We start from the raw sequence: 72089 nt of genomic DNA on the forward strand, positions 1-72089 counted from the left end.
ACTTTTGTGTTCTTTACTGTTTAGAAGTATCTTTAACATTTAGTGAACTGAACAAAAAAATAAAGCATATCAGATTTGAATTAATGTAAAGGCTATATTATTTAGCGTTTAACTAGTAAGTTTTAAACATAGTTTGGGTTCACTATGGAAAAAGCATACAATTTCAGTAGCGAAATTGCAAAATACACATTTTTGGAGTTGATGAATGTTTTATTTACTCAAACTCATATTTTTCTAAGTCTCTTTAAACTTTGAAAGGCTTAAGTCGTTTGTAAAAAACACCCATATCGCCATTCTGCTGCTCCCTCTGTATTTATTAAAGAATGTGAAAAATTCTTTATTTATGAAACAGTCACACAAGACATATATTTCAGACTCCCCAACCGTGAAACACAGATATAGAGAAAATATACGTTAAAAATTCCTGTTCGTTGCAATGTGCGAAACAAGTTTCAAAATGTAACACTTCTTGTTTTTCCCGCTGTAAACTAACCAATTAGGTTCTCTGAACGTTTATTAAAAAGAAAAAATTAAACAGTTTGGTACGTGCTCTAGAATAACCCTTCTGCCCCTCCTTTTGCCCACACACCCATTTAGACTGGCAAGCGTATTTTCATTTTATTTCAAAGTTGCTTTTTTTTTTTTTTAAGCGAAGGCAGGGGACAGTGGGGGTTGCTAAATTTATCTTCTTCTCCAGCCACAGGGATGAAGAAAACACATTTACTGCGGGCGGGGGTCTGAGGGCCTGCAAACAACTCGAGCAGGCGCCTGGGCCAGGACCGGCGCGGAGAGGCGGTAGGTCTCCGGGGAGGGCCCGGGGGCCGGCCGCGGCCCTCGGGAGATGGTGGGGGGCGGCCGGGCCGGTTGCGGGCCTCTTGCCTCTCCGTGGGGTCGGCGGACCACGGCCCCGCGCGGGCTTTTACGGCCGAGACGGCGGCAGTGGCGCGTGTGTAGCGGCGGCGGCGGCGGCGGCGGGCGGGAGCGCGGAGGAGGTGGAAAGAAGGGGGGCGCTGTCACGGAGACTGCGGCCGCCGGAGACCCCGCCGCAGCGAGGCCACTGGGCTCCCCGGTCGCGGAGCGTGAGCGCACCGACCGGGGCGCCAGGGGGACACACCGGGCGAAGGAGGGGGCCTATCTATCCTTCCGCATTTTCCTGGGTCTCTCTCCCGGGCGGTGACGTGACGTGCTGACGGCGGGCCCGTGCCGGGGAGCTGGGCCGCTTTTTGTCAGCTCCGAACTCGGCCCCTCCTCCCTCCCTCCGCCCGCCCCACCAGCCGGAGCCCGGCCCAGTGCTCCAGAGAAAGGCCGGCCTGCAGCACCCGCCACCGTCGCCGACCGCCCGCACGCCCGTCCGGTGAGTTCCGGGCGCCGCCGCGGCCGTAGGGCCTAGCCCGCGCGCAGGGGCCTGGTCCCGGCCTGGTTGGCGGCCCGCGTGGCGCCCTTCCGCGCTAGGCCGGGCGGTGTGGCGCGCGGCGCCGAGCAGGCCCCAAGGAGGCCGCAGTTAGGCCCGGGGAGGAGCCCGGCTGCCCCGAGCGGCGGCGGAGGCGCGCTCCACAAACGGGCGGGGGTTGGGGGACGGTTGCCCGGTGGCCTTGGAAACGGCCGAGGGGCCCCGGTCGGTGTCGCGGCCGGCCTGGGGCATCGCGCCGCGGTGAGGCCTGGCAAGGAGGCGAAGGCTGCAGGCGTGAGGTGAAGGCCGCAGGCCGGCCGGGCCGATTTTCGCTATGTAAATATCGACGAGGGGGGGAGGGACGGGGGAAAAGATGGCGGCACCTCGGCGCCTGCTGCAGGGGACGGTTGAGGGGGTTGCCGGGAGGGGGAGCCGCCATCTTGAAGGCGGTGTCTGAAGAGAAAATTCCGCTACAGCCCGTGAGGGGGGGTCGGAGAGCGGGCGGCGGCGGCGGCGGCTCCGGTGACGGGTCCCGGAGGCCCGGCACGGCAGCGTGTGCGTGCGGAGGGGGCGTGCTCGCTCCCCACAGCGGCCATTGCCCTCGCCGCCATGATGGGCGCTCTGGCTCCAGTCGCTCGGCGGCAGCGCCACCTTCCTGCCCTGCCTCCCGCAGCCCCGTGACTGGCTCCTGCTTCCGTTGTATTTTAACTGAGCTGCCGCAGGCGGCCATAGCTGGCGCCCGGGCGCCGCGGCCGTCTCGTCCCTCAGGGCCCTTCCCCCGCGCTGGTAGTCATTTGAGGGTCGTCCGGACGGATGGCCGCCCAGGCATGTGGACTCATCAACGCAAAAGGGACCCCAAGATATTTTTTAATTTTTACCACATCGAAGTCACACGTGACTGTTAGGGTGCCCTAGACGCAGTCGTTTTCCAACAATCACTGTCTTCTCGAGTAAAAAAATTAAGGAGTAAAAAAAAAAATTGATAGGTAAGAAGTTCTTACCACTTTTATGCTATAAGGGAAAAATGCAAATTGCACAGCACGGAAACGGAGGAATGAAACGGAGTCATTTCAGTTTCATTAATTCGGCAACAGCTTTCTAGAAAAGATAAATTTAAGCTCTTAGCGATCTGTTGCTAGCATTTTTTTTCCCCCAGGAGTAAGAAAAGGGCAGAAGTTTTAGCTGGTTACTGAAGGACAGCATAAAGTGATGCAATGCTGTTCTGTACATGGTATGGTATTCAGTTTCTCTATTTGATGTGAAAAACTCTACGGTGCAGTCCCACCTTTTAAGTAGTTTTGACTGCATACTCTACTACTCTCCCGTGAACTCGGAGCCCAGTGCCAGCTGGTGCTCCGAAAGATTAAAAAGATTCTTGTAGTGCAGACGGCGACTCCAAGAAGTTCGTTGTTCAGAGGCAGATGAGGTGAGATGTACTGAGGTGGTGCGGGGAAGGTACAACCAGTTATTGGGGTTTCAGAGGAAAGCAAGGTTAGGTGACATTTTGAGGTTACTGAAGGATGGGTAGGACTTTGTTTGACGGAGATGGGGGTGGGGAAAGGGCGTTTCAAGGGTGAACGCTTCTTACAGAAAACAGCAAGTGTGTATAATTTGGCAGGAGTAGATGGTGTAGGTAGGGGAGTGGCGGCTAAGGTAGATGGAGCTTACTTTGCAGGTAGAGAGGCTTATACTTGATGGGAAAGGCCCAGAGAGCCCTCAAGTATCAAGAGTGATGACGCACCTGAGCCCGGCTTTATAGTCTCTTGGTCCTTCCGCTGGCATCAGAAGAGTTTCAAAGTTGAGATATAATGAGAGTAGCAAAGTTAACCTTGAAAAGCAGTGTTTCACTACAGGAATGATTATCAAGAATGTTTGGAAGTTCAGCCAATTTTGCTACTTTTAAAAAATAATCTGTTATAGATAACTGCTCCTTTTTCCTGTCCTAATTTCTCACTTCAAGTAACCTTTTGTTCAAGAGTTGCTATAATTTCTGTAATAAACCAATGGGGAGGGACTTCTAGCTTTTCATTTACCGTGGTTGAACATTACAGGATCAGTGCTGTGGGTTACTTTACCAAAAGGAGGAATGAACCTGTAAGTATCCCCATGGTAATTTTTAAAGAAGTCAGTTTTAATGATGATTAAAAATGCAGCAACCTTCAGATGGCTTTTTTGGAATCCCTATTTTTCTGTTTGGTAAGAGGAACCACCTTTTTGATTAAGAACGTAACTAAGGCTGTTTGCTAAACTAAGCCTTCTCATGTTTTGATTAATATGTGAACTAGTCTAGATGCACATTTTGGGAATGTGTTTCCTAGAATTTTATGATAACGTAAATTTATAGGTAGCATAAATATTCATTAGAAAGTTGTTTCACTTTTTCCTTTTTTTTTTTTTTTTAGAGTCTCATGTTGATTGTAAAAGGCCATGGGTTAGAAACGTTTGAGACAGTGCATTGTAGGAGGCTGACTCTTGAGCAAGATACTAAGGTGGGCTGTGGTTGTCGAGATGGTAAAGGTAAACGTAAACTTGAAAGAACCAGTTGCTTTGTGTCTTAACAACTGGGAAATACATAGAACTCTAAAAGAGAGAATTGTTGTTGCTGCACATGCAGTACAGCAGCAGTGGGTGTTCCAGTACAGCAGGAGTGGATGAATAAGATTCCGAGTTGGACTCAAGTTGTATGTATAGTTAAGAGGACAGAAATCTATGGTTTAAAACTGGTGGAACACTGGCCATCTTGGATAAACGAGGTGTTGATTTTCAATTTGTGTATCTTTCAGATAGATGGAAGTTTGCTTTTTTTTAAAAAGCATGCTCATAATGCATTGAAGAAAAACTTTTCTTTCGCATTGCTGTTTGTAAATGCTTCTTTTCTAAACCCATCTAGACTTTTAATGCCACTGATGTCCTTGTTTGTGTCATTTGTGTTTGTGTACACTGGCAATTCCAGACTTTTCTTTTTTACTCTTTAACTCCTAAACCTGTCCTTTAAACCACTCAGCCTCAGCAGAGATTACCTAATCGTTTACTTAGGCCAGAAAGATAGAGGACGATCAGATACAAGCAAGTGAATTTCCTTCCTGCCACTTCAGGCTCTTCCTTTGTCTCTCCCTAGGCTGTCCTGTTCTCTGCCTGCAGGAAGAATTGGCCTCCTTCAGGCCCAGATGCTCTGCTGGTGGGATCCACTGGTCCCAAAGGATGGAGCTCTGGCAGTGTGGTTCTGCCACTTGCATCACTGCCATCTAACTCTGCTGGTGCCTTTCCCTGTCCTTAAAAACATTCCTGGGTTTGCTCATCTTACAAAAACTTCAGCTATTTTTCCTTTTACCAGCACTTTTCTTTCTTTTCATCCCACTCTTCCTAGATCCGATACTTCCCAAATTGGGAAACTTTTCCACAGCATGTCAGCAGGTGTATCTCATAAAAGTGTTCTGTGTTTCAGAAACTCTGTGCCTTCTCTGTCTCCTGGCATGGGATTTTTCTCCAGGTCAGTCATCTCTGCTGTTTTCTTCAATCTTCTCCCATGGTTTTGGTGCCCTTTACGATGCCCACCCTCTTTTCTAGTTTCTCATCTAGCATTTCCAGTTGCTTATTAACCACCTCTATTCAGGTGTCTAACATGGCTGAAACCAACGAAGCCCAGTACTGTTTACTGGGGGGAAAATTGTTCTTTAAACCCAGAGCCCCTAAAATAACTTCTGCTTCTAGCTTGTTTTCTTTCTTTTATGGCACTGTCATTTTTCTAGACATGTTTATGTCATTTTCCTACATGTTTATTCTGTCTCATATAGCAGTGTCGGTATGTTTTAATTTAGCATTTAACCGATTTTGTTTTAGCTGTGTATTTATATTTTTGTTATCTTTTCTAAACCTGTAGAGACAGATTCTCATTTATCCTTGTCCCAGAGCATTACCTGGCACATAGTAAAGACAGTTACCTAAAAACAATTATCTCAATTATTGGGTGCAGAGAATTGTATGTAGTTGGATAGTTTTCAATTATTAAAGTATCTGTCTAGTCACTGTGTTCTTTGACCAAGGGGCGTATGTAGTAAGACATACCACATAAGCTGAGTAACCCCCACTGCTTAAACTTGGGGTTAATATAGCCAGTCTCCTCTTATTCCTGTCAAATTATTTTTCAAAGAACTTTTTTTTATAAAATCCAGGAATCTTGTAACTATATTTTACTCAAAGGGAGGTATGTTTTGAGGAAGCTACATGACCTTGAAAATACAACCATTAGGATAGAAAAAATATTTACAGTTTAAAAATTATGAGATATCTCAGAATTGCTAAAAAGCAAGTATCGCTCAGATTTAACAGATCTTAAATATCTTACACGTATTTGTTTCATAACTTGCTCTGTATTTAAAGAAAACCTCACAGAAAGTGCCTCCCTATCCCATTCCTGTCTTTTCTTTGCCAGAAATAACCACTGTCCTAATACGTATGTACCAGAAACAATATCAAGTACTGCTCTGTGTGTTTTAACTTTGCATATATGGTATCGTACTGTGTTTATCATTTTATATATATTTTTTCACTTAGCAAAGTGTTTTTTGAGATTTTTTTCATGCTTGTATGTGAATCTAGTTTAGCGATTCTCAGAGTGCTCCAGGAATTCCCAGGGATCCTTGAGATTCTTCCAGCCTCATTCTTTTGTGCACTGCACAAGTACTGTACAAAGGCGCCACGAAACATGATGTCATGATAGATGGAACACAGACGCAGTTATGGGAATCCAGCTGTCCTCTATTAAGCCTGTCTTTGAAGAGATTTGCAGAAATGTAAAACAGTGCTACTCTTTTAACAATTTTTTTGTTTTGAAAAATAGTTATTTAAAAATCAGTGTTCATGTTTACATACAGTGGGTTGATTTTCTATGAACTAATAAATCTTTTTAAGATGTCTCGGATTTAATTTCTAACATAAACATGTCTAGATAGAACCCACATAAACAAAAACTCTTTGAGGTCTTCAATTTTTAAGAGTGTTAAAGAGGTCCCGAGTCCAAGAAATTTGAAAACCACTGATCTACTTCATTCATTTTACTTATATTTTAATGTGTAAATATACTGTGGTTTATTTATCTATTCTTAGGGAGGGGCCATTAGGTTGTTAGCAGTTTTCTGCAATTTCAAACAGTGTGGCCCTGAGCATCCTAAATAGGGGGTTCTTCTCTCTCGAGATTGTGGAAGTCGAGTAGCTACATTCGAGAGTCAGTGCATTTGTCGATTTTATTGGGAATTGTCGAATTGTGCTCCATTTGACATCCCCACCAGCTTTGTATGAGTCTCTCTTTCTCCAGACCATTGCCAAAAGGTTAGACTTTGCAGTTTTCTCCAGTCTTTTGGGTAAAAGTGGTATCTCATTGCTGTTTTCATTTAGCATTTCTTCGATTACTCATGTTGTTGAACTTTTTTTCCCATGTATTTATTGGCTGTATGAGTTTTCTGTGATTTACTTGTGCCTAACTTTGGTCCATTTTTTATTGGATTGTTGCCTTTTCCTCACTGGTTTATGGTTATTCTTTTTATATTCTGAATATTAATAATGTGTAGTTTCACACACCGAAAATACCATTTTCTAGTCTGTGGCTAATCTTTTAGTTTTGTTTGTGGAATGTTTTTTGTGTAGGACTTCTTAATGTGAAAGTAGTAAGTTTTCTCAGTTTTTTCTTTTTTAATGTCTTATGTTTTCTCGTATCAGCGAGAAATTCTTCCCTTGCCCCAAGGTTATAAATGATACTGTACTTTTTACATATTTAGGTCATTAATTCATCTGGAATTTTTTCTCTATTGTGTGATGTAGGGATCTAATTTTATCTTTTTAATATGAATTTGCTGAGTAGTTTGGCCTTCCTCCTCGCTAATTCCATATATATATCTGTTTCTACTTTCTTCTGATTTCATTGGTCTGTTTGACTATAATACCTCTACCACTCTGATTTAACAATGATAGCTTTATAATTAAATCTTAATAAGTGTTCTTTTTCAGAGTTTTGAAGCTGTTTTTCTTCCTTTATTTTCGGGTCAGTTTGTTTGTTGGTTTGTATGAAAAACTTGGATTTTTATTGTATTTGCATCAAATTTACAGAATAATATATAGATAAATCTAGATATATGCTAACTAGCGGAGCTGGGATTTGAGTCTTGGGTGTATTCTACTGCTTTTCATAAAACTCTTGCACAGCTTTTATTAGATTTTTTGCTAGAAAAAATTTGTATAATTTTTGTTATTGTGAATATCTTTTAGAGATTGTTTCTAGTTATTGCTGATATATAGGGAGTACTATGGACTTAATGTATTGATAGTGTAACCTTGTTGAACTTGCATATTACTATATTTCATAGATTCTGAAGTACATTCCCCCCCTCCATTACATCTTACATCTCTCCCCCTCAGAGAGTCACATAGATCTTCAGTTGATAGTGTCCTGTAATCATGGTTGTCCATGTCTTGATGTTATCATCTTTATATGCACGTACTTGGTCAGGACTCTTCGTTTCGTCGTCACTTAAATGAGCATGTGGATTGTTGTTTTGTAATTTCTTGCTCAGCAGTACAACTGAAGGCAGAAGGAATTGTGAAGTGAGTGTCTTACCAGAAAGAAAATCCCATAGATAATAATGGAACATTTTACGAAATGCCGTATCACCAATACTCTTGTTGGTAGAGGACAGTATTGTTAGGAAAAATTGAAGGGCTTTAAGTAGAAGAGCATTCCAGAGTAGGACCCTGAATGTGAAGTTTTAGGAGTACCCCTCTACCAATTTCTTCTGCTTCTATTTTTTTCTTCCGTATATGCACAGGCTATGATGGAAATACATTTAAATCAGTCTAAAAGAATTGTCTTGATAAGTCTAAAATGAAATTTCTAGATATTAAAATGTAGTATCAGTTTGACTGTATTTTCCTTAGTTGTAGGTAGAACAAGGATGCATCTTAAAACAGGTGGTATTTTTGGATTCAGTGAAATGTGGGAGTTTATAATTCGTTTGTATTTTCTAAATACATAAATGTATGTGAATAAAGATGTTTTATTTCTTCTTTTGATTTCCTTTTTGCCTCCTCTTTCTTTTTTGTTTTCTTTTTCTTCTGCTTCACTGACTAACGCCTCTAGCGCAGACTTGTATGAAAACATTGATAGCAGGCATTATTGTCTAGGTACTTTAATGTTTAATGGAGTGCTTCTAACATTTTATCATTAAAAATGATATTTTGGTGGGTTTTTTTTTTTTTTGGAGCGTGGGCATACTAGTTTTTTAGTTTATGTTCTCTTTTACCTAGCATTTTAGAGTTTTCGTTATGAACAAGAGTTGATTTTTTAATGTTTTTGCTGCATCTGTACATGTGATGAATTGTATTAATAGATTTTGTATTTTTAACTATCTTTGGAGTCCCTGGATATCTGTGTCCTTTTGTTATTGCCATGTAGTTTTGTTTTTATGCTAACTTTTTAAGATATATTGAGGAGTATTTCTTTTTGAAACAAGTTGTGTTTAATAGAGATGATCTGTTTCTAGAAAGTTAGAATTCAGTGAAATTGTCTTTGCCTGGTGTCTTTTTTTTTTTTCTGAATTGTTTTTTGGTTAATAGTTTTTTTCATGGTGGTAAGTCTTTTGGCTTTTCTTGAGTTTTCTTTATACAAAATAAAGTATTCTAGAAAGATATAACATTTCAAATATATTGGTATAAAATATAGTCTTCTCTAAAGACTTTAAAATGTCTAATTTCATTAATTTGTTCCCTTTTTTTTTGTTGAGTACTGCCAATAACTTGCGTATATTAAGGCTTTTAAAATAGTTCTTTTTATTGACCCTTTTTGCTTCTGCTCATATGGTTAATATTTCTTATTTGCATTTATTCTGACATTTTAAAAGTTTAATTTGAAGTTTAGCTCATTAGTTTTTAATCTCTACTGTTAAATACCTTTAAAACTATAAAATTTATTCTGAACTGTAACTGGATACTGTGAATTTGATATGAATTGATTTTTTGTTATTTAGTTCTAAATGCATTGTGATTTTTTATTTTTCCTATTGCCCATTGAATTATTGAGACTTTCAAATTTATGGGAATTTTTTTGGGGGGTGTTATTATCTCTGTGACATTTATTTCTGATTTTACTACTTTATAGTTGGGGGACGTTGATTAATACACAAAAATTAATTGTATTTTTCTATACTAACAACAAACAATTTGAAAGTCAGATTTAAAAGCCAGTACAGTTGATTGATTGTTTCATATTTTTGTTCTAAATCCCAGTAGTACAATTTATAATAAGATCAGAAAGCATTCAATACCTTGAAATAAACCCAGCACAACTTACTAAGACCTTTAGTTAAAAAAGCATTACTGAGGAAATGAAAGATGAGCTAATAAATGTAGAGAGACACAATGTTCATGGATCATAAGTGTCCATATTATAAATATGTCAATTTTGACATACAGAGAGATTCAATGAAGTCCCAATCAAAACCCCAACAGGTTGGGGTTTTTTTTTTTTTTTTTATCAAATCAGATTTATATGGAAATGCAAAGGGCCTGGAATAGCAAAGCCAGTCTTGAAAAAAGTGTAAGTTGGAAAACTTTCACTACCACATATCAAAGCTTATTATAAAGTTACAGTGATTAATATAGTGGGTGCAAGGCCGAATTGGTCAATGGAACGGAATAGTCTGAAAGTAGACCTACATATATAAGGTCAATTGATTTACAACAAAAGTGTGTTGGGATTTTAATTGAATGTAGTAATCAAAGAGAATTAATATTACTGATCCAATATATTGAAGAGCAAGGTTGATTTTTCTGTGTATTTTTTTTTTTAATTCTACTTAGTAGAGTTTTCAGTTATTCTTATCAGTGGTATTTTACATTTTTAACTATGGCATAAAAAAGCTTTTGTCTTAAAAAAGAAAAACCTTTGCCTTCAAGTATATTAATTTTGTATCAGCACACTTTATGAATTCACTCTGAAATTAAGATTTTAGTTGATTCTCTTGAATTTCCTCAGTAAGTCATATGTAAATAAATATAATTTCTTTCAAATAATAATTATATCTTGCATTTCATTATCTTACTGCCTTGGCTATCAGTTCCCATACAATCTTAAATAATAATAGTGGGCATCCTTGTCTTAAGTTTGACTTGAGAAGAAATACTTTTAGTGTTTCACCTGAGTTTTAATACATTTCTTTTTGTTATAAAGTGATTCTGATATCAGTCTCCTGTCTAAAAATACTTAATGTAACATGAACTAGTTTTTGATTTGCATGTACTTGTGTGTTTTTTTAAACAACTTTATTGAGAGAAAGCTGTTGCAAAATACACCCTTCGAAACTGTATACTTCAGTGAATTTTTTGTAGATTGAGTTGTCCTATCACCAGTAATTTTAGAACATTTTTATCACTTCAGAAAGCCTGTACCCAGTTAGCAATCAGTTTCCACCCCCTGCCAGTCTACTTTCTGTCTGTATGGATTTGCCTTTTCTTCACATTTCATGTTAGTGGAATCCTGTTGGTGTCTTCCTGTTCTTCCTTTTTCACTTCACCTCCTTCTCCTTCATAGTAAGAACACTTAACATATGATCTACCCTTTTAGGAAATTTTAAGTGTACACTACAGTATTGTTAGCTATAGATACTCTCTATCCTTTACCATTATCTCTCCAACATCTCCTCCATTTAACCCCGAGGACCCACCATTCTACTCTCTGCTTCTCTGAGTTTGACTGATGGGATTTTGAGACTGAATACTATCCCAGTGTATTTATATATTACATTTTCTTTTATCCATTCAACTGTCAGTGGACATTTAGGTTTTAATATTTTGGCAACTCTTAATCTGAACATGAATATGGGCTTTGGAAAAATAAGATTTTAGGAAGACTTGTCATTTTTAGGTCTAGTTTTTTTCCTGTTTAAAAGCTCTTTTTAAAGAAAAAAATTTTAACTGAAGTATAGTTAATATGCAGTGTTTTAGAACAAAATTTTAATAGATTTTGAAAGTTTGAACTCTTAGACTTTAACCAAAAAACCTTGAAATGACTGGTTCAAATGGTTTTATGGAAAAAACTAGTCTGTAACAACTTGGCATTAAATTTTTGAGCAAAACGTACAGAATTCTGAGTAGGACAGGGCAAGGAAGGAGGGGCTCTGACATTTGCAACAGGAAGCATTTTTTTTTTTCTCTTCTTGACACAGAGGGTGGCAAGGTTGTTTAAAATATTCTGTTAGTGGAATTTGAATTAAACCTTTTAGCTCAATATTACTTATATATATATCTTTACTTATTTTTTGAGTGTTTGATCTGTTAGGTGTTGATAAGAGTTGTAACTTTCTGGTACTATTGATTTTTTTGGTTCCGTTTCTATCTCAGTTGGTTTTTTTTTTTGCTTTTACATGTTTCCATGCTGTTTTATTTGACACATACAAGTTAATAATGACTTCAAGATAGACTAGAGAACACACATTTATTTTTACTTTTTTTTGAAATCACATTGAGGAAGAAGTATACAAAGAAAAAAGAAAACCTGAGGGATATGCCACTTGTAGTCCAGAATATGATGAATTTCTGGTTGCATAAAGCAATTGGGAATCAATCAATGACAAAGCCCTAGAGAACTTAGATAAGTGAACATGTATCCTTATTTGAAAAGCTGGAAGGACCATCCCCAAATTGTTATTTTGTGTTATCCCCAGTGTCAGAAGTGGGGACATCCTAGGAGAAAGAGCAAGCCGTGGGCACAACCAGATAAAGTTATGGAAAGCCAAGCCATTTACTTACCAGTATAGATGTCTCTAGTGGTTGTCCTCCTGAGCTAATGCCAGAAATTTGGCTTTCTGAATTGCAAATTCATCCATAGGAAATTCCAATGCGAGTATTGTGGGGAGAAAGCTAAGGGCAATGCTTTAGGTAGCTTATAGCTATCCTGAGGATATTGGACCTCCAGTACCTGCACGATGGGATACTCATCCACCATAAAGGAAAGCCTGGCTAATTACATGGTTCCTTTCTCTCCCTTGGCCTTATTCTAGACAGGACTCCTTTGGTCAGAACTTGGGTTCATTGCTAGGCCACCAGGGATTCTCACTTGGGCTGAGAAAATACAGAATACAGCTCAGCTATCAGAATGTAACTCTAGACCCTTATCCACAAATATACGTGGAGAACCTGTAAGAACAATGCTTTTGAGGAATACCATCAGTCTGAAAGAGAGGCACGAAATTCAACCCACTGAATAATGAAACAGCAGAGGAGACAGTTTAATATAGAGTACAGAATAAATCCTCAGAGATATTTGAGAAGATGCAGTATCCACTGAAAAAAGGTTACTGTGTAAAAGAAAACTAAGTTTATTTTGAAATTAAAACATGTTTTAAAAAGCTTTTTGGCCATGCTACTTGGCATGCTGAATATTAGTTCCCTGACCAGGGATTGAACTCATGCCCCCTGCACTGAAAGCACAGTCCTAGCCTCTGGACTGCCAGAGAAGTCCCAAAACATGATATTTTAAGTAAAAATCAATGGATGGGGTGAAGATCAGATAGCTAGGTTAGAAGAAAGGGCTTAAGGATTCTGAGGATGTAATAGAAAAGGATAGAAAATACAGGAGAAAAGGTTAAAGCAATGTGGAGACTAGATTTAGGAGTTCTAACGTTCTATAATAGAAATTCTAGTAAGAATGAACAGAGAAAATGGAAGAAAGTGTAGAAACAAGAAAATTTCTTCACTTCAAAAAGGGCTCAAACTTTTGATTGGAAGATTGCCACTGGGTTCTGGAGGAAGTCCACCAGAGCTTGTTAGAGTGATAGTGGTGAAAATAAAGGGGATATGACGAATTTAAGAGTGACTGGCTGTAAGAGAAATTTAAGGGCTGAATTGGTGAGAGAAGTGAAATAGCATTCCAGATTTGAAAGTTAGATATCTGAAGAAATGATAGCTACATACCCCACATTGAAGACTGTGGGAAAAAATTGGTAAAGAAATGTAGCTTAAGAGAGAACATATTAGGCTTTAAATGTAAATTTTAAGCAGTTTCATTTTCTTTTTAAGAAAAATTCTGTTACAGATGGGTCTGCTTTTGTTTGTGTTTCCTGTAACTTGAGCAGTTTCATCTAACATGTATAATACAGTTTGAGTCTCTGAGCATGTCTTAGGGAGAGGAACTAGAGTTACATCATAAAATTAAAAGGCACGGAGTTTCAGGAAGCCCAGAAGCAGACAAGTGATTCTTGTATGCTTATGACAAAAAGCAGAGTGACTACATAAGTACCCTGTTCATTTGCCTGAGAGGAAGATTGTGAAAGTGTCTAGGTAGCAAAAGATATAAAACAAATAAATTATATTCTTTATCCCTAATTTAAGACAGATAAAATGCCAGTGCTATACTTATTAACTTGGCATGGTATTTTTATTGCTTTATTTTAAAGGATGGAAGAAAGTTATTTTAATTTCCTGAGTTTAAGTCAACCCATTATTTCTCTTAAAATGGTATGTTTTTCTGCTGTGAATTCTTCCATAGCATTTTTAAGATCATGCATCCAGGAAGGGAATATTTTACTGAGCTTAAGGTGACAGTGGGGTCCTGGAATTATTTTGAGGGCATTTGATAGACTAAAACTATGTGTTCACCCAAATCATTGGGTTCTTGGTTCTCTGAACCATTCTGCTGATTTGTCTTCAGATTCAGCTGGTCACTGGACATGGTTCTTGCAGCAAAGGTAGGGGCACTTTCAGTTACATCATCAGTGTGCGCCCCCTACCACCCCGACTTTGTCACAATCCATAGAACTTTCCTGCGTAGTCCCATTCTAAGAACATTGGTTTCAGTTAGATTATCAGAGAGGTTTCTAACCCAGAGGGGTTACAAAGTTGAAGTACAGTCACCTCTGCCAGGACGTTCAAAACATGTTTTTTCCTGATTTGAGTTTTTATAATGACAAAATAGAAGGAAAAATAACCAGTCAAAACTGTTGAACAGTTACTGCTTACCTGAGTCAAAATAAGGTGAGTGGACACCCTCCATTTAGACCAGAGTATCTGAGGAAATGGATATGATGTGAAATGTTGGAAATAATAGCAAATAAGTCTAATATGGTAACTTGGGTTAATATTTTAGAGCACCCTGAGTTTTGGGGAACTGCTGGAGCTTTCTGAGCAGGGAGTGCCTTGAACAAAACAGTACTTCTGAAAATTAGTCTGCCCACAGATCGCAGGAATGCCCTGGCAGTTGGCACCAGCCCTTACTTGTAGGTTCCTGGTCATTTGTTACGGGAGTGGCAGAAAGCAAAAGGCCAGTTGAGAGGCTATTTTTGTCCCTTGGGGATCAGGAAATATGAAACCGAGAGTGAGTGGTGACACTAGGAATAAAAAGGGACAGATTCCAGGGAACCTGTGGAGAAGGAAGGGACACAGTCTGACAACCTGGTGGAATATAAGCAGGGAAGAAGGAAAAGGCCTTAATGGTCATATCGGGAGCAAGCAGGATTTTCTCCTGATGAAAATCTTCAGCAGACAGCCTGGTGGAAGTGTTAGAAACTACCCTGAGTATTGGATTTGGGGAATTATCTTTGTGTAAATCATAATTGAAACTCTGGAATAAAGAGAAAGTAGAGAATAGGGCTAAGTGTCCTATCCTGGGCAGGACTGCAGTAAGGGGAGAGGGCAAGCAGAGTAGACAGAAGCTGGGAAGATGGGGAGAGACGAGAGTGTCACTTAAACTGAGGAAGGAGATAATGTCAGAGTTGAGGGGATTAGCTGTCAAACTCTTAATAGAAAAGCTGAGAAAAGGAGTTACTGTGCAGGTGGAAAATTCTTAGAGCTGATGGGTTTGGGTTTATGTAGGGAAATTGGGGAGAGGAACCTTAATACCTTAAGGAACCCCATTTATTACCTTCTAAATTGGCTTAATTTCATGTTTTAAGACTATGTCATTATGCTTAGAAAATTAGCTTACATTTATAATTTTGTAGTTAAACCTTTTTAAAAGGGGAAAATGGACTATGGCCAGAGGTGATTTTGTTGGGGAGAGAGCAGTGACAATTTATTCAGAGCATGTATGTTTTACTTTTTTTTTCGTTTTTGCATTTTTTTAGAGTTGAAATATTTTTGGTTTTGGTTCGTTTAATTTGAACAACTTCAAATAAATAACATGAAACATTCACTTTCCTGAAAATGGATAGAATACATCTCAAGATTGACAAGCTGAAATCTGTTTATTAATGTTAATTGAATTTCTCATGGATATTTCATTAAGGATTATATATGTGTATGTAAATACAAGTTTAGCATCTGAAAATAATCGTAAATAATTTACAGCAAACAAGTACAGTCAGAAAAAGGATAAAATGCTGTAGAAATTCAGAGGAGGGGGGATATTATTTTCATCTTTTTCTTTCTTGGGTGTGGGGAAGGGGATTTGAGGGAAGGTCCAAACAGATGATAGGGGAAAGGTGTTCCTGGTAGAAGAAATTCTGAGCCAAGTATAGAATTTGGATCTTATGTGGATATTGAGCACTTTTGTTTGGTTGAAGTGTGTGAATGTGGTGGTCGGGGATGTTGCTTGAAGGAGGGAGACTTAGGGAAGATAATGAGAAAAAGATAATTTGCAGCTGGAACTTAGAAGATGGCAGGAGTTTCAACTTGATTTGAAGGAAACAGGGAGCCATTAAACATTTTTTGAACCGAGGCCTGATATCACCTAGCTGATGCTTTAAAAAAAATGATTCTGTTTCTGTTATTTGAAATTTTAGCAAGCATCATGCGGCACTTTTATCATCAGCAAAAGATGATAAAAGTAAAAGAAAGATGTGTTTAATACTACCATTTAGGTTGGATTAGAAAGTGAGAAAGTAGAGATAAGGAAACCAGTGAGGGAGGAAGTTTACGTAATACTTGTAACATGAGTAAGCCCTAATCCCTGATGTCTGCTCTTTTGAAGCAGTGATTAGTATTAAGTAGTATATTATTTGATTGGTTAATTTTTTTGTTGTAAATTTTTGGCTTAAGTAGAAAAGGGAGCATTAAGGTCATTGGGGTGGCTTGCAAAACTCAAGGCAGACTGTAGCTGGACCTCAGAAAGATCTAGAACCAAGACCAAAAAAGCTATTATTGGTAAGCTTCCCTTCCCTGCTCCCTCTTCTCTATTTCTCAAGGCATTCACTGGATTCTTTTTGTTTTTTATTTGTAAACTTTATCTCACTAGTCTAAGCTGAAGTTGGTAAATAGTCTTCCTCACCTCCTATGTTCCAGCCATGAGGAGAGGAGAGAGAGAATGATAGACTGAGTGACCTTTGTTCATGGTTTCAATTCTAGGGATAGGACTTTGATTTTATTGTGCTCAAAGATGAACTTATTTGTACATTTTATAGTTAGTGCCAATCAGCTACGGCCAGGAGAGTATATAAATTCACTGTGGGAATTTACTTCTCTAGACTGGAGGGTTAGTTAAGAGGTCATTGTAAGTTAGGCAGAGATCCTAAAGGATGTTTGCTACAATTACACACTTTGAATTTTTAACTGTTGTTTAATGTATTGGTTGGAAGATAGCAGACTACATAAAATTTAGAGAAGTAATAAGAAAATTGCAGGAATTTCCTCCCAGTAAGCTACAGAGTTGAGTCTTAATAAAGCCAGTTGCGCTTGTGTGAGTGAGGAGTATTACAGACTGAGAGGAGACAAGAGTGCTGGGATGCTGGAAATGTTCTCTGTCTTGATCTGGGTAGAGTAGTGCTTACACAAATTTATGTATGCATGTGTCAGAATTCATCAGGATGTTTGCTGTATGTATGATGCATGTAAGTAGTATCTCAGAAAGTCTAGGCACAGTTGATTTTTTTATTTATCTACCTTTGCTTGTCATATAGATGCCCATATATCATTATGTTTTTGGCAATTTAATTTTAACTTTTCTCTTTTATTTCACCTAGATACATTTTTGATAGATATTCATTTGTCACATAATTTTGAGTGTTTCAGAAGTGTAAATATTATGATGACATTTTTAATACATGATATAAAAAACCTAATGCTTGGTTTACTTTCTCCCCTAATATAGGAGCTGTGACTGATGAAAATTAAAGGCCATGGATGAAGATGGACTTGAATTACAACCACAAGAACCAAACTCATTTTTTGATACAACAGGTATAACTATTTGGGTTGTTCCACTTCCCAACTACCAGATTTGGAGTTGGTTGTCAAGTGGACAAATTGTTAGATGCTCTCGTTGATATTCACATTTAGGTATCTTATTATCCTGTCAAACCTACAGATGTTAAAGTGAGTACATTATTATTTCCCTGCCTAAAAATATGGCTCCCTCTTAACCATCACTCATATTCTTGTCAGTAACAGCAACAGGATCAAAACCTTAGTGTATAGTTCAGTTATAGCATTAAGTTCTATTAAAGTTCTTCCTTTGAAGATATTCCTTGCTTACATCTCTTCATTCTACTTTCTTCCACATAGACCAACTCTATCATATCATTCTTAGTCTTCAGTAACTTTTAAATTCTTTTCCTTCCCCTTAGTCGCTTTTGCCTAGCCCAGCAATCAGAGTACTCATCATAAAATAACATGTGGATCTTGTCATTTCTCTGTTTCCCATTATCCAGCAGGTAAAGTATAGACCTAAGGCACTCTGTTTTCTGACCCCATCCTACTTTTAAAATCCTCTCTCTCACAAGGTAACAAAAGGAACCATTTGCTTCAGAAAGATGGAGTCTTACCTCACTCCCCAAACTGTTCAAGGAAAAGTAAACTTATGAAGTTCTAAAAATAGAAGAAAAATAAGTATTCACAATTTTTAATTACTCATGGTTCCCATTATATAACATAGTGAAGTGATTATGCTAGGTTTTGTAATGTAAAATGGTTTTATATAACATTAACTAGGAACCCTTATAAATAAAATGTTAATGAGTTTTCCATTGGACTTGAAATGACTATTGTAGTATATTAAGGAAATAGTAATTAACTATCAGGAAATTAAATATTAATGATATTTTAACTTTTCTTTAATCTCTAAATCTAATGGGGGTTTGTGTATTTTTCTTAACAATATGGGATAGTCTTTTGATTCACCTTTGGTAATTTCAGCTTGATAATGATAAATGCAAAGTTATGATTCTTTCTTCTTTAGAACATGAAGTATAATTAATGTGCTTGAAGGAGAGACTTAAGCTCTTTGGAGAAAAACGCACGCTTACTAGCTTGATCTTGCCGCACGCAAGCCTAGATCATGGGCTGAGGGGTAGATTGAAGGGCTGTTGCATTTTAGCCCTGATTGTTAACACTTATGGTGTTTGTTTATCTTTGAGCAAGTCACTTAATCTGCCAGGGCCTCCATTTCCATATGTCCTAATAATAATGAAACCTTTCATTACAGTTTTTCAGAACACTTCCCATATATTCCCATTTGATCATCACAACAGTCCTGTGAGGTATGCATGGCAGATACTACTGTCCTCATTTTACTGATGAGGAAACCGAAGCTCAGAGGTTAAATGACTTGCCCAAGGTCACAAAACTAATAAGTGTCCAAATCTTGCCCTGTGGTTTAGATTTTTTAACCAGTACTTTTGCCACTAAATGCTTTCATCTTCATGCCTGCAAAATGGAGATTACAGTGCTCTATTGCTTGATGTTGTACATTGAGAATATTGAAAACAGTATAAAACATTCTGTGTAAGTTCTATGGGAATTAAAGCAAACACTTTGTTATTTCTAGGAATAATTAAAATTAAAATGAATATTAACTGGCTTTAAGATGTCTTACATTTTTAAAGGTTCTTTGGCCCTTGTTGATTATTTGTGTTCGTTAAAAAATTTTTTTAAAAAGCCCTGTGTGTGTCTGCGGGCCTGGCCATTGATAACAGTCATTGAGTTAGGCAGCTGCTTGGACTCAGCTTGGTCTGAGTCACATCCAGAAGCACTAATCGACTGAATAGCTTTTTAGGTAAGACTTGTATAAAATATTGTTTGCTTTTCTCTGGATCAGGAGCCAAGATACTGGATTTGTCTTGTCTTACATTTTGTTTTTGGCAAGGATATCTGATTTTGATTCTCATTTGTGGCATTCATTCAGAGTAATATTTACTGAGCACCATAATCTGTGCAAACTGTGTGATCTTGGTGAAGTCATTTAATCTCACTGGGCTTCAAATGATTCAACCCTCTACCTTCATTCATTAACTGCAGAGTGGACTAGAATAGGGTTTCTTATATTCTGAGGAATTGGGGGATTGGGATATGGGAAGATGGGAGGAAGCTGGATGGAGGCAGACTACCCTGGTGAGGTTGGATCAGGCCCTGCTCCAACTAACCTTACCCTCCATTGCTGCAGAGCAGCTACACTTTTATTCATCTTACCTCTTCACAGAGGCTCCTTAACCAGTTGTCTTTCCTCTTTAACTGTGGCCTTCTAGCCCTGGTTTTATTTATGGCCCAATCCTTTTTATATTCTAGATTCAGAAGATAGTTTCTGAATTTCCATAGTCATAAATGGAGGATATTGGTGGGATATTGTCCTCAAACAAAATAGGAGAAAGGGGAAAAAATGGAAGGGAAGTAAGAAAACATGGGAGAGATGAAAAGGAGAAAAAACATGAGTTAAGAGAGACATGGATCAAGAAGGGAAAGAAGTGAAAAACATATAATGAGGGAAATGGTATATTTACCTCCTGAAGTTGCTTTACTTACTAATTTTTATAATCATCCCTTAAGTACCTATACATATGGGTTTTATCTTAGTCAGCCTAGGAAATTACTTTCATGAATATATTTTTTGTGTGTGACTGTCTAATTTGTTTTTCTATTATTTCCTTATCAATTGATTTGGGATGAGTATAAAAATTCTTGTGTTAAGAATTTCTAATTTCTGATATGATTTAAAAATAGATTCCCTCTTTATTTCTTTAATCTGTCTTAATGTTTGAGACAACTGAGGCGCTCTAGACTGGTAGAACTTAAGTAACATTTGTATTAATTGAGGTAGTCATGCAGGTCTACCTGAAATTTGTGATTTTAATTTTTGTTTTTTTAAGGAGCTGATGCTACACACATGGACGGTGATCAAATTGTTGTGGAAGTACAAGAAACTGTTTTTGTTTCAGATGTTGTGGATTCAGACATAACTGTACATAACTTTGTTCCCGATGACCCAGACTCAGTTGTAATCCAAGATGTTATCGAGGACGTTGTTATAGAAGATGTTCAATGTCCAGATATCATGGAAGAAGCAGATGTATCTGAAACAGTCATCATTCCTGAGCAAGTGCTGGACTCAGATGTAACAGAAGAAGTGTCTTTAGCACATTGCACAGTCCCAGATGACGTCTTAGCTTCTGATATTACTTCAGCCTCAATGTCTATGCCAGAACACGTCTTGACGAGTGAATCCATACATGTGTCTGACATTGGACACGTTGAACACGTTGTTCATGATAGTGTAGTAGAGGCAGAAATTGTCACTGATCCTCTGACAGCCGATGTAGTGTCAGAAGAAGTATTGGTAGCAGATTGTGCCTCAGAAGCAGTCATAGATGCCAACGGGATCCCTGTGGACCAGCAGGAGGATGACAAAGGCAACTGTGAGGACTACCTTATGATTTCCTGTAAGTCTTGTGGTACAGTGATTGTCAAAGGTGTTTTCAAAGGTTGTCTTTTCTAACTTAGGTTGGGAGGATATTTTCTTGACTTCCATAAAATTAAATTAAATCTCATTGACCTTTCTTCATTGTTGTTTCAGTCTGGACCCTGTAAGATAACTCAAAATTAAGACAAGTGAAACAATACAGAATAGAGTCATTTCTTTTTAAGGACACAATAGAAAGATGAAATTTCTTTCGTCTAGAAAGACAAAGATAGAAAGGAATAGAACTGAACTTTATGAAATCATGAAGGATGTGATTAGGCTGTTATGAGCCTTTATTAGAATTAGGAACCCTCTTGAAACTTAAAAGGAGAAAAATGTGTAATCAAACTACTTATATTCTTGTATATGGATGTACAGTACTACTTACATAATACTTATGTACTTATACAGTATGTAAAATGCTGTTTATTATAACAGCATGGAAAAGAGCTCTGGCATAGTATTTAAACAAATGATTCTAAAACATGATTTCAAATGTGACAGACTCATACTAGATTATCGAAGAAAAGTTAACTGTTTTGGAACACACCTCTAACATCTGGGAGGACAACTGTGTCGTCTTACAATCTGGTTCTTGGTGCCTCTGTCAGAGATAAAATCCACAGTTGAATAGACCACAGTTCTGACTCAGTGTGGAAATTCCCATGCCTTTAGGAACTAAATTCAAACAAGACTCACAGACTATTTGCTCATATAAATTTATGAGACTGTTTGCTTTGCTTGAATACCTGTTAGAATTAATTTAATAGAATATGTTGGAGTCCACCAGCATTTTAGGAAATAACTTTTAAAAGTTCTTAAGATTTTGGAAATCAGAGAATTATTTGTGTGAAAAGAAGAAAAATGCCTTCACTCCAACACGTTTATTGTGCCTCTACTGTGTTTCAGAAATTTGTGTGGATAGTGCATAGTGCAAATATAGACTATAGCCTGCCAGGCTCCTCTGTGCATGGGATTTCCCAGGCAAAATTACTGGAATGGGTTGCCATTTCTTCTCCAGGGGATCTTCCCAACCCAGGGATCAAACCTGCATCTCTTGTGTCTCCTGCATTGGCAGGCGGATTCTTTACCACTACATCACCTGGGAAACCCAAGAATATGGATATATGCTAAATAAAAAAACACAAAAAACCATTGTTCTTGGAGAGCTTGCAGTCTACAATGGGAGAGAAAGATAGGTCACACTATGATGTAGAGGTATGACTAAATTAATGTGGAGACAGAATGGAGTTGCTGACCTTTGAACTCAACGATGAGTTCCTAGTTTAACAAGATGCAGAAGGTCATGGGTGAGAGGGAGCCATTCCAGGAAAAGGGTATAGTATGTCAAAAAAGGTCTTGGCTTCTTCTGAGACTAGTGGGAACTTTAGAATGTACTTGTATCTTTGTGCACTTTCTGTTTAATTACTTAGAATGCATTTCTAGAAGTAGTGATGAATCAAAGGGTACACATATTTACAAGTCTGGTTATATTTGCCTTGATAGTTTGCCTAATTAACTCCACCCACTAAGTTTATGAGAATGTCCATTTCCCTACATTCTGATCAGCATAGGACATTGTTTCCCCTTTTAATTTTTGCCATTCTGACAAGGAAAAATATTAATACCCTGTTTGAAACTTGAATTTATTTTAGGAAGATAATCCTGGTAGTAATATGGAGTAAGAGTAGGTGAGGAGAGGTTAGTGGTAGAGAGGAGTTGAAATGGTTCCTAGATGAGACAAAGAAGATCCTGAGTACCTTCATAATAGTGGGAGTATAGAAGGGGAGTTCAATTTAAGAGAGTTTAGGAAGTAAAATTAATGTGATTTGGTGATAGATTAGGGGTAGGGATTTAAGGGAGAAAGAATTCGAGGAGGACCCTAAGGTATTCTACCTTTGGAGATGGCTGCCTGGTTATGCTGTTACCTGGGAGGAGGAATAAATTCAATGGAAAGAAAGTGATTTAGGACCTGTTTAAAGTTTAGGTTGTTTGCTGGGAACAATCTGGTGGATGTTTCTGTGGAAGTTAAAAATATGAATTTGGTGCTTTTGAGAGAGTTTGTGACTAGAGAGGAAGAAATTTGGGACAAGAGATTGTATAGCTGGTATCCTATCCTATCTGGAAATGGATGGTGGGCCCCAGAAAGTGCTTATCAAATAAGGACGTCAAGTATTGATCCTTTGGGAATTTAAGAAGTAGGCAGAGAAGAGCCCATGAAAATCAGGAAGGTTTAGGAAAAAGAGGAAGAGAAAAATCTTTAGAGTGTTTTTAACAGAGTCAAAGATAAGAATTTCTGAGTGTCAGTCACTGAGGAAGGAGTGGCCTTTTTCTTTAGGCAATTAGGAGGTCATTGGTATCTTTCAATGAGCCTTTGTTTTTATTTTTGTGGAAAGGCAACTTTATTTATTAATTAAAATTTTTTTGTTGTTTATTTTAATTGGAGGATAATGACTTTACAATGTTGTGATGGTTTTCTCCATACATCAACATGAATCAGCCACAGATATACATGTGTCCTCACATCCTGAACCCCCCTCCCACCACCCTCCCCTAATGTATATTACCATATGTAAAAAGATTTTTATTTTAACTATTGATTTACTAAAACTTACCATATTACTGCCAGTATCTACATTAGGAAATAATTTAGAGGGGGCCTAAACGCTTTCTTAATTATTTACCCATTATAGCAGAATCTACCCAGACAGCGCTGATGCCCTATTCCATTGTTTTACTACCACAAAAATGTTATTTTTTCAAAATATGTTTATAATAAGTGAATTGTATGTGAACTGTTATTTTACTCTTGTCCATGTTTACTTTTTTTGTATATATTTATTCACAAACATTACTGATAAACCATGATAAGCCAAGAACCATGCTAGCTGTTAGAAATAAACAGTGAAAGTCTCTGACTTCTTAAAGTTCACAGTCATGGAAAGAAGACAAACAGAAACAGGTAACTACAGTTGAGTGTGTATATAACTGGATGTACCAAGTATTTTGGAAGCGCTAAGTGAAAAGATGTTAGGACATTTGGGATACACTTGAGTGAGCTAAATGCCATAGAAGTGTTATAAGGCCAAGTTCTGTGGAAACTTGCTTGAAGACATAGCTGAATTTATTTCATCTCTGCTACTGCTAAGTCACTTCGGTTGTGTCCGACTCTGCAGCCCCATCCCTGGGATTCTCCAGGCAAGAACACTGGAGTGGGTTGCCATTTCCTTCTCCATATTTCATCTCTACTCCTATACATTTTCTTCCTTCCTTATATTGTTTTGAAGCAAATTCCACCTATCATTTCATTCGTAAGTATTTGAGTATATAGTTCTCAAAGACAAGGATTTTTAAAAAATGAAACAGTAATACCATTATCACATCTTTAAAAAATAGTGTAGTGAACTTAATTTGAAAGGGGAATGAAATGTTCGGTAGGCAGCCGAGAAGGGAGGAATGCCACATGCTTAAATGGAAGGAGCTGGAAAAGAGAAGTTCAGAGACTTTTGCTTGGGGTACAAATAATGTGTTTGCTGAGGTAAATGAAGGAAGTGGTGAGAAATGAGTGGCAAAATAGGGAAGGGCACAAATCATACAGGCTCTTAAATATCTTGTACTAAGAGGGGAATTGTTAGAAGGTTGTAAGTAGATTAATAATAACATGCCTAGATTTACAGTTTTAGAAAAGTAACCTTAATGGTCATGTTGAGAGCAGACAAGGTAAGAGTAAAATCAGAGACAAAAAAAATACACTATCAGAGGAGGTTGTAGAAGGCCAGGTGAGGAACAGCTGATGATAGTTTGAAATAAGGTTCTCTCAGCAGGGTTTGGCAGAAACTGCTTTGTGACGTATGTAGAAAGTAGGATTTGGATTAAATTTAGAGTTGAGGAAGAGGGAGGGTTTGAAGCGCCCTCTCAGGGAGCTTTCTGTGCAACTGGGTCAATGGCAAAACCATTGCTGGAGGTGGAGCACATGTAGATAAGCTGAGGGTCTGTCTACAGAGTTGCTGCCTGCCACTATTCACTGTCCAGCCACAGTGTCAACTGCACCCCTGAGGATGCAGGGTGTGGTGGCCTTGGCCTTCTAGTTTAGGTATTTTGACCAGTTGGTCTCATGTTAGCTCCTGATTAAGAACAACTTCGTAGTGAAGACATCCAACTAAAAGTTGTTTGGGGAATGATTAAATAAATAAATCCAAACCCCTTTATGTTTGATGCATAAACTCTGAGGATCAATACAGTCAAAGGACTTGTTTATTGATTCTAGGAGTTACTAGCACAGGAGACATGATAAAATATTTGTTTATTTGTTCTACGAGCTGATTCTTGAATGTGTATGTATCTTACCATTTTTTAAAATATATGTGCTCTATCAGTTTTCTTCCTTAAACCATTTGATAAAACAGCAAAATTTCAGAATTTAAAAAATGGATATCCACATGGGAATATTTCTGAAATGTGAGAAAAGTCTTATTTATTGAACTATTATAGAGAAGATGCTTGTTCTGATAAAATTCAGAAAGATTTGTGTTAATCCATAGAAAATTATTGTCTTTTTTACTGTAGGCATTCTGAAATTTACTTAGAAATCACAGCACTAAAATTATAGGGAATTAAGAGCTTTCAGTTTAATGTCCAGTCTGGATATCAGTTAGATTTGTACTAGGAATGAAAAGTGTTAGTCACTCAGTCATATCCTACTCTTTGCGACCCCATGGACTGTAGCCTGCCAGGCTCCTCTGTCCATGGGATTTCCCAGGCAAGAATACTGGATTGGGTTACCATTCCTTTCTCCAGGGAATCTTCCCGATCCAGGGATCGAATCTGGGTCTTCTGCATTGTAGGTGGATTCTTTACCGTCTGAGCCACCAGGGGATAAAGTGCTCAAATAAGATAAAGATGTTGTAGTCCTTCCTTATCCCCACCACAAAAAAGATTGGGTTAAAAGTTCTACATCTTGAAAGTCTTAGATAGAGTTGGAGCTTCAGATTGGGCTTGTGATTCATATTTACTATTTATCTGCTTGAGCCCTAGACAAAAATTGTCTGATAGCTTGCTCTTGGGACAGATCTCTGCTTACTTGATGGGATTAATGGGAGTTGGTTAGTGGAGAGGCAGGAGAGAGGGAGAGAGAACATACCTGTCCTTTCATAGGGATGATAGAGAAGCAGCATGGTGTTTGGAAATAGCATGTGTAGCTTAAGAGTCAGCCGGCCTTCAACTTGGATGCCATGCCTGCTGCCTATGAGTTGTATGAATTTGAGCAAATTACTAATTTCACTTTTTTGAAGTCTTATTTGTGAAAAGGCAGTAATACTATCTGACCGACATGTGTAGTTGTGAGAATTAGAGGTCATGCACACCAGGCTTTCAGCATAAAGCATGCCTGTCAGTAACTACTAGCCATAGTAATCATCCACACAGAGTCGCTCTGTTGGTGACATCCACTGGGCTAGCAAGACTAACCCTGGACTGGCTTCATTTAAAACCTTTCTGTTGTCCCATCAGGGCATTTTTGGGTAAAGGCAGGCATAGGGTGGAATTGTAGCTGTCATTCCTCTTCCGCCTGAATTTGTGAAGAAAGCAGTTCTTGGTTAACTAGGTTTAATTAACTATGTGTTTTAGACCAATTCAGTGTAATTTGGCCTATATTTTTCATTAATTATATCTCTGATGCCATGTTGGAGGTCACTGTAACTTAGGGTAGGAACTTGAATGGCTCTGATCCTGTCTACAGAGACTAAGTAAGCCTTTGAACCTTTCTAGGAAAGTTTCAAGAATTAAAGGAGATCAGATTATAACCAATTCTTTGAAATATTTTATAGGCTATATAATAGAATTAAGTTGAAATTTTAACCCCAGAAAGAGGATTCTTGAGGAAGGTAAGAGAGGAAAGTCTAAAAGTGAACTTCTAAGTTAACTGATAACTTGGTTAGGTATGGAAGTCTAGGTTGAAATGAGTTTTCCCTGAGAATTTATAATGGCATGTTTCATTGTCATCCAACGTTTGGTTTAAGAGCCTAATGCCATTTTGATTCTCATTTCTTTGTAGATATTTGTTTTTCTTCTGAAAGTTTTACAGATCATCTTTTCATCCCCATTGGTCTGAAATATGATCATAGTTAGGTGTGGATCTTTTTTCATGTGTTATCATGCATGGTGAGCCTTTTGAAGATTCATGTTCTTCAGCTCTCTGAAATATTTTATTTAATATTTTGTGAGACGAATTTAAGTACATAGTTTCTAAATTGCACCAACCACATTTCAAGTGCTTAGTAGTCAAATGTGGCCAGTGCAGATATATAAAACATTTTCGTCATCACAGAAAATTCTGTTGGTTAGCACTGACCTGCAGGCTCAATGAAATTGCAAACAATGTGATCTCTTAAAACTCAGAGAAGAGATACAGAAGAGGTTCAAAAAATGTATTATAAGACAATAAACTGATAGAAGTTGAAAAGTAAGAATATGATCAAGATAAAAGCCACCATAGAAATAACTATAAGAATAAATATGCCTCAGTATATAACCAGGGGCAGAGGGATACCTGACTTTAGAAAATCACAAAAATGAAATGGTTAAAAATACGAAGATATAAAGGATTATGGGGAAGATGGATAGAGATGGGAGACAGATAAAGGAGACGAGTGCACATAAGTGAAATTCCAGAAGAAGGGACTAACTGAACTAGAGAAATACTTAAAATGGAAAAAATTTTTCCAAAATAAAGATTAGAATCTTCAAGGAACTTTCCTGAAATAAAGATTAAATCTTTCTTTCAAGTTGACCAAATGATAAAACTACTAAGTCATAATCACAGTGATGTTTAGGGAACTTTGTGAATAAAGTATTATAGGGACATCCACACAGAAATACTCAGTGCTAGAAGACAGTGGAACAGTATCTACAAAGTTCTGAGAAAATGTAACCTAAGGATAAAGTACGCTTGTATTTTGCTGTAGTTTTGCTTTTGCTAATGAGATTGTTGATAAGTCAAATTTTTCTTTAGCTTTTAAGTTTAAGATACTAAATGGGATGTAATGATGATTATTACATGAGACTTGACAATATTGTAAAGTAATTAGCCTCCAATTAAAATAATAAATTTTAAAAGAAAAAACTAGGAAGAAAATTTACTAACTAATGATGTAATCTCTGGTTAGTGAGACTATTGGTGATTTTTTTAATACCAAATTATATGTAGTGAGCATACATTTCTTTAAAAATCTGAGGATGAGGACAGAGGTCTAAGTTCTAAAGACAGGCACCTCCTCACTCTCTCTCCCACCCCTTATTTACTGATGGGGCTAATCACATATCATTTCAGAGCTTTCCTTTCTTTTTCTGGAAAAGGTAAGAATCAAATGGAATAAAACTATATAGAAATGCTAAGGAAATTGCAAAATGCTATGCAAATGATAGTTATTATTAGAAGTGGTCTTAATTTCCAGAAATTATGCTCTTCTGTTTTGGAGAGGCCTTTTCTGAAACTTTAGTTCTTCATTACAACATTAGAAGGAGGCACTTATGCAGAAATCATATGTGTGATGACTCAATGTTATGAAAGCCTTCTTTGTCTGTTTTTAGAAATTCATTTTTAATGGAATCTTTAAAATCACAGTGAAATTTTTAGTACTTAATAGGACCACCAAAGTGTTTTCTTTTTAAAGCAAATCACTTCTGTAATATTTCGTATTCAGAATAATTTCACAGTTTAAGTTAGTAGACACATTCTCAAGGTGAAAATCTGAAGGTGAATTCTACTTTTGTAAAAGACTGAATAATGAAAATAGATTCTGCTTTATCAATGGAAGAGATCTATTTGTTCAGTTTTCATTTGGGCTTCAGGTTCTGCAATTTTAATCCTAGATACAACTCAAGGATAGCCCTCTTCCCCATGCATCCTACCTCTGTCCTAATTTTTGAGGCCTTGTTGCATTATTGCAGTAGACTCAAAAGTGGTATCTCTGCTTTGTGTCTTGATCCCTTTGAAGTCACCTTTCTCAAGGCCATCTACTCTTCCACCATCTACAGCAGACGTTCTTGAACTGCTGATCAGAATTCCTGGGGCAGGGCACCTCTAAATCTGTCAGGCTCCACCCCTGCAGTTTCTGATTTTGTAGAACTGCTTGGCAGTGCCCGTGTTTTTAAGTTTCCTGAGAGATTGTCATACCTGACCAGACTATGAAACCTCCTGCCTATCAGAGTCAAGTCTGAACCCCTCTGCCTGGTTGTATAAAGCCCTCCGTGACCTGGCTCTATCTTAGTAGTTAGCCATGTTTCCAGTACCTGTTACAATCAGTTTTGCGTGTCTACTTGTTGAGGTAAAAATCATCCAGTTTTATGTGAATCAAGTTAAGAGATTATATTTGTAAAAAGGGCGTTTGAAAATGGCAACATTCTATTTAAATATCTGTTGTTATTATTTATTATATATTTCCTGCCTTTTTTAGTGGATGATGCTGGCAAAATAGAACATGATGGTTCCTCTGGAATTACCATGGATGCAGAGTCAGAGATCGATCCTTGTAAAGTGGATGGCACTTGCCCTGAAGTTATCAAGGTGTACATTTTTAAAGCTGACCCTGGAGAAGATGACTTAGGTAAGAGAAAACCTTCAGCATAGTATCCATCCTGATCAAACACTTCACCCTATTTACTGTTTGGTGGTTTAGACAGTGAATATTTGTAATCTTTTCTGAAAATAACCTTTTAAGCGAGGATTCCAATATAGCAGTAGAAAAGTGTGCAAATGTAATAAGTAAAGCAAGTGGAAATGAAGTTTTCACATAGATTCTTGGAGCTGTCATCTTCCCTGATAGGTGGGACTGTAGACATTGTGGAGAGTGAGCCTGAGAATGATCATGGAGTTGAACTACTTGATCAGAATAACAGTATTCGTGTGCCAAGAGAAAAGATGGTTTATATGACTGTCAATGACTCTCAACAAGAAGATGAAGATTTAAGTAAGTAGGTGGCCTTTTTGTGGGAGGGAGTTTTATGTTCCTGTAGCTCTTTTTTTTTTTTTAAATATGGCCAGTAACTGGAGGAAACAAGTAGCAGCATTATAGAGACTATGATTCTGCTGTATTCCAAGAGAAACATCAGTGACTTACTCTGTGTGCTTAGAATATGGCTGTAAAAACAAATTATGGAACTGTATTCAAAATCGTATAATAAACCGTAATGGAAAAGAATATGGAAAAATAAAATTTAAAGAAAGCAAATTATGTTAAAAGCCAAGAAACATATGATTCATTCAACAAATATTGATTGAGTGCTTACTATGTGAAAGCTGTGTTCTAGGTATATAACATGTGAACCTTCTTTCTACTTGTCTATTAACCAAATTCACTTGAAAATATCTTTCCTGTGATCTCTGTAAACATGGTCACAGAAGTTTCTAAAATTTTCTACTTAGATGTTGCTGAAATTGCAGATGAAGTTTATATGGAAGTGATTGTAGGAGAGGAGGATGCTGCTGCTGCTGCAGCAGCCGCTGCCGCCCATGAGCAGCAGATGGATGACAACGAAATCAAAACCTTCATGCCAATAGCATGGGCAGCAGCTTACGGTAAGTCCTGTCGCAGCTCTTGGGACTGAGTTGGTTCTTTAACGTGAATTCGTGATAGAAAACAGTTTCTGTGGTCTTAGGTTTCACAAATCTGAAATACCAGCATCCTGTAAGAGTTATTTGATTTGAATAAGAATAGAGGAAGATTATAAAGTCTACTTTTTGTCTTTATTTTTAAGAGGAATTTCCTTCATGTGTATATCATGTAGAAGGAAGTAGTGCAAGAAGTACACAGGCTTTCAAGCTGAAACTTTTCATCTTGATTATATGTGGCCCATGACTTTACAGTTTGGGGAGACAATAAGAGAGTCCATGGGGCAAAATGCTGACATATATTTTTTAGATATGGAAGCTAGGCATTTCTTACAGTCTTGCTATAATAGATGTGGTCATAAAACCCATTACCTAGAATGGGGAATTTCCGTCATTCATGAGTATCATGGCTTATTTTCGTTGTTATAGTTAACAAAGAGTCCCTAATTCTTTATAATTTATAATACTGTATAATTTTGTTTTTTAATGCACATTGTTAGGTAATAATTCTGATGGAATTGAAAACCGGAATGGCACTGCAAGTGCCCTCTTGCACATAGATGAGTCTGCTGGGCTTGGCAGACTGGCTAAACAAAAACCAAAGAAAAGGAGAAGACCTGATTCCAGGCAGTACCAAACAGGTGAGGGCATACGAGTTCCACAGCGCAGCGTGCTTTGCGAGCTCTCAGATGAAACTCTAGTATGTATCCTTAAAGGTGTTGTGATGGCATTTTAGTTGCTAGACCACATAGAGTTTTTGTGTATTGAATTTAAAAATATAATTTTAAGAATTCAGTGATATTCATGAATGATTTCCTTGGATTAAAACGACAACAGTGAGTGGATCAAATGTAGATTTAAAAAATTCAAAACTTGGTTGATTTTTATGTGGCTATGCAAAGAAATCCCTGAGATATGTTATAAACATTAACTTTTTAAAAAAAATGAACATATTTAAAGAATCTGATTATGTCAGCATAAAGCAGGACTAATTTACAGAGCAGCAGGACAAGTACTTTAGTTCATGTGGCATATTCCTGTCTATTCTTATATGCTGATTTGCATACTAAAATTTTTTAGACATCTTTAAGCTTTACTGTAAATTGACATAAGTTATGTTGTTAAGAATAACCAAAACAGCAGTTGTGATTATGAAAGTTTTTTATCAATAATTTTCCACCAATTTCTTAATTAGTATAGGTTCAGTTGCTAGTTGGTAAAAGTTACATATTTATTTCGTTTATTTTTTCCAAGCTGAAGGGAGTGAGATTGGTACAGTCATACTGAGTGGAGTTTCCAGACCAGGTTCCCTTCATGATGAGGCTGCTAATCTCTTACGTTGAAAAACTATAAAAGGAATGTTAAGCAGCAAGTAGCCTAACATAGTAGGAGTACTTGCCCAATAATGTTCAGAACACACACTTTAAATTCTTGAAAAACCAAAACAGAATTTGGTTTGATCACTCATGCTCCTTTCTTTTCCTTTCTTAGCAATAATTATTGGCCCTGATGGACATCCCTTGACTGTCTATCCTTGCATGATTTGTGGGAAAAAGTTTAAGTCAAGAGGTTTTTTGAAAAGGCACATGAAAAACCATCCTGAACACCTTACCAAGAAGAAGTACCGCTGTACTGACTGTGATTACACTACCAATAAGAAGATAAGTTTACACAACCACCTGGAGAGCCACAAGCTTACCAGCAAGGCGGAGAAGGCCATTGAATGCGATGAGTGCGGAAAGCATTTCTCTCATGCTGGGGCTTTGTTTACTCATAAAATGGTGCATAAGGAAAAAGGAGCCAACAAAATGCACAAATGTAAATTCTGTGAATATGAGACAGCTGAACAAGGGTTACTGAATCGCCACCTTTTGGCGGTCCATAGCAAGAACTTTCCTCATATATGCGTGGAGTGTGGTAAAGGTTTTCGTCATCCATCAGAGCTCAAAAAGCACATGCGAATCCATACTGGCGAGAAGCCGTATCAATGCCAGTACTGCGAGTATAGGTCTGCAGACTCTTCTAACCTGAAAACACATGTAAAAACTAAGCATAGTAAAGAGATGCCATTCAAGTGTGACATTTGTCTTCTGACTTTCTCAGATACCAAAGAGGTCCAGCAACATGCTCTTATCCACCAAGAAAGCAAAACACACCAGTGTTTGCATTGTGACCACAAGAGTTCGAACTCAAGCGATTTGAAACGACACATAATTTCAGTTCACACAAAGGACTACCCCCATAAGTGTGACATGTGTGATAAAGGCTTTCATAGGCCTTCAGAACTCAAGAAACATGTGGCTGCCCACAAGGGTAAAAAAATGCACCAGTGTAGACATTGTGACTTTAAGATTGCAGATCCATTTGTTCTAAGTCGCCATATTCTCTCAGTTCATACAAAAGATCTTCCCTTTAGGTGTAAGAGATGTAGAAAGGGATTTAGGCAACAGAATGAGCTTAAAAAGCATATGAAGACACACAGTGGCAGGAAAGTGTATCAGTGTGAGTATTGCGAGTATAGCACTACGGATGCCTCAGGCTTTAAACGGCACGTTATTTCCATTCATACAAAAGACTACCCTCACCGTTGTGAGTACTGCAAGAAAGGGTTCCGAAGACCTTCAGAAAAGAACCAGCACATAATGCGACATCATAAAGAAGTTGGCCTGCCCTAATAATACTTCTGCAGACTTTTGTAGAGATTTGGCTTTGAAGCAGAAAGATCATTTTAAAAGCCAATCAGTCTCGTTCACATACAATACTGTATATTGATTTATGCTGTGTACAAATAGATTGCTTCTAGTTGACTTTTTTTTTTAAATTTTGTTCAATAGTGTGTTCTGAATTCTATTCAGTTTGTTTAATAAATGGGGAAAAGCAGCAACAAGCAAGTTGCTTTTAATAAAGCAATCCCTGATTCTATACTGAGTTTTTCTATCTTAGAAGTTTTATATTTATTTAAATATTTACCTTGCTTACCTTGATGGTACTCTTCTAAGACCATTTAACTTAAAGTTAAGGTAATTTTAGATTGGTAACTCTGAAAGTACTCATGTTGACTTATTTTTTCCCATAAATTTCTCACAATAAAATTGTCAGAGACATCTACTAACATAAATGGGAGATTTTACGGTCAGGTCTAATTATCCTAACATGGAAGTCATTTACTCTTCTTCTTTAATATTTTCAGACCACGTGACAATGAAAGTTTTCATTCGAGTTTTTGCGTCCCTGGCATTGCTGAGTGAAGAGCAGTGGCTGGGTTCGGGTTTACCTTTCGTTTTGTTCAGCAGACAAAATATCCTTTCAGGGGGTGCTTTCTTTGGAGTATTTACACCTTTTGTCAGCATAGCAAACTTTTAGAAAACTTTATTGAAAAATTTTGCTTGATCCTGTTGTATTTTGTCTGTGCTGCTTTGTGTTGGAATGGTTGTGTGCTACAAATGAGACTTACTGAGGACTGCATTTGGAATCTCCTAGAGGTAATTCGTGGCTCATAGGATCTTTTGCAACTTTATATATGTAAATGTACCCTGACTTATGTATATGCACATATATATGACATGTATCATGTGTATCGTGTGTATTGCTTATTTTACATATTTATACACACAACCCCAATTAGTAGTTGTTTAAAATCTATAATAATGAAAAGTATTAAATTTACAATAACATGAAAGATGCAGGGATGCATGAGAGAGCATTTTGTAAATCATGCTCTTTGGAGAGACTACTCAGGTGAAGAATTAGAAGGAAAATAAGGACACTAGTATTTTTAAAGAGTAAAGGTATTTTCTTTTAAATATCTTTGGTAACTGAAAAATAGAACTTAAGATGTTTCTACATAGAATGTTTTCATATAACTTCAGCTTCATGCCTTTATATTTTTCTGAAAAGCTAATGAGTATCCAGATATATACTCCCTCAGTTCTCTCTGAGAAGCCCGTGAGGGGACTCTGTGTCACCAAGTGAGGGGACTAAGGAAGCAGCGGTTCAATGTACCACAGAATGGGTGCTAATTACGACTTCCACTTGGCAAGTTGAGACTGCTTGTTACTTCTCCTTACAGCTAGCAACCTTTCAAAAATGTAACACTCGCGTTGGCTTTGATTAGAAGGTAAAGGTGTATTCTCAGTGCATGAGAAAATTTTGAGGCCTTATTTGGAACATCACCAAGTCTTTCACAGTTGTGTTTTTCTTTAGCAGTTAACTTTTTTTAACAAATAGACATGATTCCGGGTCATAAATACATAGAATGTACTTGGTTACTTAGAATTTGGTTAAGATGAGTTTTGGAGAACAGAAAATAGGTGTTGGGGTCTCTTACATCGGCTGTTGACACGAGTATCTGGCACATCGTGGGAGATTTTGGAATTCTTTCCCCACTTATTAGCTGCCTTGCCACTTCATTATGGTGCTCCATCCCCTTTGTGCTATTAGGTTTTTAGCTTTCATCTTTCTCGTTGCCATTGATACTTCTTTGCAAGAGTTATATTTTAGGGTTAGAAATCTAATAGTATTTGGCAAGTCTCTGAAGTGCTAGATTGATTGAGTCCATTTCTAAATCAAGTGCTGTAGGCTGGTATGAACACCATCCTTGAATGCCAGTAAAAGCCAAGGCATAGAAATGCCTGTACCCTTTTGCCCCCCGTAACATGCTTTTTTTTTTTTAAGTAACTAACAATTATGTGATTCATTGCCCTGCAGTACAGTTGAAAGCTCTGTTTTTTTGTGAGAACCTTTAAAATCTCCCTTATTTTTCCCACAAATAGTGTAAAAGAAAACACTTAAGTGAAAGTGGAAATTTATTCATTTTAAAACATCCTGTAAAAATTAATACAGAAAATATAATTGGTCATTTATATTTTTTTAAATAAACTGAAAGATAAAGAACACAACAATTTACACACTTTATATTTCTCTTACATGGTCTGGAATCATACACCGTTCTTTTCTTTTTAAAGCACAATATTGAAACCTTTAAAAGGTATTTAAGGGTTTGGTCAAGTGAATATGATAAAGTGTATTTGTCTGTATAAAGAGAAACTGAAATCGTAGTCACTGTTATGTACTGACATTAGTTACAACCTAGTTTTAATTCTTAAAACAATTTTGATTAGCAAAGCTAAAAAAATGGGTGTTTCAGTTAAATGTTTTAAAGAGGTACAGATTTTTACAAGGACATAATATAAGTTATTGTTCTGTAGAAATATCCTATTAAATATTGTATGTCCCTCCCTCTGTACACTTTGTAAAAAAAGTAAAATACATAAAAAGAAAATCATATAGGGATGTGTGACATTATTGTAATTGTGTACTTGAGAATAACGTGCAAAAATAAAAATCAGAATATTTTCCTGTTAATGTTTAGTCTATTTGATACCAGTACTAAGTTAATGCTTTTTCTTAAAAAAAAATGTACAGTTTTTGTAAACCTAATAAACATCAAAAGCAGTGGATTATTTTCCTTTCCCCATTTCTTAATTCCTTACATGCCGCAGCAGAATGCACAATGCTTGATCGCTTTGAATTTTGTGACTTGGATTTAAATACTACTAATATTTCAGTTCTGCAAATTTGCAAGTAACATTTCAGAGAAGTTAAGAGGTGATTGGGGAGTCCTTTGATGAGCATGTCCTTGAAATTCTTTTTTTCTTTTATCTTCATAAAGGATTTGTTTTATTAGCATCTCTAATTCCCCCAAGATAAATATCCCCACACATAAAATGGTTTTTGAGAGCACTTAAAGTTTACTTCAGCATCAGTCTGATAGCACATTTAATCAGTGGGGTTGTCCCCACCTCCACAGCAGAAGCCCCGCCCTAGAGTTACCCCTTTGTACACAGTTGGAAGGCTTTAGTAGACACTAACATCCTAGAGAACGGTCATTGTTATAATAAAAATCAGAAGTCAGGTAAAAGTTATCAGGAGTCAGAAGAAAATAATAAAACAGATTTGAGTCATCTTTGATTTTTAAAGATGAGATCTTACAGTTATTTAACTGTTAGAACAAGTGTTTCTCTAATAGTTGAAACACTAATCAAAATTTGAGGCAAATGATTAAGGAAATATGGTGAATGTCACTGTCTAGAGCCATAAAAAAGACAAAACCATGCCATGCTGAAAAACTTAATCACAATAGAACCCCTAATGGATAACATCTTACTCGTCTGATCCCAATCACAGACAATGTACTGCTCTCTCCTCTGGGAATCTCGGTATTAACAATTTCCTTTATTTCTCACAAATTCTAGGATTCATGTAAGGAAAAGCTTTATGAGTAGTTGAAATCTTAAAAGGGTGTTAGTTCAGGGCAGTGGTTTTCAAAGTGTGGCCTGGTAGCAGTGGTGGCATTATAATCACCTGGACTTTGTTAAAGATGCAAATTCTCAGCCCCACCCTAGATTCACTGAATCAGAAACTGGGTGTGGGATCCAGTCAGTGACCTGTGTCTTAACATGTCTTAACATATGACTCTGATGCATGTTCAAGTTTGGGAAGCACTGCTTTAGAGCACTTAAGGAACTTTAAAGATTACTGGTGCATTAATTTTGTGTAGTAGACAACACACACATGCCCTAGAAGGAAGCAGTGATGGTGAAATGGGACTCAGTTTATATGTTCACTTTCATACCACTTTATACCCCTTTCGAAAGGTGAGCCTGTCAGTAAGTCTGTCTTTTAGTACACATGTAAATATCCTGTATGTACTTCATAAATCTTGTATGGCCTCCCCAAAGTTACATTCCTCAAAAGTAAATAGAATTCAGAGGAAGGTTCAAGTTAAAAAGAAAGGTTGAAAAAAGTATGTGTTGAATTGGCCCAGCAGTACTTAAGTAATTCATTTGCCACATATGCAGCTGTTAAGGTCACATTAAGTTTGCCCTTTTGGATTTTGTTTTATCTTTTGTGTATGTATTGTTTGCCTTTTTCATAAAATAACTCTTGGATTTGTTATATATTGTTCCTGTTATTTTTGACACCTTTGCTATTGTAAATAAATTCCTATTTTTAAGTTACTCTAGTGGAGTGTTGCCTGTAGACAAGGCCTACACACACACATACATGGACACAAGGCTTAAATCACACAGTTAATAAATCCCCAATACAGTACAAGCTGGAAGTAATGTGACTCCTTCAGTAGTTCAGCACTTCTAGGCCCAATGAAAGTATCACTGTTATACCTAGATATAGCATCTGCACCTGCTCAGACTTCAGAATCTTTTTCATGGCCTCTGATGAAAACTCTTAGTCAACCAAGTTTGAGGTCAAAGTAAAAAAAAATCAAGAATTACTTTCCTTGATTTTTCCCATTCCCTTGGTCTCTAGTTACTTGTGTTGCTGATACTGGTGAACACAAAGGATTTGGCATTGTAGTGATGTCAAGAGAGGCCAATTTCTGCTTTTCCTTCATGCTTGTGTTTGACTTTGAATGCGGAACCCATTTCCCTTTCTCTGAACTCTGAAATGAGGGGAGGTATTCCAAAGCTATCTGATGGAGTTTGGGAGGTTCTAATCACATTGAGAATAGACATAAGAAACCACCCACACTGGGTATGTGGCTTCATATCGTAAAGCTGGATTGAGAGACCCAGAGGCCGAATCTTTTCCTCCATCCAGTCTAGGCCTTGAATAATGCAGCCAGTCACTTGAAGGTGTGGGGTTCACCTTACCCTCTGTGAGCTATAGAGAGACGGCTTGGTCCTCTACCAGAGAAATGGAATGACCATCTTCCCCCACCCTCTCAGGGGAAGCAAAGAAGAGTTCCCTTAAGCCATTCTCATGAAGCAAGGGTTAGTCCAATTCTGGGTTGCCCTCTGGCATTAGCCCACTAGCAGAGATCTTTACTTTTGGCCTTGCATATTCCTGTTGGTTTTTCCTCTCTTGAGGTAGTTGTGACAGACTTTCAAAGATTTAGTTCCTATTTCTCCCAGGGCGGTATGCTTCAATTTTTCTTAAGGAAAAAAAAAAAAAAGCTTTTAAGGGGAACATTTATTAAACTATACAAAGAGGGATATCTTGCAAGTTATTTTTATTGTATGTGACCCTCAATACACTTGCTTTATTAAAGGGCTGTTCTTTGTTTTCTTCCAATCTCAGTTGATACCGCGTAAATCTTGTGTTTTGTAACCACAGCATTGATTCTGTTGTACGTTTAGTGATTTTCTTTTCAAACATCAAGTATTTCTGTAACTATTGTTTGACTTAAAATATTTTTTTTAATGCACATTCTTTTTGGAGAGAATATGGAAAATTCAGAATGATACAGAGAAGAAAGTAAAATGCCTTTCCCTCTTATCCTATTACCCAGAACATTGGTGGTGGTGGTTTAGTTGCTTCAATTGTGTCCGACTCTTGCTACCCCATGGACTGTAGCCTGCCAGGCTGCTCTGTCCATGGGATTTCCCAGGCAAGAATGCTGGAGTGGGTTGCCATTTCCTTCTCCAGGGAATCTTCTCCACACAGGGATTGAACCTGTGTCTCCTGCATTGGCAGGCAGATTCTTTACACTGAGCCACCTGGGAAATCCCACCCAGAACATCCTTTAAATCAATCTTTACTGTGAGATTTCCCTGGTGGTCCAGTGTTTAAGAATCTATGTTCAATGCAGGGGATGAAGGTTCAGTCCCTGGTCAGGGAACTAACACCCACATGCCCTGGGGGCAACTGAGCCTGCATGCTCTAGGGTCATGTTCTTAGTCGCGTTTGACTCTGCGACCCCATGGACTGTAGCCCACCAGGTTCCTCTGTCCATGGGGGTTCTCCAGGCAAGAATACTCGAGTGGGTTGCCATGCTCTCCTCCAGGGGATCTTCCTGACCCAGGGATCAAACCCAGGTCTCCCGCATTGCAGGCGGATTCTTTACTCTGAGCCACCATGGAAGTGCACTAGGGCCGGTGCAGCGCAACTACTGAGCCTGCACACTCTGGAACCTGTGCGCCACGACGAAGACACAGCACAGAGAAAAGAAAATCTTTACTGAGTTTTAATTTTGTTACATTTTTAAGTTATAAAATGCATGTTATTGTAACATGCCGTACAGTACAAAATAAGTATAAAGGCAGCTTAATGATGCCATCTCTACACTTCCTTCAAGCCAATTTTCTTGAGGTAATCACAGTTAATAGACTGTATGCCTTCCCTTCATGCTCATACGAAACTGTACAAAGATAAATATGTAAACAGAGCAAGAGGTCATTTGGAGGAATGTAAATTTTTTTTTGACCAAAATAAGACTGTGCATCTCTGTAAGTCACGTAATATATCTATCCCTTTGGGGAAATAGACTGAGCTCTATCTCATTCTCTTTAACAGCTGAAAAACTTGCCGGAGATTGTACCCACCATAGTTTAGTCAACTTAGATACTATTAAAGCATCTATTGATCTTTATATATTTTTCATAGACCTAGCTACTTTACCACATGACATTCCAATTCTAATTTGCTTTGGTAGTCTTGAATTTCTATGTTTGCAGTCATATTGCAAAAATATGTCAATTTCTATTTTCTATTTTATGTTAGCTAGAACTTCTAAAACAATGCTGAATATTGTATATATTACAGCAGACATTTCTGTGTTACTCCTGCTTTTAATGGCAACAGTCCAGCATTTAACCACTTAGTATAATGCTGGTTTTGGAAAACATATTTATCAAAGTTAGTTTCCTTCCACTATTATTTTACTTAGACTTTATTAGGAATGACTAATGTTATCAAATGTCTTTTAGCCACATATTGATACAGTTACCTGATTTTCTCTTTATTTGTTGATGTAATGAAGTATACTGAATTACATTGATAGGTTTCCTAAAGTTAAACCATATTTGCATTTCTAGGATAAAAGTACCCTACTTAGGAGATTTTTATTGTTCTTTAAATATATTGTTACTTAAAATTGGCTAGTATTTTTTAAAAGAATTTTTGTATCTGTGTTCATAATTTTGGTGTTTCCTTGTTTTGTAATGTTGTCATCAGGTTTAAATGTTAATGTAAAGCTAAGTCCATAAGATAAACTTGGAAACTTTTCTATAATCTCGATAGAACTCAGTCTTGAAAGCATTTGGGTCTGCTGCCTCTTTGTAAAATGGTAGGTTTTTACTTTAATGATCTCTTCTACTTTAATTGGTCCACCAACTTTTCTTCTTAAATGAATTTTGGTATCTGTATTTCCATGGGAAATCATCCATTTCTTCTAGATCAGTGCTCTGCAAACATTAATGCGCATCCACATCACCTGAGGGAGGTTGTGAAAATGCTTATTCTAATTCTGTGGGCCTGATGTGGGGTTCAAGAGTCTGCATTTCTTGCATGCTCCCTGGAGATAGTGACGCTGGTTCATGTACCATATGGTGCAAGCCCACTAAGAATTCAGTGGTTCTCAATTTTGGTCAAACATTAGAATCACGTGAGGCAGCCTTTGTCCCACCCAGTGCCCGGGCAACACCCCAGACCAATTAAGCTGGAATCTCTGGGAGGGACTTAGGCATCAGTAATTTTCTGAGTTCCTCAATTGATGACAATGTGTAGCCATGGTTAAGGACCACTTTTCTAGATTTTTCTATTTATTACCATAAAGTTGCACATAATATTCTCTTATAATTATTTTATTCTCTTGCATTTCTGGTAATATCTCCTTTCTAGTGTTGATCACTAGTCTTATTGGTTTGGGTTCATACTGTGGCCCAAATATCCTCTACATTTTTTGGAATTTTATAGTTTTCTTTTTGGGCAAGGCATAATGCGTTTTTTTGTGGGGAACATACAGTACAGGAAAATTAGTACAATGTATATTTTTTCATTTCTGATAAAATTTATAGATAAAGTTGGACTTTATTATAATTTCAAATATATATTACTACTGTTTTAACTACCTGATTTTTAAATTTTTGAAAAAGTATTAAAATCTCCCATCATATTGGTGTTTTATTCAGTTTCCTTGTATTTCAAGTTTTGCATTATGTACTTGGCGTCTGTACATTTCTGTTACATAGATGTATGACATTTCTTCTTTATGATTGTACAGAACTTTAGTTTTTGTCCTTTTTAATGTTTGATCTTGAATTCTGCTTTGTCCGATATGTGTTTTCTATTTCAACAATCCTTTCTTTTGTTTATATTATAAATCCTCAGTCATGTTATCATACTCTATTTATATGTAAGCATATATTGCAAGATTTATTGCTACTGTTGTTTCTTATTCATTTTATCTCTCCCCATTTGATATCTCTGTGCTGAATAAATTGTCGTTTGATTGATGCATACCAAATGTTTATTCCCTCATGTCTGATATGTGGGTGTCTTATATTCTTTCTGAGGCCTTGCCTACCCCAAAATATCTACTTTTGCCTTCCCAATTAAGACAAATGCTGTCTTAGTTGGGAGGTATAAACTTTTGGTCACAGTCCCTTAGTTGGGAGGTTATAAACCTTTCACCATTGGTAGATGTTATTTCACTGGTTCTCTTTTCTATATGTTTCCTTTGTTTTCTAAAGTTCATATGATTTTTAAAATATCTTTGGAATTCAGAAATCTCATTAAGATACATTGTGTGTGTATGTGCTGTTTTAATCATGTCTGGAAGTTATTTGTTGAACACTTTCTTGGTGATGGGTCAAGTCTGTCTTCAGTTGAAGAAAGAATCTCTTTAATTTCACATCCCAGCATGTGATTGTTATTGTACTGAAAAATTTAAATGTTTGAAACCTATGTCGCTTGAAGAGCAAAGCAAGAGAGTGGTGATATTTGTAAATGTGTAGCTTGTCCTCATGGACTAACAGTGCTTCTGAGTTATTTTTATGTGGTAGAAGGAACTTCAGCCAGAAGTTTCCGGTCAGAATAACAGCAGTCTGGGTACCCCTTTTGCTTCAACTTTAAGAAGCATGTGAAAAGGTCTTAACTTAATGCTTAGCCTATGGATAGTGCTAGATAAGAATTCTCCATATCCTTCTTAGTATATTATAAATCTTGTTAAGCTAGCAAGGAGAGCATTTATTGTTGCAGACATAGCTGTTACTTCTGAATGTGTTTTCTCACATTATTCAAATTTAACATGGAATGCCAAGCTTTGTTTCAAAATGAACCCATTTACACTCTGACCAGTGCAGCAATGTATGAGAAGTCCCACTGCTACCCATTCTCACCAAAGCATATTCTCAGACTTTTAAGTGTTGCCAACTTTGTACATGTAAAAAAAAAAAGAAAGAAATTTACATTGAGGCTTTAACATATCCCTAAATATGAATAATACTGAGCATCTTTTCACACACTTACTGATCATTTGTATTTCTTCTTCTGTGAAAGCCTGTATAGATTTTTTTTTTCTTTTGCCCATTTCTGTTGGATTGTTTACCTTTTCTTTGTTGATATTAGTCCTTTGCCAGTTAAATGTAATTTAGCACCCAATCAAAAAATGGGCCAAAGAACTAAACAGACATTTCTCCAAAGAAGACATACAGATGGCTAACAAACACATGAAAAGATGCCCAACATCACTCATTATTAGAGAAATGCAAATCAAAACCACAATGAGGTACCATTACACGCCAGTCAGGATGGCTGCTATCCAAAAGTCTACAAGCAATAAATGCTGGAGAGGGTGTGGGGAAAAGGGAACCCTCTTACACTGTTGGTGGGAATGCAAACTAGTACAGCCGCTATGGAAAACAGTGTGGAGATTTCTTAAAAAACTGGAAATAGAACTGCCATATGACCCAGCAATCCCACTTCTGGGCATACACACTGAGGAAACCAGATCTGAAAGAGACACGTGCACCCCAATGTTCATCGCAGCACTGTTTATAATAGCCAGGACATGGAAGCAACCTAGATGCCCATCAGCAGATGAATGGATAAGGAAGCTGTGGTACATATACACCATGGAATATTATTCAGCCATTAAAAAGAATTCATTTGAATCAGTTCTAATGAGATGGATGAAACTGGAGCCCATTATACAGAGTGAAGTAAGCCAGAAAGATAAAGACCATTACAGCATACTAACACATATATATGGAATTTAGAAAGATGGTAATGATAACCCTATATGCAAAACAGAAAAAGAGACACAGAAATACAGAACAGACTTTTGAACTTTGTGGGAGAATGTGAGGGTGGGATATTTCAAAAGAACAGCATGTATACTATCTATGGTGAAACAGATCACCAGCCCAGGTGGGATGCATGACACAAGTGCTCCGGCCTGGTGCACTGGGAAGACCCAGAGGAATCGGGTGGAGAGGGAGGTGGGAGGGAGGATCGGGATTGGGAATACATGTAAATCCATGGCTGATTCATATCAATGTATGACAAAACCCACTGGAAAAAAAAAATGTAATTTAGCAGTCTCTGCATGTATCTTCTCTTCCTCTATGGCTTGCCATTTTACTCTTTCTATTGCTTTGTTTAATGAACATAAGTCTTCATTTTAAAGAACTAAAATTGAAATATTTTCATTATGTTTAGTGCTTCATGTGTCTTAGAAAAGCCTTCCCTTCCCTACTCTAATGAAGATACTCTCTGATGTTATCTTCAAAAGCTTTGTATTTTGACTTATCGCAACTAAGTCTTTAATCCACAGAGTCAGTTCTAGAATATATATGCCTAAGAATTAGGCATCCAATTTAAATTTTTTCAAATTCAAATGGATACAAGTTCAACTCTTTATTGAAAAGCCAGTACTGTCTTCACTGATTTTCAGAGCCAGCTGAAAATATTCCTATGTATATGAGTTTGTTTCTAGGTGTTCTGTTTTGTTCCATGTGTCACTTGTCTTTTTCTGCAACTATACCACCCTATTTGAACTACTATACTTTTTAAAAAGCATCTTTATTAAGATATAATTCACATACTATAAAATCCATCCATTTAAAATACACAATTCCGTGCTTTTAGTACAATGAAAGAGTTTTGCAACCATCACCATGATCTAAATTTAGAATATTTCATCACCCCAAAAGGAATCTTATACCCACTAGCAGTTACTCCCTGGTCCCCCCTCTCCTCCCAGCCTCTGGCAACCATTGGTCTACTTTCAGTCTCTATAGATTTGCTACTCTGGTAATTTCAAATAAATGGAATCATATGATGTGTGCTCTTTTTGACTGGCATCTTTCACTTAGCGTAGTGTTTTCAAAGGTCATCCATATTGTAGTACATGTGAGTGTGCTCAGTCACTTCAGTCATGTTTGATTCTTTGTGACCCCATGAACTGTAGCTCACCAGACTCCTCTGTCCATGGCATTCTCCAGGCAGAAATACTGGAATGGGTTGCCATGCCCTCCTCCAGGGGATCTTCCTGACCCAGGGATTGAACCCATATCTCCTGCATCTCCTGTATTGCAGGCAGATTCTTTACCCACTGAGTCACCTGGGAAACCCCCATATTGTGGTATGTATCAGTAATTCATTCTTTTTATGATAGAATAATATTCCATTGTATGGGTATACCATATCCTGTTTATCCATTAATCAGTTAATGGACAATTGAGTTCTTCCACTTTTTAGCTATTTTGTTTTTTTTATTGAAGTATAGTTGATTTACAATGTTATGTTAATTTCTGCTCTATAGCAAAGTGATTCAGTTATACAAAATATATATATTCTTTTTAATATTCTTTTCCATTATGATTTATCACAGGATATTAAATATAGTTCCCTGTGCTCTACTGTGGTATCTTGTTGTTTATCCATCTTATATATAACAGTTTCCATCTGTTAATCCCAAACTCCCAATCCATCTGTTCCTCACCCTGCCTCCCCCTGGGCAACCAGAAGTCTGTCCTGTATGTCTGTGAGTCTGTTTTGTTCATTCACGTTATATTTTAGATTCTACATGTAAGTATTGGTATATCATATGGTATTTTTCTTTCTCTTTCTGGCTTACTACATTTTGGCTCTTACGAATAATGCTGCAATAAGCTTTTGTGCACAAGTTTTTGCACATACGTGTATTTTCATTTCTCTTGGGTACGTATACTTAGGAGTGGAATTGCTAGGTCATATAATAATTCTATGTTTAATATTTTGACCAACTGCCAGACTATTTTCCAAAGCAGTTGCATGATTTTATATTCCCATCAGTAGCATTATGAGGGTGCCTATTTCTCTACATTCTTGCCAACACTTGTTATTGGCTGTTGTTTTGATGATAGTTATCTTAGTGGATGTGAAGTTTTATCTCATTGTGGTTTTGATTTGTGTTTCCCTAATGACTAAGGAATGCAATTCCCAACTTACTGTGACATTAGAACATTATTTCATTATTAGAATATTATTTCAGTGGGTTAATTCTACTTTATTAAAATTTAACGGGGTAAATAGCATACTTATTTAATACATTATTGGGCTTCTCTTGTGGTTCACCTGGTGAAGAATCCGCCTGCAATGCAGGAGACCTGGATTCAATCCTTGGGTTGGGAAGAGCCCCTGGAGAAGGGGTAGGCTACCCACTCCAGCATTCTTGGGCTTCCCTTGTGGCACAGACGGTAAAGAATCCACCTGCAATGTGGGAGACCTGGGTTCGATCCCTGGGTTGGGAAGATCCCCTGGAGAAGGGAAAGGCTACCCACTCCAGTATTCTGGCCTGGAGAATTCTATGGACTGTATAGTCCATGGGGTCGCAAAGAGTCGGACACGACTGAGTGACTTTCACTTAATGACTGAGGATGTTGAACACTTTTTCATATGCTTACTGGTCATGCATATGCCTTCTTTGGAGAAGTGTCTATTAAATCCTTTGCTCATTTAAAATTGGGTTGTCTGTCTTTCTATTATTGAGTTGAAAGAGTTTTTTATGTACTCTGGATACTAGTCCCATGACTTATTATAGTTTAAGAATAATCCTTATATTTCTTTTTAAAAAATTATTTATTTATTTGACTGTACCACATCTTAGTAATGGCATTTGGGATCTTAGTTGTAGCATGTGGGATCTAGTTCCCTGACCAGGGATGGAACCTGGGGCACCTGCATTGTGAGCATGATTCTTAGCCACTGGACCACCAGGGGAGTACCAAGAATAATTCTTATATTTCTTAGGGAAAGTCTACCCATTTTGTTGTTCTTCAAGGATGTCTTGAGTTTCTTGGTTCTTTGCAATGACCATATAATATAAATTTGGGGAGCTTATTATATGCTTACAAATGTATCATTCTTAACATTTTCCTTTTTAAAAAAAATATTTTTACTTATAGCCTTATGGTGTCATCATGCTTTAAAATTAATCTCTTGTAAGCAGTACATAAGAAAATTTTAAAATATTCAGTACAGTTTTAGTCTTGTTAACTGTAATTGTTTTAATGTAATCAGTGATAAATATTTCCTATTTGTCTAACCTGTATATTTTTTATATTTTTATTATAAAAATTCAAGTATAAACAAAAGCAGTCAGGATAGGATAATGGACCCCCATTTACCCATTATCCATATTCAATAATTATCAACATTTTGCCAATCTCCTTCATCTATTCCTCCCATCCCATTTTATGCTGCAATATTTTAAAGCAAATTCTAGATATCATGTAGCTTCACTGATAAATACCCAAGTATGCTTCTCAAGCAGATGGCATTTAAAAAATGTAACTACTATGCCATCACCATTTACAATAATTGCTTATCTTATATTACCCAATCCATATCCAAATTTCACTAATTGACTCTTTTATTCTTTAAGAGTTCTTCACCCACTCAGCCACCCATTTTTACAGAATTAATTTTTCAGAGAAATCAGGTCATTTGTTTTATGGAATGTCTCACAGACTGCTTTTGGCTGGTTGCTTCCTCTTGATGTCATTTAACTTGTTCTTCTGTTGCTCTTATTTCTTGCAAATGAGTAGTTAGATCTGAAGCCTTGATTAGATTCATATTCAGGTTTTTGGCAGGAATACTTAATAGGTGGTGCTTCATATTGCATCACATGCTTGGGCACAGAAGACCTGGTTTTCGCACTTTTAGTGATTGTTGAGTAAATTTAGATGCATATTTACCTTTTATCTATTTAATTGCTTTATTTTGGATTTATTGTTTTTTCCTGCTTCACTTTTTTCCTTCTGTTGTTCTGCAAATAAAAGAAATTTCTTTTGCTGTTTTAATAATTGTTACCCTGTACATTATAATATTGCTTCTTAACTTATCAAAGTCAAATGTTAATTGGTACTTTTATACTTCTCTGAGAAAATGTAAGGACTATAGATTAGTCTTCCTAACTGAAATGCTACTGTTGTCATATATATGTTTTTTTGGAAAAAAATTTTTAAATATTTTATTGAGATGCAGTTGACATATAATATGATATGAGTTTCAGGCATTTGACATAATGATTCAGTATTTGTATTTACTGTGAAATGATCACCACAAGTCTAGTTAACAACATCTGTCACCATATATAGTTACAAGAACAGTTTTTTCTTGTGATGAGGACTTTTGATTTACTCTTTTAAAACTGGTTTTTTATTATAGTTGATTTACAGTGTTGTGTTTCTGCTGTACAGCAAAGCGAATCACCCATACATATACATGTATCTACTCTCTTCTAGACTCCGTTCCAATATAGATCATTCAGTTCAGTTCAGTCGCTCAGTCGTGTCCGACTCTTTGTGACCCCGTGAATTGCAGCGCGCCAGGCCTCCCTGTCCATCACCAACTCCCGGAGTTTACCCAAACTCGTGTCCATCGAGTCAGTGATGGCATCCAGCCATCTCATCCTCTGTCATCCCCTTCTCCTGCCTCCAATCCCTCCCAGCATCAAGGTCTTTTGCAATGAGTCAACTCTTTGCATGAGATGGCCAAAGTATTGGAGTTTCAGCTTCAGCTTCAGTCCTTCCAGTGAACACCCAGGACTGATCTCCTCTAGGATGGACTGGTTGGATCTCCTTACAGTCCAGGGGACTCTCAAGAGTCTTCTCCAACACCACAGTTCAAAAGCATCAATTCTTTGGCACTCAGCTTTCTTCACAGTCCAACTCTCACATCCATACATGACCACTGGAAAAACCATAGCCTTGACCAGACGGACCTTTGTTGGCAAAGTAATGTCTCTGCTTTTTAATATGCTGTCTAGGTTGGTCATAACTTTCCTTCCAAGGAGTAAGCGTCCTTTAATTTCATGGCTGCAATCACCATCCGCAGTGATTTTGGAGCCCAAAAAAAATAAAGTCTGATACTGTTTCCACTGTTTCCCCATCTATTTGCCATGAAGTGATGGAACCAGATGCCATGATTTTAGTTTTCTGAATGTTGAGCTTTAAGCCAACTTTTTCACTCTCCTCTTTCACTGTCATCAAGAGGCTCTTTGTACCAAATAGAGTTCCCTGTGCTATACAGTAGGTTCTTATTAGTTATCTTTTCTATATAGAAGTCTGTATATGTCAATTCCAGCCTCCCAGTTTATCCCCCCTACCCCCTTAGTAACCATAAGTCTGTTTTCTAGATCTGTGACTCAATTTCTGTCTTGTAAATAGGTTCATTTGTATCATTTATTTATTTATTTATTATAATTTTATTAATTTGGCTGTGCTGGGTCTTCGTTGCTGCACAGGTTTTCTCTAGTTGTGGCAAGCAGGGGCTACTCCTAGTTGAGGTGCATGGGCTTCTCACTGAGGTGGCTTCTCTTGTTCTAGATCATGGGCTCTAGGCCCATGGGTTTCAGTAGTTGCGGAACGTGGACTCAGTAGTTGGGGCTCCTGGCCTCTAGGGCACAGACTCAGTAGTTAGGGCACATGGGCTTAGTTGCCCCACGACTGTTGTCATATATTTTAATTCCCGGTGTGTTGTAAACTCTAGATTAGAATACTACGTTGGCAGTTATTTTCACTATAGTGTTTTCTGGATTCCATTGTTCCCATTGAGAAGTCAGCTATTGATCTAACTATAGATCTTTGGCAAGTGACTAGTTTTTTCCCTTGTGTGTGCTTTCACCACCCCTGTAATTCTGCTGTGATATGTCTGGGTGTGAATTTCTTTTTATTTTTCCTGCTTAGGATTTGTTGAGTTTCTTGAAACCAGAAATTAATGACTTCTGTTCTGTCTTCAAATGTAGCTTCTTCATTCTGTCTCTCCTCTCTTTCTGGGAGTCCAGTGAGATCTATTTTAGGTCTCTATATTGTATCCCTTGTCTCATACTTTTCAAAATACATTTTTCATCCGTTAAATCTCTCCATGCTCCATTTTTGGGTAGTTTCTTTTGACCTATCTTCCAGTTCAGTAATTCTATCATTGGCTGCATATCAGTTCAGTTCAGTCGCTCAGTCATGTCCGACTTTGCGACCCCACGGACTGCAGCACGCCAGGCCTCCCTTTCCATCACCAACTCCCGGAGATTACTCAAACTCATGTCCACCGAGTCAGTGATGTCATCCAACCATCTCATCCTCTGTCATCCCCTTCTCCTCCTGCCTTCAATCTTTCCCAGCATCAGGGTCTTTTCCAATGAGTCAGTTCTTCGCATCAGGTGGCCAAAGTATTGGAGCTTCAGCTTCAGCATCAGTCCTTCCAATGAATATTCAGGACTGATTTCCTTTAGGATTGACTGATTTGATCTCCTTGCAGTCCAAGGGACTCTCAAGAGTCTTCTCCAACACCGCAGTTCAAAAGCATCAATTCTTTGGCACTCAGCTTTCTTTATGGTCCAACTCTCACATCCATACATGACTACTAGAAAAACCATTGCTTCGACTAAACAGATCTTTGTCAGCAAAATAATTGAAGAAAGTAGGGAAAACCACTAGACCATTTAGGTATGACCTAAATCAAATCCCTTACAGTGGAAGTGACAAATAGATTCAAGGGATTAGATCTGATAGACAGAGTGCCTGAAGAACTATGGACAGAAGTTTGTGACATTGTACAGGAGGCAGGGATCAAGACCATCCCTAAGAAAAAGAATTGCAAAAAGGCAAAATGGTTGTCTGAGGAGCCCTTACAAATAGCTGAGAAAAGAAGGGAAGCTAAAGGCAAAGGGGAAAAGGAAAGATATACCCATCTGAATTGCAGAGTTCCAAAGAATAGCGTGGAGAGATAAGAAAGCCTTCCTAAGTGATCAATGGCTGCATATAGTCTGCTCTTAACCCTGCTATTTTTTTTCTTTTCTTTCTTTGATTTCTTTTGTTTCTTTCACTCAGCATGATTATTTTTAATTTTCTCCATATTGCACGTATACTAATAGTTCATTCCTTTTTATTGCTGAGTGTTATTCCATTGTGTTGATATACCACAATATTTTTATACATTCACCTATTGCTGGATATTTGGATTGTTTGCAGTTTTAGGCTGTTACAAATTAAACTGCCATGAACATTTATGTATTTCTGTGGATATAAGTTTTCATTTCTTTTGGGTAAATGGAGTGAGTGGTTTGTATGGTCTATGTTTAACATTTTAGACACAAACTTTTTTTCCAATGTAGTTGTATCATTTTAAACTCCACTAGCAATATTAAGAGTTCTGGTTGCCTCACATCTTCACCAAGACTTATGATCATTCTTTTAAAAATTGTCCCCATTTTAGTGCTTATGTATTGATATTAATTTTTTTTCTTTTTTGAAATTTCATTTTATTTTAAAATAACACAGTGCAATTGGCTTTTCGGTATAAAAGTTTATAAGCTTTAGAAATTAACATAAAATAAAAATGATTCCTTTTTTGTTTTTGGTGTACAGTCCATGAGTTTTAACAAATATATATGTTTCTATAATCCCTGCCACAAACTGACTGCAGAAAAATTCCATCATCCTAAAAGTCTCCCTCAACCTGCCCTCTTTGTAATCCTACCCTCATCACACCCCTAATCCATGGCAACCAACAATCTTTTATAATCTCTTTTCCAAAATTTCATAGAAAAGGTATCATGCAATATATAACTTTTGAAAGTGCCTTCTTTCACACAGCATAGTGCTGTTGGAACTCATTCATGTAATAGTTTGTTCCTTCTTATTGCTCAGTAGCATTCCATTATAAGGCTGTACCACAATTGTTTATTCATTCACCCATTGAAGATCATTTGGGTTGCAATTACGATTTGAGTTGCTATAGACATTCACGTTTTTGTGAACATAAGTTTTCATTTATGTAAGGTGGTTTCCTAGGAGTGGGATACCTGGGTAATGTGGTAAGTGTATGTTTTACTTTATAAGAAACTGTCAAAACATTTCCTGGAGTGGCTGTACCATTTTGTATAACTATCAGCAATGTGTGAGACTTCCATTTGTTCTGCATGCTTGTCAGTACTTGGTATTGTAAGTTTAATTTTTTTGTTTTAGTCATTCTATTAAGTTTGTAATGCTATCTCATTGAGATTTTAATGTACAGTTCCCTAATGACTAGTAACTTTGGCCATCTTTTCATATGCTCATTTACCATCCATATATCTTCTTTGTTTTAGTGTCTATTAATGCAGTTTGCCCATTAAATTTTTAAAATATCTTTTTTCTTCTAATTTTAAAAAATTGAAGTATAATTGATGTTCATTGTTGTGCTAGTTTCTGGTGTACAGCAGAGTGATTCAGATATATATATATACATATATATGTATATATATTCTTTTTCAGATTCTTTTCCATTGTAGTTTATTACAAGATATTGAATATAGTTCTCTGTGCTATACAATAGTGAAGTGAAGTCGCTCAGTCGTGTCCAACTCTTTGCGACCCCGTGGACTATAGACTACCAAGCTCCTCTGTCCATGGGATTCTCCAGGCAAGAATACTGGAGTAGGTTGCCATTTCCTTCTCCAGGGGATCTTCCCGACCCAGGGATCAAACCCAGGTCTCCTGCATTGCAGGCAGACACTTTGCCCTCTGAGTCTCCAGGGAAGCCCATGCAATACAATAGGACCTTGTTATTTATCCATCCTATCTATACTAGCTTGCCTCTGCTAATCCCAAACTCCCAATTCTTCCCTTCCCTCCCCCACTTTCCCTGTTGGTAACCATAAATTTGTTTTCTAAATTTGTGAGCCTGTTTCTTTTTTGTAAATAAGTTCACTTGTATCATATTTTAGATTCTACATATGAGTGATGTCAAACGATATTTTTCTTACTCTGACTTACTTCACTTAGTATGACAATCTCTAGGTTTATCCATGTTGCTGCAAATAGCGTTCTTTTTATGACTGAGTGATATTTCATTGTATATATGTACCACATCTTCTTATCCATTCTACTCTTAATCAGCATTTAGGTTGCTTTCATGTCCTGACTATTGTAAATAGTGCTGCTATGAACATAGACTGCATGTATCTTTTTGAATTATAATTTTCATCTTTTCTGGATAGGAGTGGGATTGCTATATTATATGGTTGCTCTACTTTTAGTCACCATGCTACACATTAGACCTTCAGAGCTTATTCGTCTTGCATAACTGAAACTTTGCACCCTATGACTAACATCTATTTCTCCTACCCGTAGCTCTTGGCAACTACCATTCTGCTTTCTGCTTTTATGAATTTGAGTTTTTTAGATTCTACATATAAGTGAGATTTTGCAGTATTTGTTTTTTTGTGGCTGTCTTATTTCACTTAGCATAATGTCCTCCAAGTTGACCCATATTGTTGTAAATGGCAGGATTTCCTTCTTTTTGAAGTCAGTAATATTCCTTTATATGTATACATATCACATATATTCATTATCCATTTATCCATTTTGTTTCCTTTAGTTTTATACCCAGAAGCTGGGTCATATGGTAGTTCTAGCTTTCATTTTTTGAGAAACATCTATACTGTTTTCCATGTCTGCACCAATTTGTATTCCCACCAGGGAAGTACAAAGGTTCCCATTTCTTCCTTTTCTCCTTGCCAACACTTATTATATTTTGTCTTTTTGGTAACAGCCATTCTAACGTGTGAGTGATATTTCACTGTGGTTTTGACTTGCATTGCCCTGATGATTTGTGATGTTGAGCACTTTTTCATGAATCCATTAGTCATTTGTGTCGTCTTTGAAAAAAATGTCTGTTCAGATTTTTATCCACTTTTAAATTGGGTTATTGGCTATTTTGCTATTGAGTTGTATGGATTTCTTATATATACTAGATATTAACTCTTATCAGTTATACGGCAGGATTTGCAAATATTTTCTCCTATTCCATAGGCAGCAGCATTTTGTTGATGATACTCTTTACTGTACAGGACCTTTTTGGTTTAACGTTGTCTCACTTGTTTATTTTTGCCATGCTTTTGGTATTATAGCCAAAAAATCATTCCAAAGACCAATGACAAAGAGATTTCCCCCAATGTTTTCTTCTTGGAGTTTCATGATTTCAGGCCTTACATTTAAATCTTTAATCCATTTCAAGTTGATTTTTGTGTATGGTATAAAATACAGGTCCAATTTCATTCTTTTACATGTGGATATTCAGTTTTCCAAATACCACTTATTGGTATTGGAAAAGACTGTTGTTTCCCCATTGTGTGATGACTTCTTTCAGGTTTTGTAAATCTGAAAAAGCCTTTATTTCCCTTCATTTTTGAAAGATATTTTCACTTGGTATAGAATTCTCGGTTTACTTTTTTTCTTTTAATATTCTAAAGATGTATCTAAAGATGTAAAGATTTGTTTGCATTGTTCCAAAGAGAAATATGATGTTCTTCTGTTAAGTAACATTTTTTTAAATTGTTTGGCTGCTTTTAAGATTTTGTCTTTATCACTAGCTTAGAGCGATATGATTATGATGTGCCTTGGTATAGTTTTCTTCATGTTTCTTGTGTTTGGGATTCACTGAGCTTCTTAGATCTGTGAGTTTATAGTTTCCATTATATTTGGAAAACTTATGGCTATTACTGATTACTATTAATCCTGTCTGGTGTAATTTCATGTCTGACATTATAATTTTTATTTCTTAAAGCTCAATTTGAGTCATTAAAAAAAATACATATCTTCCATGTCTTAACTTCTGAGGGCATGAAATACCTTTTAACCCTTTTTAATGGTCTTGTCTACTAATTCTAACATCTGTGTCATTTTGGGGTTTGTTTGATTGATTGATTCCCCCCACTCATTTTGGGTTGTATTTTCCTCCTCCTTTGCATGCCTAGTAATTTTTTTAATTGGACATCAGACATTGTGCATTTTACCTTGTTGAGTGATGGATAATTTTGTATTCCTATAAACATTCTTAAGCTTTATTCTGTGACATAGTTCCTTGGAAACAATTTGATCCTTTCAGGTCTTGTTTTTAAGATTTGTTAGACAGGATCAGAGCAGTGTTTAGTCTAGGGTTAATTATCCCCTCAACTGACCTCAGATTCTTCTGAGTACCCTGCCAAATTCCCTGTGAATTTTGAGGTTGTCCAGTCCGGTTAGTGGGAACACGCAGTATTCTTGGCCCTGTGTTAACTCTGAGTCCTGTTCCCTCTAATCTCTTCATTTGATTCTTTCCCTGGCCTTGGGCAGTTTCCTGACATGCCTGTGTTGATTAGTACTCTGCTGAATACTCAAGGGAGGCCCTCTGCAGTGAAGCTGGACTTCTCTCTCTGCAGTTCTCTTCTCTCTAAAACTCATTCCTGAAGATTCTAGCCATTTTGATCTCCTCAGATTTTCAGCTCTGTCTCTTCAGCTGGGGGAGGTCACTGGGCTATTTCTGGGTTCCCCTTCCCCGCCCCATGACCTGGGCACCCACGGCCGTAACGTGGGGTGTTCCTAGTGTTCACCTTGTTTGTTTTCCAGCTCTCTCCATCACTGTCATTTGTCGCCTGATGTCCAGTGTCTTGTAACCCAGTGTTTCATATATTTTTTCATCTTTTGGTTGTTTCCGATGGGAGGGTAAATTCAATCTTCTTATTCCATCCTGGCCAGAATTCTCCTAATAATTTTTGATGGAATGTTTGACATATATATGAAAAATTATAGAGATAATTTGATTCTCTGTAAAGTATTGTTTTCTTATAGAATTGTTTTACTTTAGTTTCAGGCTGGCATCTGAAAGAGGCAGTTCTCCTTAATGTAATCAGAGGTTAAACTGATTTGAAGTGGAGAGTAAGTCTTTTTGAGTGTTTATTCATTTCTGATTCATCCTTATTCCTCAGATACGGCCCTTCAGAGATTCTAGCTGAAAACATGGAGTATTTATCAGGGTCCCTTTTCCTTGGTGGACCCTAAACTCTTAATTTCCCCCCATCCCTTTGGGACTATTGGAAGCACTGCTCAGCTCCTCGGACTATGAGTCATTGCTTCTGCTAAGCTTCTCAGCATTTCAGCTGCTTTTTAAAAAATCAGTAAATGCCTTGAAGGCAAAGCAGCCAGCAATGAATGTTGGTCTCATCTTTGTGTGTTTCTCATCTTTTATCTTGGCTCACAAGACCTCATTGCATTGGCTCTGATACCTTCAAACAGATTTTTAAAAATATTTTACCTAGTTTTTCCAGTTGTACTTGATGAGAGAGTTGGTATGCAACAAGTTAGTCCACTATTGCCAGAAATAGAAAAGCTACCTTTCGTTTTTTTGTTGGTTACTTTCCTTCATCGAGGTGTTTGAAATTTTCTTTATATTTTATAATTACAGTTCCCATTTGTTTAGTGTAAGTTCTAAATTTACATACATAGAATATTCATCACCAGTCATTTCACCATTGCAGGCCATTTTTGAGCTCTTTATTTTATTCAGCATTAGGTTGCTTGGATTTTATTCCCAAAAGTTTTTCTCTGGAAGCCTCCTTTCCCTGTTTCAGCTGGCTTGGTTTCTTTCCAGGTCTATCTGTACAGCTGCTATCCTCAAATTATTTCTACTTATTATTTTCCTGGTTGTATGTACTCTTTCTTTAATATTATGTCTTTCTCTTTCTAGGCTTAAAAATTACACAGTCACATGCTCTAAATTCCTGAAAATAGTTTGGGAACGTAAACTTTTGAGTCTTTGCATGTTTGACTATGTCTTCATTCTGTTTTCACTCTTGGTACTTGAAGCTATATTATTTCCTTTTTCATAGCACACAGAGGCAGTGATGAGAATTCTGAAAATGATATTATTCTAGTTCCTTTGAAGGCAATGTTTTTCCTCTTTGGGAATTTAAAGAATTTTTTTCTTCATTCTTGGTGTTCTGAGATTTCACTACAATAGGTCCAGATAAATATTTAAAAGTCTGTCATACCTTAGCATTTGCTTCACTCTTTAAATATGAAAACTGTGTCTTTTTTCACCTCTGAGATTTTCCGTCTCATTTATTTTATTATAGTCTCCTCTCTATTCTCTTCAGCTACTCTAGAACTTTCATTTGATCAAAGCTGATACTTCTGAATCTGTCCTTGTTCTTTTAACTTTTCTTTAATATTGTAATCTCTTTTGTTCTCTGTTTGCACTGTGTTCTTTTTTTTTTTTTTTTATGCACTGTGTTCTAAGAAAATCACTCAGGAAAACTTATTCTTCAGCTGGAGTTTTTTCCAGTCTTTAATTGGTTTGTTTTTTAACAGTCACCTCTTGTTTTATGAATGTGATAGCCTCTCTCATCTTTCTCCAGATATTAATAATTAATTTTAAGTTATTTTCTGTATGCGACATCTACTGTTAATAATTTTAATTTCAGTCTAGGCCTTATGTGATCCATTTATTACAAGTCTGACAGTCAAAGAAATCTAGGTAAGCAGCCAACATTCATGATGAGTAATTTACAGCTTTACTTGGTCTCTTGAGAAAAACCAAAGAGGAAATGCATTTTAAATACCTACCTAACATCTTAAATATGCCTTTTCTCCACTACTGCTTCCAAATACACTTTATACTGCTGGTAAGAGAGCTCTGAAAGTCACCTTCCAACCCTCTCAAATCCTCTCTAATATCTTTTCCATACAACTTCTTTTTTGTACCCCCTCCTTTCCAACTTAGATTCTCTATGTTCTCTACTTAAAAAAAAAAAATCTCCTTATGCCTCACATGTGGATTCTCCACAACAAATAAAAACCCAAGAACTGCAACATGCAGAAGAATTTTTCTCCCTTAGAAACTGAACATAGTGAGGTAAGATTGTGAACACTCACACTCTAAGGGAGTTCCCTGGTGGTCCAGTGGTTGGAACTCTCTGCTTTCACTCCCAAGGGTGTGGGTTCAATCCCTGGTCAGGGAACTATGATCCTGCAAGCTGTGTGGCATGGCCAATAAATAAATAAATAAAATTCTTCCTCTGATGGTTTTCCCGAGGAAGTATTTTAAAGTCTCCGTGTAAAGAATCCTGGTATTTAATACTGGCAGCCAGAGATTACTCCTCCAGTTCTCTCTCCATCCTTCTCTGTCAGTTTAATTACTTTTTTGGCATCCTAGAAACCATGCCAGGCTGAGCCTGAGTGCATCATGATTTCTTCTCAAAAACCTTAGAGCCGGAGAGTGGCACACTCCACAGAGTAATGTGAAAAAGAGGAGATACTCACCAAGTAGCTGTCATCACGTTTGCCGGCTGCCACTGGATGGCCATCTTCCTTAACAACTTGAAACAAACCCAGGCCATATAAACCTCCCAATGTTTGGAGGTAGCATTTTCAGTTTCATTTCCATTTGTCTCTGTTTCCCAAATGCCAGGGTATGGATGGTCCAAAACTTACTGCCCCCGCTCTTCTGACTCATCTTACTCAAACGAAAGCAAATGAGTGGGTGTAGTCTCCCAACTGAACTCTGGGGAAGAGGGCCCTGCTCGGGTTTGACTCTGCTTTATTCAAGCCACTGGGATCTTGCTTATTTGGATACAATTTCATATTTTTGAATAACTTCTCTCCCCTAAATCTACACTAGAATCTATAGTCTGTGCTTTATTGTTGAATCTTGCTTTTGGAAAACATGTACAGTAACCTTTTTCTCTTCCTCAGATTAGCTTCATCAACAATGAGAAATCTGAAGTTTAATGAAATCTAAGGTGACTTCACTTTGCTGACAAAGGTTCATATAGTTAAAGCTATGGTTTTTCCAGTAGTCATGTACGGATGTGACAGTTGGACCATAAAGAAGGCCAAGCACTGAAGAATTGATGCTTTCGAACTGTGGTGCTGGAGAAGACTCTTGAGAGTCCCTTGGACTGCAAGATCAAACCAGTCAATCCTGAAGGAAATCAGTCCTGAATATTCATTGGAAGGACTGATGATGAAGCTAGAGCTCCAATACTTTGGGCACCTGATGCAAAGAGTTGAGTCATTGGAAAAGACCCTGATGCTGGAAAGGATTGAGGGCAGAAGAGAAGGGGACGACAGAGTATGAGATGGTTGGATGGCATCATCGACTCGATGGACATGAGTTTGAGCAAGCTCCAGGAGATAGTGAAGGACAGGGAAGCCTGGTGTGCTGCAGTCCATGGGGTCACAAAGAGTCAGACATGACTTAGCCATTGAACAACAACAAGATGACTTATTAAATCTTGACTGTAAATTAAGATTATCATTGCTGTTATTTAGTTGCTAAGTCATGTCTGACTCTTTTGGGACCCCATGGACTGTAGCCTACCAGGCTTCTCTGTCCATGAAATTCTCCAGGCAAGAATACTGGAGTGGGTTTCCATTTCCTCCTCCAGGGTATCTTCCTGACCCAGGGATCAAACCCTCATCTCCTGCAATGGCAGGTGGTTACTTTACCACTGAGCCACCAGGAAGTCCATCGATTAGGATGACAAGCCCTTATTTATTTCAGGTCAGAGGTCTCAACCCTAGCTGCATATGAGACTCATCTGGATGGTTAAATGAGTTCCTATGCACAGGACTCAGCCCAGGCCAACTGAACGTGGACTTCTGAAGGAGGAGCCAATGCATCAGGATTTTTAAAAAGCTTCTGGGTGACTCCATGTGCAGTCAAGGTTGAGAACCTCTCCTCCTGGTGCTTCTGGTCCTTCTAGCCTTGATGTCTCTCCCAGAAGACACCTGCTGTAAGAGGTGGTCCAGTCTGAAGAAGTAAATAGCACCCTTTCCCTTTTCCCACTAATGTGTACTAATAAATTGGGCCTATGAATTGAGGCCATCGTCCATTCTGCTGTTCTCTCTAGGGCTGTGAGGCAGCTGTCAGACACAAACAAAGATTTGGTGACCTAGGGTCCATGAACAACCCTGACGTGGGAGCCATTTTACTAACACTCTGTTCTTGCAGCTTCTGCCCTTGTTCCGTTTCATTGGCACTTCTAATCACGGATCAGTGTTTTGATCTGGTACCCTGAGGTACTTCTCACCAACTGATCATGTTTCTGGTAGCACATACTCCACTTCAGTGATGTCAAAGTGTACATCATCACTAACTTCATAGAGGCTGCTAACTCCCAGGGGACTGATGGGACCTAGGAGGACCCTGGGCAAATGCAAACTGCAAACACATCAGTCACAAGACCCCTACTCCCATCCAGAAACAAATTCCATTTCTGAAGAAACTGGTCATTCGTGGAGGTTATGTTTTAAATGACGTGTCATTTATAACTGCAGGCTTTCTGCATTTGGTAGACTTAAATAATGCTGCATATGTTTGTTTTTTCTCTCCAGTATATACACTTCTAACAGCGTATTCTCCACCAAATTTGCCACTTTGACTTCAGACCTCACCCTGTCCCTCTTTTGGGTCATCTGGAGTAAATGTCAGGTCTGTCATGGCCTTGGTTTGTCTGCGTGACTCCTATTCTTTACCATCTTTGATCTGATTTTTCTTGTTCAACACAAAAGTTTTGACCTGGAGTCCAGCTATATCTCACACTTTGGAACTCAAAGATGACTGATAGCACATTAGAATGTAGTCCAGGCACTGGGCCCTTGCAATGCTGGGGAAGGGACAGGACGGTCAGGAACTACTTCATTCATGACCTGACCTTTCCCTCTCTTTGTCTTCTACTCAGGAGAAAGCAGAGTTTTCTAAGTGATCAAAGAGGTGAAAGATGTAGCGTACCCACACACTCTGCCAAACAAACACACAGAACTGGTTCTTTACAATCCAAACCATCTGGAGGGTAAAGAAGAACTTGGTCGGTGGTCCTCTCCGTTCAACTCATTTTGTGCGCCTGTGTCCAGTCCTTCTGCTGGTAGAGATCCATCTCCTGGAACCATTTCCCACATCTGCGCCCCTTCCCCATGTCCCTTGATCTTTTTAGTATCCCTGTACTCCACACAGTTCCTTTTTTTTGCATGGGAGCAGGAGAAAGCTTTAGGTCCTGAAGGCAGAAGTGGACAATGGAAGAGTTCATTGTGCTGCTGTGACCTGTGGGAGCTATAGTTCCAAAGCAGTCGGATGTTGCTGTGGAGGATAAGTTTCTGTTGGTGTATATTTTGAATCCGATTTTGCTGAAAGAGATCGTGTCTCTTCAACTTTTAATTACAGTTTTAAAAAGCCTCCTCCTATGACCTCAGCCTTGAGATGTTTTAGGCTCAAGTGGAGTGGAAAGGAAAACACACACACACACATATACACACACAACTATTCCTCCATTAATCCATTAATACCAGAGGTAACTCTGGTATTTCTTGTGTTCGCTGAGCTTGCTGACTGTCTTTTACAGCAATGAATTTCCTCAGATGGTCTGTGATTTTTGTGTGCTCATGTTTTTGTTTGAGAAATTCTGTTTGTATGGCTGTGATGTTGGCTCTGATTATGGAGCTTGTTTGGAGGATTATGGGGCCGCAGTGGAGTGGGGAATGTTTGGCTGTGTCTCTCCCTGATGGGGATTGCTGGCTTCCTGAGGCAGTTTTAGGGGGAGAGTACACATTGTTGCTGTCTGCTGCTCAGCACAAGCCCCTGGAGAACACGTGATGAGAGAGAGTGGGAGAGACGAGAAAAACACTCCATATGTGTACATGTAGTCTTGAAATCACCCACCCAGAAGATTGTTCAGCTCCACTGGGAATGTCCCTTCTGTTCCCCTAATAAGTCGTATTGTGCTCATTGTACTCACTCACTCAGTCGTGTCTGACTCTTTAGGACTCTATGAACTGTAGCCCACCAGGCTCCTCTGCGCATGGGATTACCCCAGGAAGAATCCTGGAGTGGTTTGCCATTTCCTCCTTCAGGGGATCTTCTCGACCCAGGGATTGAACCCAAGCCTCCTGCACTGCAGGCAGATTCCTTACCACTGAACCATCAGGGAAGCCCCTGGTAATAAGTCACATACTATAGGTTGAAAAATAGTGACAGATGACCCTTAATGTTTATAACAACCCAGAGATTTTAATCTTTTATGAAGAAATATTTAAAATTGATGCATCATGAATGGTATGGCCATTTTCCTGGAAGTATAATATTTTGTTAGGCACAAATGGCCACATGTTAATCGAATTTATCAGTTGTTTCTGACTTGAGGTGCTCTTAGTTTAAAATGACTACTCTCTTAGTAATACACAGATCCTGGCTTACATGCAAAAACTTTACTTGTGGTTATGATATAGTTTTGACTTCCCAGGTGGCACAGTGGTAAAGAATCCACCTGCTAATGCCAGAGATGTGAGTTCGATCTCTGGGTCGGGAAGATCCCCTGAAGGAGGAAATGGCAACCCACTTCAGTGTTCTTGCCTGTGAAATCCCATGGACAGAGGAGCCTAATGGGCTACAGTCTATGGGGTCGCAAGAGTCAGACATGACTGAGCGCGCACACACACATACATGATATAATTTGCCACAGTATGTGTCAAAATCTGCAACAAAATTTTCTTTTTAAAAAGAAAATCGCCATCTCATTAGGACTGATTCAAATGAATTCTTTTTAACGGCTGAGTAATATTCCATGGTGTATATGTACCACAGCTTCCTTATCCATTCATCTGCTGATGGGCATCTAGGTTGCTTCCATGTCCTGGCTATTATAAACAGTGCTGCGATGAACATTGGGGTGCACGTGTCTCTTTCAGATCTGGTTTCCTCAGTGTGTATGCCCAGAAGTGGGATTGCTGGGTCATATGGCAGTTCTATTTCCAGTTTTTTAAGAAATCTCCACACTGTTTTCCATAGCGGCTAAACTGGAGCCCATTATACAGAGTGAAGTAAGCCAGAAAGATAAAGAACATTACAGCATACTAACCATATAATATGGAATTTAGAAAGATGGTAACGATAACCCTATATGCAAAACAGAAAAAGAGACACAGAAATACAGAACAGACTTTTGAACTCTGTGGGAGAAGGTGAGGGTGGGATGTTGCGAAAGAACAGCATGTATACTATCTATGGTGAAACAGGTCACCAGCCCAGGTGGGATGCATGAGACAAGTGCTCGGGCCTGGTGCACTGGGAAGACCCAGAGGAATCGGGTGGAGAGGGAGATGGGAGGGGGGATCGGGATGGGGAATACGTGTAAATCTATGGCTGATAAGAAAAAAAAAAAAAAAGAAAATCGCAGCTATCACTTAGAATTGTAGAATTGTGTTGCTTCCTTTGGAAAATTAATCATCAATATGGCATATGTGATAATTCCCTATAAACAACATTCAATTGGCTTCAGTCTCTTTATACTCAGAATAGGCTGTATTAGAAGGTGCTGTTTTCAAGGGAATGGGTACTAGCTCATATTGAAGGGTGCCATCTACTGGATTACTAACATTCCCTCTAACACCACCAGGAGTTCTCTTTCAGGACTCTTGGATATTAATATTTCCTCCATTTCTGGGTTACTCCATCCTTCCCCACTTTCACACAGCATAAACAGAGCACAGAATTCCCATGGGGCTGTGTAGCAGCTTCTGAACTGAATCCCAATGAGTTTTAAAGAAAATTTTTGGCTGCACTGGGTCTTCACTGCTTTGCACAGGTTTTCTCTAGTTGTGGTGGGGGGCTTCTCATTGGAGTGGCTTCTCTTATTGCAGAAAATGGGCTTTAGATTTTCGGGCTTCAAACTGAATCCCAGTGATGCTTGTGTCTTCTTGAGTGTGCACTAGTCACTTGCTTCTAATCAATAGAAGGTGACAAAGGGGATGGGATAGCCCTTCTCAAATTAGATTACAAAAGAGTGTGACCTCTGTCTTGGGCACAGCCTGTCTGGTGCCTCTTACTGGCTTGTTCTGATGAAGCGAGCTGCCATGACTTGTGAGCTACCCTATGGAGAGGTCCACATGGTAAGGGACTGAGGGTAGCCTCTGGCCAGCAACCAGTGAGGAACTGAGGCCCTTATTGGAAATGACACCCTTAGCCCAACAGCTTGTGAGAAACACAATCCTGCCAGCACTCCTGTGAGTGAGCTCAGAAGTAGATCCTTCCTCCATGGAACCTTCAGATGAGGCTGCAGCCCCGGTCAACATTTTGATTGCAGCACTGTAAGAGACCCTGGTTTCTGACCCACAGAAACTGTAACAAAATGAATGTTGTTTTGAGCCGTTAAGTTTGGTGATGTTTTGTTATGCAGCAGTAGATAATTAATTCAAAGGCCAATGCTGGCTCAGTAATTTTGATGGATTTTCCAAAGCTTCAAAACTTCATGTGTTTTTATCATTAATTTTCAGTTGGAAGAATAAAACATGAATATATTCTCTTGGTGAAAATAAGTACATTATAGATAAAGTCCTCTTCAACAGTAACCTGATCTAGGTCTCTCTCCTCCCCACCTCTCCTCTCTTCATTATGAGTTTGGAGTAAATCTTTCTAAAACTTTATATAAACATGCATGTGCTTGTTTTTACAAAATTAGTGCTCTCTTGCAATATCATTCACTTTTTTCACTCTCCCTTGCTTTTTTTCCACTCAGCCATCTCATTCAGTTTTGAAATCCACACTTTGATATACGTGGATCTAGTTCATTCTTAGCTATGAAATGAAAACAGCACATTTTACTTTTCTGTCTTGTACTGATGACCTTGAGTTGTTTCCAGATTTTCACTGTTAAACACAATGCTGCAATGAACTTCTCCTACCTGTCTATACCAGAGCCTGTTTTTCTGGGGTAGACACCTCCAAGGGCAAGTGATGGGGGGCACACCTTTAGTCTTTGCAACATTGCCAAATTGCTCGCCAAAATGGCTGTGTGAATTTACACTTCCTGTAGTAGCAAATGTGCCTGTTTGCCCTAAACCTTGCCAGAATGTCATATTTTCCAGTCTGGTGGGAGAAGAATGACTTCTTGTTGTTTTAGTTTGCATTTTCTTAGTTATTAGTGAGGTTGAAAAACTTTTTATACATTTATTGGCAGGTTTTCTCCCTTTTTTATAGGGTTCCTATGAGAGCAGTTGTGTGTGTGTGTGTGTGTGTGTGTGTGTAACAGAGGTTGGGGGAAGGGTGTGAATTTGAGCTTGGATGCCAACTACCCAGCGGAGCTGCATTCCAGTTTTGAGAACGTGCACTGCCCATTGCTGATAGCACTAGGAGAGCTTGTGGGAGATTGAGATCACGTACAGCTTCTTTGGGAGTGAGGTAGAGCCACTGGTTTCAGCTGGGAGGTTAATCTAGACAGGCTTGGGGGTTGTCTGGCACTCAGACTCTTCCCAACACTATTGTGTGAAGGCAAAAACAAGGGGGTTATGATGTTGGCTTAATTAATTGCCTCTGATTCAGCGCAAAATAGGTTGCTGCCACACTATGGGGGCAGGCAGAGGATGAATGGAACTCACGAAGCTCTCCTCGGTAACAGTTAATAAAAGACGACCACATGCCTAAACAGACAAAGCTGACAAGGGCAGAGACTCTGGAATTCAAGTTTGGGATGCCTCACACCTGTCAGGCAAGAGGAGTTAGGATCGTATGATGTGAGGAGGGATACCTCATAACTAGTTGCAAAAACAAAGGCAATTGCTGATCCTCAAATTTTCTTCCTTGCCCAATATGTATATTTATATATTTTAAAGAATTTCTCATATCTTTGACTGACTTCTCTCTCAGTATAGATGAAGATGGATAAACTTGTGCTATTTAGACCAAAGGTTCCAGAATTGTGTTGGAATTAGAGGAACAGATCTGATCCAAAGATCTTTATCTTGCAGCTGGATGCAGAAACTGAGGAGACCTTGGCCTCTTTGGGAAGTGTGAGTTCATTTTATGTTGAAATGGGAAACAACCATGTTATTTTGGACAACAGAATTTTTGGAAGGGTATATATGGGAAGATGGCTTATGTGAATAATTAGTGACCAAAAGGATGGAATATTTTGTGATGGAAGTGGGGGAGGTACTACCCAATATTCATTCAGCCCTCCTTACAGCAAGCATGATTACTTCTGTGCAATTCTCTAGGTGTGTACAATCTTGGTGGAATGATAGATTGAGGATCTGGTAGAACTCCTGCTCCAGAGGCCCCTGAAGGCTCCATCTGCCAGATCTTTCCTCTAATTTCTGCAACAGAGCCAAAGTGTCAGCATGTTGCCCAAAGTATGTGAGGGTGACTCACTCTTCTGGAACTTTTAATCCTTTAATCCTCAACAGAGTGAAGCAAATCAATTCATTCATTCCAGTGACTGTGCTGGGAAAGATCGTCAAGCTACTCCAGTTACAGAGCCTCTCTGGTTCTGTTTTGCTCCGCTGCATGAATATACTTCAATGTATATATCCTTTCTCTATCCACATCTGGGGCTATCTCAAGTATTGCAGCTGTGAGGATTCTTTTTGTTTTTTCCCCATTAATTTTACTTCAGTAACTTCAACTTTCTGTCCCTAGCTACTGAGTGGATAGATTTTTGTCACAATAGTGTTTATTTATAATACATTTAAATACATATATTTTAATTTTTTTCATTGCTCTTACTAGATACATTTATTTCTAGGAAGAGACAAAGCCAGTTTATACCCCACTAAAAGAGAAAGCATATCTAAAGCTTAAGTAAAAGAGAAAAAATACCAAGCTATAAAAAATGCAAAGTTGGGAAAATGTTTTAATAACCATACCTAACTCACAAATTGTCTTTCATTGCCAGACATTGCACTTAGCTAAAACATTTAAAATTTAGTAAAAGTGAGATTATTTGATAAGATTTGTTTTGTTTTTGTAATTAGTATTAAGAATAAAAACAAAAATTGTAATGAAAATACACAAAGCAACACTGGAGTACTTTTATAGCTTTTGATTGCGTCATAGACCAAAAAAAAGAATCAAAGTCCTTTGTTTTGTTAAGTGACTCAAACATTTGGTCAAATGCATTGCCTTTGGAAATGTCTAAACTGTCTTTTCTATCTCTTTGCTTGTTAATCTTTAAACTCACAGGCATTTCAGGGTAAACTTAATCAGTATGCTTCTGATTTATTGTCAAGTCACTGAAAAGTTACTTCTAAAATGTTAGTTTGTGGCAAATGAGATTTTTGAACCATTTAAAAATACTTTCAGGACCTTATATTTAGAGACAAAAAAATTCATATTTCTCTAGATGTCTTTGGACTGAAATCCCAGCGAGGAGAGGTTTAACTTTAGAATTCTAAGAGTAAAATAGATCTTCAACTTGAAAAAGCACATCTTCTACCACTATTCTCCAGTGTTGTCCAAGCTTATCTCCCGTTCTGTAGATTTGATATTTGAACTTTGACTTCAATTTAAAAGCTATCTGAGTGCTCCTCTTTTTTTAAATTGAAGTACAGTTGATTTATATATGGTGTTAGTTTCAGGTGGACAGCATAGTGATTCAGTTTTTTTTTTTTGCAGATTATATTCCAGTGTAGGTTATTACAAGAAAATGCTGTGAAGATTCTTGTACTTCACTTTTGGTGCAGATGTTCACTCATTTCTCTTGGGTATACGCCCAGGAGTAAAATTACTGTACTTGTAATAGAGATTAAACATGCATCTTTGACTTATTAAATCTAATGTTAAATGATAATTTTGCCTGCTCCCAGGGCCACAGGGACCATAGAACATCCCACTATACCCCATCCTGGCCTATGTGCCTTTGTAGTTGTGTCTATTAAGCCTCTCAAAAACATGATTATTATTGTATTGTGCAATCAATATTTTTTGCTTTTTATTTATTTTATTTATTTAAGTATAGAGTATTTACAATGTTGTGTTAGTTTCTGGTGTATAGCAAAGTGATTCAGTTATATATATTCTTTTTCATATTCTTTTCCATTATACTATATTGAATATAGTTCCCTGTGCTATATAGTATGATGTTATTGTTTATCTATTTATACATGGTAGTTTGTATCTGCTCATCTGAAACTCCTAATTTATCCCTCCCCCCTTTCCTGTTTGTAACTATAAGTTTGTCTTCTGTGTCTGTGAGTTTGCTTCTGTTTTATAAATAAATTCATTTATATTATTTTTCAGATTCTACATATAAGTGATATATATGATATTTGATTTACTTCACTTAGTATGATAGTCTCTAGGTCTATCCATGTTGCTGCAAATGACATTATTCTTTTTATGGCTGAGTAATATTCTACTGTGTATATGCACCACATCTTTATCTGTTCATTTATCAATGGACATTTAGGTTGCTTCTATGTCTTGGCTCTTGTAAATACACTTCACATTTATTCTTGAAGGATACTTGCACTGAGTACTGGTTGTTAGGTTGGCTGTTATTTTCTTTCATCTCACTGAAATTAACTTCCTCTTTTCTTTAGGCCTCTACTGTTTTTTGTTGAAAGGTGCACTGTCAGTCTGTTTCTCCTCTGTAGGTAATATATTTTTCTGCACTTTTACTGGCTATGCTGACCTTGATTACTTGGTTGACATAGTGCTTATCAGGTTTCTCTAGTGTAAAGTGACTTCCCCCCACCCCCTTGTACTCTTTGGAACAAGACTCTAAGAACAACCCATACTTAAGGGGTGGGAGTTAAGCTTCACTGTCTTGAGGGAGAGTATCTACATAAATTACTTCTAATTCTTCAGTATAGGAGATTTCTCTATTCTCCCTCATTAGTTTTTTTTTCCAGTTGTTTATATGGACTCATGGATGTTTATTTTATAAATATAACTTCAGATTGTAGTTTAGTATTATGTGATTTGTTTTGTTTCTCTTGCCCAAAGTATTCCAGTTTTGACAATTCTTAGCTTATTCAGGTTGTGTCCTGTGTTCTATTGACTCCCATCATTTTCTTGGAGCACTTCCTTACTTCCTGGCACTTCCACATGCTTCAGGCTCACATTGTATTTTTCATCCCCCCTCCCATTTTTTTCTTGCAGATATTTTTAGTCATGTATTTTATTTCTTTAAAGTAAGAATTTTTTTTCAACTAATCTCTGAAGTTTTGCTAAGTCTGATTCTGCAGTCAGTTGTTTCAACTGCTTCCCACTCACAGTGACTTGTTTTCGTACATGTTTGGTTATTTTTTTGTGTTGTTGTTTAGTTGCTAAGTCGTGTCTGACTCTCTGCAACCCTATGGACTGTAGCCCATCAGGCTCCTCTGTCCATGGGATTCTCCGCAAGTATACTGGAGTGGGTTGCTTCATCAGGGGATCTTCCTGACCCAGGGATTGAACCCGCATCTCCTACATTGGCAGGCAGATTCTCTACCACTGAGCCACTCTGGTTATTTTTACCTTATACTATAATAATTACTGAAATGGAAATTTTATTTTGAAGATTCACTGAAGCCTAGGATGAAGTTGATTTTCTCTAAAAAAAAAAAGAAAGTTTTCCATTTGGTTTTTTCTCTTGGAGTAGACCCAATCTGGAACCATTTTAAATCAGGTACATAGCTCTAATTTCCCAGAACTACTCAGGCAGTGGGAACCTGAGCTGTAAGTTCATGGTCACAACTTTGCAGGGAAGAAATTTTTTTCCTGCTCTAAATATCATCAAGCCAGTGGGGTCCCAGCTTAACATGGGAAAGCCCTCCTATTACTTTGTCTACCTTGGGTTGTTTTATGTCCAAATTTCCCTATTAAGCTGCTAAAATTGAAGCACAAGTGTTCCTTATTAGCAAATCCCTTGGGGTAAAAGTGATTCTGGGCTTTGAAACTGTTTCTATAGACTCCTACTTTCTTTTGGATTTTGGCCTGGTATTTCCTTGCTTTTTCATTTGCTTTTAAGTGCTCTTCAGATTAAAAAAAAATCTGTTCATGTATTCAATGGTTTGTTATTTATTCATATTTTTAGTTGATTGGTACAAATAATATAGCCCATCTTTCCTAGAAATAGCTTTTTCAATCTAGGGACACTTTCTCAAGTTCATAAAAATCCTCAGACATTCTCTCCTTAACTATTGTCACTTCCTGATTCTTTCTGGTTTCACTCTCTGGAACTTTCATTAAATAGGTTTTGGTGCCTTTCAATCTAGCCCCCTAGCTCTTAATTAGTTTCTCATATTTTAAATCTTATCACTGTGTGGCCTCTGATGAGTGATCTCCTCAGCTGCTCTAGGTCAGGAACTCACTTTTTGCACCCATTCTCTTGTTTATCTCGTCATGTTGGGCGTTCACCCGTTTGTTCTCAGATTCATTCCCCATCCTGTTGTGTTCTGTCCCATCCATACTGCAAGGACCTTCATATCCTCCCATCCCTTCTATGTAAGTTTGTGTATTTCTCTCCCTTTGTCTGGGCTTTGAGCAACGTCACCAGAGGGGCTCCTCCAAGCCCGCTGGGCCCAGGCGGCTCCTGGTGGTGCTTGTGGGTGAGCCTTTTGAAGAGACCAGCCAGCCTGCGGAGGTCGGTCAGGTGGTCGCCCATCTTCCTGACGAGTTTCAGCTGCTCACCCAGGACGCGGCTCTCCCGGAAGTGACGGAGGTGGGGGCTGCGCGGGGAGAGCCCCGGGCCTGCAGGGCCATGACGGCCTGGTTCGGGTGCTTGTCCCCGAGCTCGGTGGCCTCCGCGGCGTCCTGGGCTTGACCCCACTCAGCCTGAGATGCGCCTGCGGTCCTGGGAGAGGGCGCGGCCGCCTTGCTGGTCTTGCGTTTTCAAGAGACGCTGGGCGCCCTCGCGCTTCTGCTGGGCCAGTTCGTGGACAAAGTGGCCACCACGCTCCAGAGCCACGTGATCGCGGTGGAAACAGAAGCCTCGAGAGAGGTTGGTGCGCGAGGCCCGCAGATGCAGGGTGACTAGGCAGTGAATGGGACCTCCACCTCGGTGGAGTCATTCTGACGAATCTAGGAGGTCAAGGTAAAAAATGGTGTTGGTGGTCCCGGTGGCTGAAGGTAGCTGAGGGGCTGATTCTGAAGTTTGTGACTGGAAAAGAGGTTGGAGGGTGGTCGGAGCCTGGAGCGAGGGGCGTCCCTGGGTCTGTTCCGTCCAAACAAACACTGTTGTAGCAAGAGACACATCCATGGACCGCCCAGTGCACTGCCTCTGTGTTATTTTTAGAATTATCAAGATTTCTAACTGTTCTTGATTCATAGCACCTACTTTTGTTTGTTGATTTTAAATACACTTATTTTTAAATTCTTTCCAAGCTGTTCTATTATTTCTTTTATATGATTCCTCTTAGATGTTGGCCTCCTTTTGTGGTGTTGGGCCTTTGTAGTTTTTTTTTTTTTTTTTTTTCTTTTTTTGAATGCCTACCGTCATGGTGGCTTTTTTCCTCTCCCACTCAGTCCCTGGAAAGTGCTTTTGTGATTGCTTCAGCCCAGTGTCTTGAGGACCACAGTCAGTGGGTCAGGGATTTTGCTCTGTGGACATATACCACAGTTCCAAAGCAGGAGCTCACATAACGTGTTTGGTGGCTGACGGTGCACATCTCAGCTTGCTTTCTCATCACTGAGCAGTTGGTTTCTCGCTCCACTCCCCAGTGGATAGGTAGGATTTGTTCACCTTCAGATATAGCTGGAGGGCCATGAGCAGTTTCTCCTTACTCCTGGGTTGGATTTGAAATTCCAGACTTGTGGTCAAAAGGTACCAACTTTCAAAACATCCCTCCCTCACCTTCTCCCACAGAGTTCAAAAGTCTGTTCTGTGTCTCTTTTTCTGTTTTGCATATAGGGTTGTCGTTACCATCTTTCTAAATTCCATATATATGTGTTAGTATGCTGTAATGTTCTTTATCTTTCTGGTTTACTTCACTCTGTATAATGGGCTCCAGTTTCATCCATCTCATTAGAACTGGTTCAAATGAATTCTTTTTAACGGCTGAGTAATATTCCATGGTGTATATGTACCACAAATCTATGGCTGATTCATATCAATGTATGACAAAACCCACTGAAAAAATAAATAAATAAATAAAGGGGAAAAAAAAGAAAAAAAAATAGGTACCAACTTACAGATGTAAAATAAGTACCAGTGAGCTAACGTACAATGTCATGACCGCAGTTCACATTGCTGTGTGATATATTTGAAAGTTGGTAAGAGAATAGGTCTTAAAAGTTCTCATGACAGAGTAAAACACACTTCTTTTTTTTTTTGTATCTATATGAGCTGATGAATGTTAACTAAATTTATTGTGGTAATCATTTCACAATTATGTAGGTCAAGACATTATGCTGTACACCTTGAATTTGTACAGTGCTGTATGTTAATTATATCTCATTAAAACTGAAAAACTAAAACATAGAACAAAACAAAGCAAAAAAGAAATCCCACACTTTACTGGGTCGGGTCCTTCCTTACTGCTTACTTCCTTACTGCTATGGGCTTCCACTTCCTTTCTAGTCCATGATTTTAAAAATCATGTCCCCTGAGTATTTTTGAAACACTTTATCTATCATTTTTACATTTTTGAAACAGAGTGCAGGAAGTTTAGCAT

General features: G+C 38.0%; 1 protein-coding gene and 1 pseudogene across 5 annotated transcripts; one reads left to right on the forward strand and one right to left on the reverse strand.

Annotated features, from left to right (window-relative positions):
* Positions 1–669: 669 nt before the first annotated feature.
* Positions 670–33570, forward strand: ZFX (zinc finger protein X-linked). Of its 5 annotated transcripts, XM_043458643.1 has the most exons (9): positions 835–1354; positions 17457–17545; positions 18789–18843; positions 20446–21015; positions 29489–29638; positions 29858–30001; positions 30457–30609; positions 31143–31283; positions 32134–33570. In XM_043458643.1, exons 4-9 carry the CDS (start codon positions 20463–20465, stop codon positions 33315–33317), a joined length of 2325 nt encoding a protein of 774 aa, XP_043314578.1. In that variant the 5' UTR covers positions 835–1354; positions 17457–17545; positions 18789–18843; positions 20446–20462; the 3' UTR covers positions 33318–33570. The 5 variants fall into 5 exon arrangements, with proteins under 5 accessions (XP_043314574.1, XP_043314573.1, XP_043314578.1 ...); XM_043458639.1 differs by lacking the exons at positions 835–1354; positions 18789–18843 and adding an exon at positions 670–795; XM_043458638.1 differs by lacking the exon at positions 18789–18843 and having other exon boundaries at positions 834–1354.
* A 36328-nt stretch (positions 33571–69898) lies between these two features.
* Positions 69899–70915, reverse strand: LOC122435486 (annotated as a pseudogene).
* Between the last annotated feature and the right edge of the window lie 1174 nt (positions 70916–72089).

Source organism: Cervus canadensis, chromosome X (genome assembly GCF_019320065.1).
Source record: "Cervus canadensis isolate Bull #8, Minnesota chromosome X, ASM1932006v1, whole genome shotgun sequence".
Lineage (NCBI taxonomy): Eukaryota > Metazoa > Chordata > Mammalia > Artiodactyla > Cervidae > Cervus > Cervus canadensis.

Excerpts from the sequence above, each read along its gene's own strand:
- ZFX (XM_043458639.1), top strand. The coding sequence starts at position 17,485 with ATGGATGAAGATGGACTTGAATTACAACCACAAGAACCAAACTCATTT. Across the intron at positions 29,639-29,857 it reads CCCTGGAGAAGATGACTTAG|GTGGGACTGTAGACATTGTG; the intron begins GTAAGAGAAAAC and ends CTTCCCTGATAG. Across the intron at positions 30,610-31,142 it reads AGCATGGGCAGCAGCTTACG|GTAATAATTCTGATGGAATT; the intron begins GTAAGTCCTGTC and ends GCACATTGTTAG.